The sequence below is a fragment of the Oncorhynchus clarkii genome, chromosome 16 (assembly GCF_045791955.1).
Source record: "Oncorhynchus clarkii lewisi isolate Uvic-CL-2024 chromosome 16, UVic_Ocla_1.0, whole genome shotgun sequence".
Taxonomy (NCBI): Eukaryota; Metazoa; Chordata; class Actinopteri; order Salmoniformes; family Salmonidae; genus Oncorhynchus; species Oncorhynchus clarkii.
Window position 1 is genome coordinate 21,068,528 of NC_092162.1, and position 72,089 is coordinate 21,140,616.

General features: G+C 43.5%; 1 protein-coding gene across 1 annotated transcript; it reads left to right on the forward strand.

The window, feature by feature from the left end:
* Nucleotides 1–27,795: 27,795 nt before the first annotated feature.
* On the forward strand, nt 27,796–30,388 carry LOC139367513 (noggin 2). The gene has a single exon (XM_071105753.1). It carries the CDS (start codon nt 29,092–29,094, stop codon nt 29,725–29,727), a length of 636 nt encoding a protein of 211 aa, XP_070961854.1. The 5' UTR covers nt 27,796–29,091; the 3' UTR covers nt 29,728–30,388.
* Nucleotides 30,389–72,089: the final 41,701 nt, after the last annotated feature.

Sequence of the window (72,089 nt, forward strand, 5' to 3'; positions counted from 1 at the left end):
GAGAGAAAGAAATAGACAGCTGGAGAGAGATGGATAAAGCAAGATTTTTTTTTAAAACAGTAAGAGTGTGTAGTGAGGTTTATAGACGGATGCATGGAGGAAAAGAGAGGGAATGTTACTAGGAGGGGTATGAGGGGTGTATACTCTATGTGAGTACTTTGGGAAAATGAGGAAATTCAGAAAAATAGAACAGGTAGCTGAGAGAGAGAGAGAGAGAGAGAGAGAGAGAGAGAGAGAGAGAGAGAGAGAGAGAGAGAGAGAGGTATTACCAGATAAGACCAAAAGTGAGAGGAGAAGTTGGCGTTAGGAGGACGAGCCAGAGCAGCTGAAAAGGGCTGGTGTGTTGCAGTCAGCAGTGTTGCTGTGTGACTGATTTGGGGGTTTACTGGTGTCCCCTCCCTGCCTATCTCCTTAAGCCCCCCTCCCCCAACCCCCTTTGTTAAGGGGATGATGTCATGGCTTCTGAAAAACATGGGGGTCGAGGACGGGGCCGAGAGGGGATTCCTCTGGTTCCTTTTTAAGTTTAGCAGGGGAGAGTTGTTTCCCTGACCAGTGGAGACAAGCAGAGGGACAGGGGGCTCAGTGCAGGACCCCTACAGGAGCAGTCACATTAGGCCAAGCCATCAAAGCCTGCCGCGCGCCATAGACACTCGCATAAGCGCAGAGACGCACATTCACTCAAACGACAATGTTCAACACCTAACTAAAATAAACTCATTCAGAGATCTAGCGCAAAATAGCATGAGTCACATACAGGTACAGGAAACGCCAACATAAAGTGTTTTAATAGCGTGTTGGGCCACCACGAGCCGCCAGAATAGCTTCAATACACCTTGACATAGATTCTACAAGTGTCGGGAAATCTATTGGAGGGATGCGATACCATTCTTCCATGGAAAATGTCATAGTTTGGTGTTTTGTCGATAGTGGTGGAAAAAACTGTCTCAGGCGCCGCTCCAGAATCTCCCATATGTGTTCAGTTGGGTTGAGCTGGTGACTGAGACGGCCATGGCATATGGTTTACATTGTTTTCATGCTCATGAAACCATTCAGTGACCACTCGTATCCTGTTGATTGGGCAATGTCATCCAATGGAGGCATATCCATGGTAGCCAAAATAATGGCTAAAATAACGGCCTGCCCAGCATTTTTATACATGATCCTAAGCATTACGGGATGTTAATTGCTTAATTAACTCTGGAGCCACGCCTGTGTGGGGAAGCATCTGCTTTCAATATACTTTGTATCCCTCATTTACGCAAGTGTTTCCATTATTTTGGCAGTTACTTGTATATAGACATACACACATTCACTTACTCACTCACGGGAAAAACACACACACACACACACACACACACACACACACACACACACACACACACTTCAATCGTGCCCCCCTGGCCCTTTGATTGTATAAAGCATGTGATCGCTATGACAGATACACAAAATTACCACTCTTACCCTGAGATACACTGTCATTCATACACACACACATACCGGCAGATTCACCCATCCCACCCACCCACCCATTCACTCACACACACACACACACACACACACACACACACACACACTTCAATCGTGCCCCCCTGGCCCTGTTATTGTTTTCAAAATATGATTGCTTTGACGCATAGAGTAATGATCTGAGAGGAGCTGGCGCGAGTGGCAGGCCCCTCTATTGTTCTAAGTCAGTGTGGTGCTGTGTCCATATCTATAGAAAGCAAGCCAGCCTGGGAAGGCATGCTTTCATCTCAGAAATCGGCTCACACTGGGTCACACACACATGCAGAGTCACGGGCACACACACACACAGTCACTCTCTCATTTGAACAGATGAGAGTATGTCTACCTGCACAAACACAGCTTTACACGTACTTATTTGGCCTCATACATTCCATGCAAACATCTTTCAAGATTTGTCTTTTAAAGAGCTCATTTCAATATGACCAATGGCTGCCAATTCTTCAACTGAATGATACTGTCAACCAAAGGGAAACCCACAAGAATTGAGACCTCACAGAAATCTGTGTTAAATCGCTTTGTAATTTAATCTGTAAAATGTTACTTTGCTTGTTTCTTGAAAGACACTTGGCTAAATAGGCTGTAGTCTGTGTGTGTGTGTGTGTGTGTGTGTGTGTGTGTGTGTGTGTGTGTGTGTGTGTGTGTGTGTGTGTGTGTGTGTGTGTGTGTGTGTGTGTGTGTGTGTGTGTGTGTGTGTGTGTGTGTGTGTGTGTGTGCATCTGCAGAAAGAATCACAGACAGTCACAGGAGCAGTATTTTGTCACTCACCCGTCAGCTCAACTGAAAGAATTACCATGTGTGTATGTGTTGAGCAGCCTTCCGAAAGGCTGCCCTTGTTTGGCCACTCAAAATATTTGCCCAGGATTAAGTGGGGGACCTCGCGTCTTGGTCACAGGCAGACTAACTAGAGGCCAAACTGGTCCCAGAGGACAACACAGGATCACAATGTTAAGCGTAAATATTCACAGTGTCTCGAGACATTCCTATCTGGATATCACACACACACACACACACACACACACACACACACACACACACACACACACACACACACACACACACACACACACACACACACACACACACACACACACACACACACCTGGTCCATGTATCAGACCAGACTTTATCTCCCTTTTCAACAGATACTGTAGATCCATCCATGACCCTCAGGATTAGTGTCAGACCCCACTGCTTAGGATGCTGCGTGTGTGTGTGTGCGTGTGCGTGTGTGTGCAGCGTGTGTGTGTGTGTTGCAGGGAGGAGGGTTATAGGGGCCACAGGGGGCTGGCCCCAGCGTGGAGACAGAGTGGATAGCAGAGACAGACAGGCGAGGTAAACAGGCTCTGGAGCCAGGAGAAGATGAGAGGATCATGGATAAATGCACTCCCATCACACACACACACACGCACATACACACACGCACATACACACACACACACACACACACACACACACACACACAGAGAGAGTAACAGTAATGTGACTCAATGACTTACTCCAGTCTCCAGTAAGTGACAGTTTATGCTCACCAGAAGGTATCATCAATGTGTTGAACACAGAGGTCACTATTATTTAAGTCACAAGCAAGTCTCAAGTCACAAGGTCCGAGTCTCAAGTAGAACGGGTCTAGTCTCGAGTCAAATCCAAGTCGTGCATTCTAAGTGCAAATCGAGTTACAAGTTTTTCAAGTTTAGTCTCAAGTTGAGTAAAAAAAAATCGATACTTGTTCAACTACAAATCGAGACCTTGGAACTATAGGCTTCTAGCTGACTTTTGTGTCAAAAATTACTAGATCTTTAGATGGTACTTCATATGTCCGTGAAGTTAGATTTTTGAAAAAGTAAATACGTTTTTTAATTTTTTATATGAAAAACGTACAAAATTCTAATTGCATAAATCCATTTGAACATGGCACTATAAGGTTCTACGTGCTATCCAATCACAAGCCTGAACAAATACAGACGGACCAACTAGGACATGTCTTTGCCATCCCCCTCTAAGTATGGTCTAGGCTAGTCTAGCAAGCAGTAAAGGCACGCAAGCAGAACTGTCACGCCCTGGCCATAGAGAGGCTTTTTATTCTCTATTTTGGTTAGGCCCGGGTGTGACTAGGGTGGGCATTCTATGTTATTTTTTCTATGTTTTTGTATTTCTTTGTTTTTGGCCAGGTATGGTTCTCAATCAGGGACAGCTGTCTGTCATTGTCTCTGATTGAGAACCATATTTAGGTAGCTCTTGCCCACATGGGTTTTGTGGGTAGTTTTCTGTTTCGTATCTGTACCAGACAGAACTGTTTCGGTTATTCTTTTTGTCATTTTCGTATTTAGTGTTCAGTTGCTAATAAATTCATTATGAACATGTACCACGCTGCACCTTGGTCCTCACCTTCTTCTCTTGAATGCCGTGACAAGGACAACAACAGTCAGAAATCTCAAAGTAAACATCACATTGTTGTTCAGTGATGACAGTCATTCGTCTGATGATCGTAATACATTTCTTAATGTATTTGATGGTGTTCGGACTCTATTTTGGGAAAATAGTGATTCTGTCATTTATGTATTCAAATTGCTAGTCTTCTTAAAAACCGAACATGCCTAGTTCAGAAGTTTCAGATAGAAATAGCTGAACCCAGATTGACATCTCAGAGGCTTAAGGTTCTATGTGCTATTGCACCCCCCTAAAAAAACAAATGTACAAATGTCTTAGGATTTTGACACTGTAATTTAGGTACCTTTAAGGTGAGGGCCTTAATGAGTAATGAAAAAATAATTCACTACAAAACAGTTCTGAGACCTGGGAGGTGAAAACTGATGTTCAATATCTCAGAAGTTTGCTTCCTGTGGATATAACCTTATAGTCCCAAAGTCATGAAATCTTTGTCAATATATTGAGGCTACGAGACAGCCCTTTTCATAATTTTGTCTACAACACAAATCATCAATCTGTTTGCTAGCTGTTGTGCACATGCGCACGGGTGATGCATTTTCTAAAACTGCGTTTTACACCTGCGTTTTGAACTGAAAGTCATTCATGTTAGCAGTCGATATCAACTAGTGACATCATGTCACATGTTCACTTCTCTGGAGTCCAGAGCAAGCAGGATCATAAGGCCTGCCTGTATGCAGTGGGGGTTGCCTAGTCGGATAGACAGCATGGTCTGTCTGTAGCCTTTAGGCATGTAGCCAGTACCACTGAGGTATATAATTATAACCCACCCAAACTATAGGCCTATCTGAAATATGAAAATGATCAATGAAATCACTAGGTAGCCTATTGTTCTGGCAAATATGTGTCCGTAGCAAGTTGCTAAGCGGAATTTTATATTGATAACATTAACGTAGGTAGGATACTCTGTTTATGCCAGGCAAAAAAAGGAGAAACTTAAACAAGTGCTTTCTGGGCTGCGTATCAGACTCAAAGTAGACAGCCCTCGGTCCCAAACCCTCAGCCCTTGAATGACGTTTTACATCGCCACATCCAAGTGTACCTTAAATGTCCCTTGCCCAAGTGAGGGAGAGTGACATTCGGAGATGCAACGTCCTTGGTGGAAAACTGGAAGTTGAGCTTAAAAACAACCAACCTAAAGCTATTCATGTACATAGTAAGCTAACGTATCTAGCAAGGCACATTCAGTCAGGTGGCTAGCTATATATTTTTTAGCAAGCTAGCTTCCCACTTTTTTCTGGCGTGCCGAAAATGCAGCCTTGTTGATTATATTTGACACTTCGCGGCCACCAGAGTTTGACATGTGACTACAGTTTGAACTGAATTATGGGTCATATCAACCCCGCAAGTGACCAAAGTTGTTCACTCGCTCCCTCGGACTAAATCGAGGTCCGAGGGGGCAACGTAAGTGAATTGGACCTCCGCTTAAGATGGCAATCAAACTGCATCCGGTTTCGACGGGATTCCCCCGAGGGAAAGTGGCTAGATAAAGGGCTGAGGGGGTAAAAATAACGTGTTTTTGGCAGCAACAGCCTTTGCACGCCAACGTTGATGACTGGTCATTGGTCAATAGTCAAAGATGTTTTGGTTCTGAAGCACAGATTACAAGAATTTGGTGTAATGCCGTAGACCTATGTTAGTGACCAGATCGAATAAGCAAAGGTATAAATATAAAATACAAATGGTAGGCTACTAAAATATTTTTCCCATTCAGTTTCACTCTAGCGACTGCCCTAATGTAGCTCACGGCCTGTACTTGATTGACAGTTTGCTGGTCCAATCAAAGGCCGAGTGTGTGTTACACTAGTTCTTCAGACTTGACAAATCATCAAATTTGTGATTCAAGTCAGACTCGAGACCAGGTCATGTGACTCGAGTCCACACCTCTGGTTTTATACATAGGCTTATAATGGCTATGCAAAGACTTTGACTGAAACATGGATATACTGGCTTGCATATCACTCATTGATGCAGAAACACAGCAAAACATATTTGGTTCTGTTGTTCATTATTGGACACATGCACACAGCGAGAGAGAGAGAAAGAGCAGAGCCAGCTGTCCTGTTAGCACCTGTGTGTGAGCGGGTCGGGCCAGGCATGGTGTCTCGGGGAGAGAGACGGGGAGACAGAGGAGCGAGAGGAGAGGGAAGGTCACCGCATGCCAGAGACAGAGTGACGATACTTAAACTGGGCTCCTCGCCTGTGACCTGGGTGTAATTACAGCACACACACACTGGAACCAGACAGCCTGGGAAAGGGTGTCCAGCTCCTGCTCTCTGTCCCTGTCTCTCTGTCCTCTCTTTTGAAGGGTTCTCTGTTCTCTCTATGTCACTTGTCAAGGTTTGGCACTGTGCACGGCTCCAAGCATTTTGGAATGTATGCGGTGTGGTTGTTTCACTGGTCACTTCTGGTGTTGCTGCGTTACACACACAAACACAGACAGTAAAAGACAGGATATGACAGCAATGTATCTCCCTCTCTCTGATATTCCCACTGTTCTGTCATAAACGAATAAACGCTTACGCTATCGGGACTGACCCACCCCGCAAAAAATAGGTGATTTTTCTTAAAGATATATATTTCTACACTATGAGGTTGAAATAACACTCTGAAATGGTGAAATTATGATAATGCCCTTTTAGTGTAAGAGCTTTATGAAATGCCAAGAATTTCATCCATCACATGTGATGGAGTATTTGGCCCAGAGCATAGTATCACAATCGGATTATTCTGACCCTTTTTTTTTTTTTTGTCTTGGATACAGATTCCAATTTTGACACACTCAAGAATTTACACCAAGCCCGATGCGATATCCCCTCTTTCACGGAAAATGTGCATAACAACAGCAACGCTGCTGCGGTCATTCATATGTTATTCGACAGGACACAGTAGGCTAATAATGAGAAACAAATGGTACACTATGGGAAAAATGATATGCTACTGATAATATTAGGATAGGCTTTTCAAGGGATCGGATGAATCATGAAAGGAGCTTGGCTACTTTCGTTCAGTTGCACTCCCATTTAATAAGAGATGAAAAGCTAAACTGGCACCTGTCGTCATTTCTAACACTTATGCGAACCATCATTCACTGTTGCTGCCTACAGTTTTCTGATTAAAGAGATGAATTAAGTCCGGGCAGGCTAGGCTTATTTTAGGAAGCTTTCTGAATGGACATATAGAATAAGCAAATTCCTACACGTGTAACAAACAGTATTGTTCTCCTTGCGCCCCAACCTGGGCTTGAACCAGGGACCCTCTTCACGTATCGACAGCAGTCACCCTCAGAGCATCGTTACCTATCACTCCACAAAAGCCATGGCCCTTGCACAGCAAGGGAAACAACTACTCCAAGGCCTCAGAGCAAGTAATGTCAGCGATTGAAACACTACTAGAGTGCGCCGCTAACTAGCTAGCCATTTCACACAGGTTACAAATGACTAAAAGGGCTGCCATCTTGCTAGTTCCGGTTTTACTGGGACTACTCCTCCTGTGCACTAGTACTGCAGCAGCCGAGCATGAGCCTTGGAAGCTTTTGGGCATTCTGCCAGTGTCGCAGGGGATAGGGATCTGCATGGCTGTGACAGGGGAAGGGAAATCTGCATTTGCACCACCACCAGTGGGAGAGGGGAAATCTGCAGGCACCACAGTGACCACAACCACTCTAAACATGAAAGGTAATTGTGTGTATGCAGTCGTATGCAAGTAACTCATTGAGGACTAAATCCTACCTACTCTAGCTAGCTGTGCATGTGCACCTCAGGACCTAGCAGTAGTATATTGTCTACAATCACAACAAGACATACCACTTGTTACAAAATGGAAAAGTTCATGAAAAAAGCTTCTGCATACGCTATGCAGTTATGATTTTCCCTGTTAAAAATTCTAACGGTGCCCCAATTAATCAGTACATGAATCAGTAAAGTTGCCTTGTAATTCTCAATGACAGAAAGCATTTGATAAAAGCTTCGTAGTATAATATTCCAACTCCTGGATCCTATAAGACGCTCACAACATTATGTATTTACAGAGCCACTGACATTGTGAGTAATGTCGAACCAATATTAGGAGTGAAATACTGTTTGCTGTGACATTATGGGGTCCACCCTTTCTAACCCCTGCCAATATATCTTTACCTGTCTTATTTCTGTCCTGCTATTTAAAAAAACATTCAACAATTGCTGCATCAGAGCAAGAATGACAAAATAAAGACCCCTTACAGAAGTTGAAGGTTGTGCATCCTGAATAAATTATTATTAAAATATTCTAATATAAGTACACTAATGTAAATAAAGTTAAATAAAGCTTTCTACTTGTACTGGCCGCCTACTTGTTTTCATTCTTGTTCTACACAAATAGCATCAAGACCTCTAGTGGTGTCAGGTAGCATACCGACAGCGGCTGGTCCACTGTCTATCAGTTCACCTCAGCTTGTAAGAGAATGGAGTTTGACTTTTAACATTGGAAGAGGGACTCCACTATACACGCCTGCAGGATATTGATTAGCGATTGGTCGGAGAGTTACAACGCAATCTACCATAACAGAGACAAACATTCCACAGCTAGTCTTTTCATATGTAATAACTGATAACTATATTATGAGCAGATATTAAACAATGAAACTGTTTGAACCTCAGAATATCCCCCCCACTAAACTGCCAGCTGCTAATAAAAACACACAAAATGTTCAAATACAATAGCTAAAGGCTTTGCGCATGAAAACGTTAATCGGTTAAGCTGGGTAGCAAATGGGCCAAATCAAGCACCGATAGAGCAATGTCTGTCGTCCCCTCCAGAGATTGTACAGTTTGACGAGCTGAGCTGGTGATCCCTCTTCTCTGCATCTGGGGGCGTAGTGTCCATCAACAGGGCATGGATATCATCAGCCTGAGGAAGAAGGTGGTGCTCAGAGGGAGAGTTACTGGGTGATGAGGGGTTTCACCAGGCATGCGTGTAAAAAATATATTGGATGGGAATTATAGTGAGCAGACTACGTCATTGTAAGTCAGACACTTAGTTGTTTAAGTCAGACACCTAGATATGCCTTCCATTATGAGCAAAAACAGATGAGAGCTCTCTTGCTTATGTTGAGAATCATCAGAGAATACTGAAGACTTCATTTGAATTTGATCAAGAGGGCCGCAATGTCCACATGCTGTAGGGGAGAGAAGTGACCGAGGAGAGGGCAGGAAAGACAGTGGAGAGGAGTGATTTAACCTCATCATGACTTGCCCAAAGGCTGATGACATCCAAGCTGTTCCATATCTAGGCTTTCCACAAGGTCACTTTCATCACAGTGTGGGTGTTTTGACAGAAACCGGTAGTCCAAATCAGAGTTACATTTGACATTTTAGTCATTTAGCAGACGTTCATATCCAGACCAACTAACAGTTAGTGCATTCATCTTAAGATATCACAGGCATAGAAAGCAAGGAGGATTATTTAAAATGCTGTTTGAAGAGGTAGGGTTTCAGATGTTTTCAGAAGATGGGCAGGGACTCTGCTGTCCTAGCTTCGAGGGGAAGCTGGTTCCACCGTTGGGGTGCCAAGACAGGGAAGGGCTTGGACTGGGCTGAGCAGAAGCCATGAGACCTGAGGTGGCAGAATGGAGTGCTTGGGTTGGGGTGTAGGGTTTGAGCATAGCCTGAAGGTAGGGAGGGACAGTTCCTCTTGCTGTTCCGAGCTTCGATTGTAAGCCAGTGGAGTGTGCGGAGGAACGGGATGACATGAGAGAACTTGGGAAAGTTGAAAACCAGGCGGGCTGCTGCATTCTGCAGGGGTTTGGTGGCACAAGTGGGGAGCCAGCCAACAGTGAGTTGCAGTAGTCCAGACGGGAGAGGACAAGTGCCTGGATTAGGACCTGCACTGCTTCCTATTTGAGGTAGGGTCATACTCTACGGATGTCGTAGAGCATGAACCTGCAGGAGCGGGTCAGTGCTTTGATGTTTGCAGAGAACAACTGTTGTCCAGGGTTGAGCCAAGGTTCTCTATCACGGTTGTCAACCGTGATAGAGAGGTCTTTGAGTGGGCAGGCCTTCCCCGGGAGGAAGAGCAGTTCCGTCTGGTCGAGGTTGAGCTTGAGGTGGTGGGCCGACATCCAAGTTGAGATATCAGCCAGGCATGCAGAGATGTGTGTTGCCACCTGGGTGTCAGAAGGAGAAAAGTAGCAGCAATAATAGGAGAGACCATGTGAGGATGTGACGGAGCCGAGTGACTTGGTGTATAGAGAGAAGAGGAGAGGGCCTAGAATCGAGCCCTGGGGGACACCAGTAGTGAGAGTATGATACCGATCTTCTCCAAATCACCTGGTAGGAGCGGCCTACCAGGTAGGATGAAATCCAAGAGTCTGTATGGCCTGTGACGCCCAGACCTGAGAGGGAGGAGAGGAGGATCTAATGGTTCACATTGTCGAAGGCAGCAGATAGATCTAGGAGGATGAGAACAGAGGAGAGAGAGTCAGCTTTGGCAGAGCGGAGAGCCTCCGTGACACAATGAAGAGCAATGACCCATCTTGAAGCCTGATCAGTTAGGGTCAAGAAGATCATTCTGATAGAGATAACGAGAAAGTTGATCAGAGACCACACGCTCCAGTGTTTTGAAAAGAAAATAAAGAAGTTTTGATTTATAGTTTTTGACGTCAGATGATTCGAATGTTGGTTTCTTGAGGAGGGGAGCAACTCGAGCCATTTTGAAGTCAGAGGGTATGCTGCCAGTGGTCAGGGAGGAGTTGATGAGGGAATTGAAGAATGGGAGAAGGTCTCCAGAGAATAGGCTGAGTGAATGAGTAGCGGATGTCATCAACCTTTTTTTCAAAGTGGTTGACAAAGTCGTCCGTAGAGAGGGAGGAGGGAGGGGGACAAAGTGGTGGATGAAGGAGGGAGGAGAATGTGGAAAATTGTTTCCTAGGATTAGAGGCAGAAGCTTGAAATTTACACTGGTAGAAAGTGGCCTTAGCAGCGGATACAGAGGAGGAGAAGGTAGAGAGGAGGGAGTGAAAGGATGATAGGTCCTCCGGAAGTTTAGTTTTCCTTCATTTTCGCTCAACTGCCCGCAGCCTTGTTCTGTAAGCTCGCAATGAGTCACTGAGCAGGAGGGGAGGTCCAAGCCGGTCGGGAGGAAAAGGGACAGTGCCAGTCATAAGATGTAGAAAGGGAGGAGAGTATGGTCGAAGAGGCGGAATCAGGAGACAGGAGGGAGAAGAATTTAGCAGAAGGGAGAGATGATAGGATAGAAGAGGAGAGAGAGAGTGAAGATTGCGATGGCGCATGACCATCTGGGTAGGGGCTGAGTGGTTATGGTTGGAGGAAAGAGTGACAGAATAGGAAACAAAGTAGTTATCAGAGACCTGGAGGGGGGTTTCAATGAGATTAGTGGGCGGACAGCCTCTAGTAAAGATGAGGTTAAACTTTTTGCTTGCCTTGTGAGTTGGAGGAGATTGGGAAAGGATGAGGTCAAAAGAGACAAGGAGGGGAAAAGAGAGGTGGAAAGAAATTAAGCGAAGGCAGATGTCGGGAGGTTAAAGTCGCCAAGTACGAAGAGTGGTGAGCTATAATCAGGAAATTAGCTTATCAAGGTGTCAATTCTCATTGAGGAACTCTCCAAGGGCACCTGGTGGGCGATAGATGACAACAATGTTAAGCTTGAGTGGACAAGTGACAGTGACAGCATGGAATTCAAATGAGAGGATGGACAGGTGAAAGAGAGGAAAAGGTGAGAAAGGAGAACATCTCCACTCAGGAGAAATGAGTATACCTGTGCAACCACCGCGATGACCAGATGCTCTCGGACTATGAGAGAAAACATAGTCAGATGGAGAAAAAGCAGCTGGAGTAGCAGTGTTCTCTGGGGTGATCCATGTCTCCGTCAGGGCCAAAAAGTCAAGGGACTGAAGGGCAGCAAATGCTGAGATTAAGTCAATGTTCGTGACTGCCAATCGGCTGTTCCAAATGCTACCAGTGACCCAGAATTCCACATGAGATGTGCGCACAGAGTACACTAAATTAGAAGGTTTCAGTCAAGGGGTTGGGGGCATCTGTAAAGCCTACAGGGAGAGGTGCGAACAGGTATAGAAAACACGAACACATAGTTGGCAAAGCTACAAAAGAGCAAAATTAGATAATCTGTAAATAACTAGGTAAGATACTCAAGTGAGAGAGTAGTGTGAAGCCCTCCTCTCTTTACTTCCTCGAATAACTCAGAGGAGCAACTCGGCAGAACCGTCTTTGTTTCGGTGTCGGACTTAGTTTTGCGACAAAACCACCACATGACCGGCGCTTACAACAGCTACAAAAATGTCCATGAATTGTAATCCAGGTAATAATTCACATTTCCTGTTGCTAGCTAGAGCGTGGATTCACGTGGGCTTTATAACGTTAGATAGCTAACTTAGTCCCGCCGAGTCATGCCATCTGCTAGGTTGCCTTACTGACAGTCTTTGAATGTCCATCAATTTACATGCATTATGAAAAAAGAAATAATAATAACTAAATCATAATAACAAAAAAAATCCATCACCAGTTTACGTGTAGAGTTTAGACCGCTTTGCATGTTTGGTGAAGTTGAAAGCGGAACACGGTGGCATCTTCAGGTTCTGGCTGCAACTTTTTCTTCTTGCTTCTGTTATTCTAGTGCAAAGAATTCCCTCGGCTCCTTGACCTACATTACGCACAAGCAGGTCCGGGTCACGCATGTGTGAGTTTTCCCTTCAGAATGTGCATGTGACATACTGTAAGCTCGCTCAAGTCACAGCCTTCATTTAAAGTGTCAATAACTTTGGCTATGAGTGATGGAGAAAAGAAATCGGTCTCTAAGACTACTTGAAAAATGCATTGGATGTTTGGTTTACAAAGTTGATGACTGAAGTGCCTTATTTACATATTTACAAACGTGATTTCTCTGTGGGGTCGTCAATGGGCATTGTCTTTCTAGGCCGTATTTCAGTTCAACTGCAGTACCGAAAATGCCCTCTCAGCACAGTGGAAAGCGTCAATACATATCAGAGTCAATACATGTTGGAGTGTAATGACTCTAACATGTTAGAATCACCTTTGGCAGCGATTACAGCAGTGAATGTTTCTGGGTAAGTCTCTGAGAGCTTTCCACACCTGGATTGTGCAACATTTGCCCGTAGTTCTTTTCCAAATTCTTCAAGCTCTGTCAAATTGGTTGTTGATCATTGCTAGACCTTTTTCAGGTCGTGCCATAGATTTTCAAGCACGTTTTAAGTCAAAACTGTAACTGGGCAACTCCGAAACATTCCCTATCTTCTTGGTAAGGAACTCCAGTGTAGATTTGGCTATGTGTTTTAGGTTATTGTCCTGTTGAAAGGTGAATTCATCTCCCAGTGTCTGGTGGAAAGCAGCCTGAACCATGTTTTCCTCTAGGATTTTGCCTGTGCTTATCTCCATTCCGTTTCTTTTTTATCCTGAAAAACTCCCCAGTCCTTAACGATTACAAGCATACCCATAACATGATGCAGCCACCACTATACTTGAAAATATGGAAAGTGGTACTCAGAAATGTGTTGTATTTGCCCCAAACCTAACACTTTATATTCAGGACAAAAAGTGAATTGCTTTGCCAATTTTTTTGCAATATTACTTTAGTGCCTTGTTGCAAACAGGATACATGTTTTTGAATATTTGTATTCTGTACAGGCTGCCTTCTTTTCCACTCTGTCAATTAGGTTAATATTGTGGAGTAACTACAATGTTGTTGATCCAATTTTCATTTTTTCTTCAATTTTCTCCTATCACAGCCATTAAACTCTGTAACTGTTTTAAAGTCACCATATCTTTGTAGTGACTGGGTGTTTTGATCAGGGATTGGAACCGGTTCAGGGAACAGAACCAAAAGCTGAAAAATAACTACATTTTCCAAGGAACAGAAATGGAACCTGAACAGAACAGTCATTTTAAAAGCGTGGGAAGCGGTCAATAACGTTATTTTACGTTCCAGTCATTTTGTTTGTCCCACAACAAAACTCAACAAAGCAACTATGTAAAGTCCTCATTCTGTCACTTAGAATCTTACTCCAGTGTCAGCCTGCAAGCTGAAAATCTTTACTTGTTTAGGCTACCTGCCCCTCCCCACTCTAAAGTATACTATACTGATGTTACAAGCTTGATTCAGAAGATAGAGAGATTTCTTATTAGCTAGAGAAGAATGGGATGAACTTTTTCAGTGCTAATTAAGGATACTATAGGCCTAGTTGTCACGTTTCACGTTGGATTTATTAACTACAGAAAGGTAAGACTTGTTTTTAAATCTGGAACTGTTTCACGTTGGATTTATTAACTACAAAAAAGGTAATACATGTTCATACATGCCCAGAGAGCTCTCCCTCTCTCTCCCTCTCTCCCTCTCTCTCCCTCTCTGTCTCTCTCATGCTATTTGTTTTCTAATTACACATATACCATTTCCTTCTTCATATTCCGTTGTCTTTTTGCTCTGTACACCTCTCTCTCTTCATTTTCCTTTCTCTCTCCATCACTCTCTCTCATTCCCCAGTCTGACAGAGCGAGGCAGACGCTCGTATTTACTCATGGCTCCAGGGGCTTGTGGCTCTCGATTAGCAAACCAGTGCGAGTCAACAGTTGGTACATCCCCAGGACAAACTATCATACCCCTCACCCCTCTCCGATACATACACACTGCTGCCGGTCTGCCGCCCCCCAGTCCCGTTCTCTACCAGACAGGCAGCCGAGGGTGTGGGGGGTGTGGGGGGGTTGTGTGCACTCACACCCTAGCGATACATTTCCCAAAGCCTTCTCCGGGGGCCGTCACCCTATTACCCTCCAGCGTGTTCTCCAAACATACCAGGGGGCAAAGGGCACGTTGTCTGTTTGACAACATGCACGGCGCGGGCGTGGGGTTGTTCAGGTAGTTTGAATGTTGCCTTTCGGACTCAAAGACACCCCAGTGCACTTCAGCTACACTGACTGTCCATTGAACTCCCCAGTTAAACATGGAAACTCAAAGGGACACGGACGCTACGGGGGAGCGAGAACAGAGGGCACGTCATCCATCAGTGGGTGGTTGTTGGTGAGTGGTTTGGTGGCGGGCTGTGGTTCCATTCCGGTACTGAACTCGAACCACTCTGGGAGATGACATACTGTCCCTTGCCATGGTTTCTTATGACACCTGTAATGTCATGTCTATGACAGCACTATGACAGCCTTGTGAAGGTCTTATGACACCTCAAACACAGAGTAGAGTGAGTGGCAGCAACACTGAGCATGGTTAGATTGTAATGATGTGCGAGCAGGGTTGCAGGTCTCAACACTGCAGGACAGCTTTTTTTCTCTCTTTCCCGGCTGCAGTGCCACCGTGGAGAAAGTAACAGCAACCCTATTGTGAGCAGTGGGAATTGGGCCGGCCCCAAATGACATCACTGCGCCGTAGGGAAGAACAGAGAGAATGTTTTTTCCTGTTGTTTTCCGGAAGGCAGTGATCAATTTAATTCCACCCTCATCACTCCTTCTCTAAGGGGTGAAAAAAAGAGGGGGAGAGAATAGAAAGACGATGGGGCACTTCTCTCGCTCGTTCCCGAAACTGGCCGGGTCACGCACCAAATACAAAATCACTGAAAAGGCAAAGGGAGACTGTTGGGGATTCTTTCTCTTTTATTTAAATTTTCAGAAACATGAATAAGGGTAATTATGCTGGAATGTAATGAGGTCACTCTACCTCCCCAATTAAAAGTTGCCAGGGATGATTACGGAAGAATGGTGCCAATCCCAGCAACCACCCCCCAGTCTGCTGATTCACAGCATAGAGTACAGGGAGTCCTTTGGATCCCCTCCCGTCATTGCTCCGCCTTTCCAAGAACATTGTGTCAGTCAGGGCGAGGACTCAGTGTGCCCACTGGGCGGGCGGGCAGACAGACAGACAGACAGGCAGGCAGGCAGGCAGGCAGACAGACAGACAGACAGACAGACAGACAGACAGACACAGACAGACAGACAGACAGACAGTCCATAGAGAGTATGTAGACCCACCGCTAAGACCTTGCTTTTCCAGGCAGCCTTTGTCTAAGGATGCCCAGAGTCATCTTGACCACAGAGGATGACCTCTCACATCCCTCCCCTTTCTCCATGTGTGTGACTCAGACAATAAGTGCCTAAATATGAGTGTGTATGAATACGATACACAAACACAAGCATGTGGGTGTTAGCAAGGATGTTTCCACTTTCCGTCGCGTTAGTGCAGAGTCCCCAAGAATCCCTAAGAGGCCGAGTTCAAAGTCAAATCCGGCAGTCACATCACAAACGCATCGAGCTGTTCACAATACGATCACAATTAATCATAGCCTGTGACAAAGCACTGCGTTTCTTCGTCCCAAATGGAATGTCATATAGAAGCCGGGAGTTTGTCCGACATTCAGATTGACTTCAGATTGCCTCGAGCAGACCTGCGTTCAAATACTTTGAGCATTTCATCTAGCCTGTCTGCAGTGCATGGTGGGTTGGGTTTGGAGTTTTGGAGCAATTCTATTGATCCATTAAGTCAGGCAGGCTCAATTAAGCAGATCAAGCGTTTTACAATATTTTATTTTTCTTTGACCTGGAATGGGCCTTCTCAATAACGAGGAGGACCAATTTCATAAAGAGCTCGGCAACAATTTATGATTTATTTTTTGTTGTCGTCAGGGGGAAGAAAAGTCACTTTGATGCTGTTTACTGGCTAGTTTTGCACCAAAAAAATCCTGAAGAATAAAAAGAGAAAGCTTCAAAAGTATCCTGTTAACGGGACACAGATTTTTGTCATGCTTCCCGACCCATCTGCTTCAACTTAGAGCTATGAAGCTGGAGGAGTGAGGGGTGGGATGTGAGGGCTGGTGTTGGGGGCTGTAGAGGGATGTAATATTTAGAGAGGACAGTGGAGGAATGTTTTGGAATAAGAAGGAGGATGAGGAGGGGTGTGTGGGGGGGGGGGGGGGGTACTATGTTAGGTGTTGAAGAGTATTTCCAAACAGCAACAGGCAAGCCACATTACTCAATTCTCTGTATAATCTAAAATAGCCCCTCTCTTTATTCCCATGGGGAACCAGAAAAGATTGGGAAGTCTGACATTTTTTGGGGGGTCAACACAGTTACCCCTGGTGATGCTCTTTGTCTTAGTGAAGTATTGATGCCCCCCTTTTCCGTGTCCTTTTCTCTCCTCTTCTTTATTTTCCCCTCTGTCTCCTACCCCCTCTGTCTTCTGCACCATTCTAACAGTCCCCTAAGGACCCTAGGACCCTAGTCAGCCAGTCTGGCTGGGGCTGCCCCTGGTGGTGCCTGTGCTGGTTAAGCTCCCAGTGGGCTTTCCTTGGGAAACAGTCTGTTTGTAAAAAGCGGGGGGCCCTGCGCTCGTAGCCACAGGGAAGGGAGCTCGCTATCTGTGCTCGGGCCGACCCCCTAATGCACCCTTGCCGTGCGCCCTATTGAGGCCTAAGGAAGCGTGAAAAATCGCTTCAAAAACCAAAGTGCTAAGTCTCCTTGTTATACAAGGCCAATTTTCGGCACCGACCCCACCCTTCCAGCCCTCACTCTGTGTGCCCTCCCCTCCACCCCTCTCTCACACACTTCGTCAGGCTCGGCGGACTTCGTTAAAGCGAGCCAGGGCCCTTTATCGCATTATTTAATTGGCCATTCCACAGTAAACTGCTACTGCCATGTCCCCCTGTTGCTCGCTGCCCCCCCCCCCTTCCTCCCTCATCCTGCCTCCCCCCAACTCCACCCCTCCTCCTTTCCCTCTCCCGACTGTCCTCCCCCAGCCCTTCTCTTCCTCCCTCATCCTGCCTCCCCCCAACCCCAACCCTCCTTCTTTCCCTCCCTCCCTCCCTCTCCTGACTGACCCGCCCCATGCATCCACCCCCGCGCCCCCCACCCAGTCCCCTCCAGTCCTCTCTCTAGGTAATTAGCCGGGGGGGGGCTTGGTGCTGGGCTGGGCTGGCCGGCATAAAGGGGATGGGACGATGGGAAGCGGCGTTCGTTGGGCTCCCCTGTCCTCCCCTGTCCTCCCCTGTCCTCCCCTGTCTTGTCCTCCTTCCCCTCTACTCCCCCGGGATCTCCCCTGGACTCCTTGCGGGGCCGCTGCTGGACAATAGCAGCTGTGTAACCCCCCCCAAACTCCGCATTACACTCTTATTAACATAATTGAATGCAGGGGCCCCCAGGGGTGTATCCTCCCTGTTCACCCAGGATTCCGTGGCTTTGCGTGACAGCAACTCCATCATCAAGTTTGCTAACGACACAGCGATCGTAGGCCTGATAACCAGCAAGGGAGGAGGTAAGTGAAATGGCATTGTGGTGCCAGGACAACAACCTCTCTCTCAACGTCAGCAAAACAGACGAGTTGATTGTTGACTTCAGGAAGCAGAGGAGGGAACACGCCCCGATCCACATCAATGGGACTGCAGTAGAGCAAATCAGCAGTTTTACGTTTTTCGGGCTTCCACATCGCCTATGACTTAACATGGACAACAACACCACAACTCATGTCAAGAGGGCACAACAGCTTCTCTACTTCCTAAGGCAGCTGAATAAATTTGGCATGCCACCCAGGTACTACCGCTGCACCATCGAAAGCGTCCTGACCAGTTGCATCACGGCCTGGTATTGGAATTGCTCAGTCCACGACAGCAAGGTCCTCCAGTGAGTGGTGAAGTCGATGGCCCAGTTCATCACTGAGGCTGTGTTCCCACCCGTCCAGGACATCTACTTGAAACGGTGCCTGAGGAAGTCCTGCAGCATCATAAAGGACCCCACACACCCCAGCCACGAGCTGTTCACTCCCTTATTGTTGGGCAGACGGTATAGGTCTGATACCAACAGGCTCAGAGACAGTTTCTATCTGCAAGCCATCAGACTGCTGAACAATTGAACTGGACTGACCACCTGCACTGACTCTCCGCACCGTAGTGTAGGAGAGTTGAAATGATTATTCCATCAAACTTCACATTACTAGAATAGTACACATAGCAGAACACGACATTCAGGTTAAGGGTCAGTGGACCAAGCCCGCAAGCAGAAATATTCCAAGTTCAGACAGAACGGGGAATCAGATGGCTATAAATCGTCAGGAACGTTACTTTTGGTTTGTATTTTCATCTGTACTGCCGAGTACTGCCTGTTGATGTTTCGGAGGCAGCCACAGTAGCTGGACGATATTATCATCTTTGTTTTTTATTTATTTCATTGAATATATTTTACTTCACCTGGGTGATTACGTCGCCTGCTAGCATCCTGGTACTACCAATGATTGCTGATGCTATGTTTTGGCACTCCTCAGAAAAGCAAGGACAAAATTCAATTCATTTAAGTATTTATGTTGTTGTAGTGGGGACAGTAACAGCAGTACTTTCTCCAGAATTACATAATGTAAAATATATATAATATAATGTAAAAGTATGCAATAAGGTGTCTATCATAGAATAAACGTGGCAAAAACAAATGTAGACGTTAGTAAATGCATTTCTAGAGCTTCCAAAATATTTTTTTTACAATTGTGGGGGAGTGCCAAGATGAAGGCGGAGTTGCTTCAAAACAGCGCCCCCTGACAGTCCTTTAGTGTATATATAAATTGTTGGGTACTACCCGTAGCTCCCGTTCTCCTTAGAAAAGTTAAAACTGCTAATGAAATACCATCCACCAAATGGAGAAAGAATTGACATACTGGACCAAATCATAAACTATGAAGAAAAAAGATAACACATGAATAGTTTATTCATGTATTTATTTTATAGACACTTAGGCTACTAATAGTTTTCTCAGGGTGCTATCGAATTCATGAAACATGAAACCATTCAAGCCTACACAGAAATAGCAAATCATAGAAAAACTAACATAGACAACCCGCCCAACTCACGCCCTGACCATACTAAAACAAAGACGTAACATAAGAACTAAGGTCAGAACGTGACAAATAAAGTAAATTAGAAAGCGAGTGGAATGTAAGGTTGGAGGCAATTTAGTTAAACCTGTTAAATAATATAAAAGGTAATACTGAGGCATTGTGACTTGTCCAAAATGGCAAATCTTGCATTGCTGGAGGATCTGTCACAAGCTGCATTACGCAGGGAGCGTGTTTTCAATGAGCGTCCAGATTGTTTTGCTGAGGGCTCCAAAAAGTATGGCTTGTTTTGCTTCCACTTTGGTGATCAAAAGTTATATTTCTGTGTCCAAATATTTTTTCCCTTTGTCTTCTTGGATTTCTCCATGTTGGCACACAGAAATTAGAGACATTTCTTGCAGCTTTAAAGCGAAGGTTTGTGACCATAAATGGTCATTCAGGACAGTTCATTACGCAAATGTGAGTTCACGTGCACTAGCAGTGTTTTATAACATGTCTGATTTATCTAGGGAAAATACTAACAGGTGTGTGTAAATCAAGCATACGAGCAACTGATAAATACCAACTTTCAAAATGTTCTTCATTCGAGTTCATTTTGAAGCTTTTCTACGCAACATTGATAAATGAGGGCCCAGAGCCTTAGATATGCAGTTTTAGAAACTATTCTTCATCCTGTAAGCATTACCTGGCAATGCAGGGATTTTTTTATAGCGCACAGGGCTGCGGGCCAGAAGGTTGTGGGTTTACAGACCACCTTGGGACAAGAGATCTCCTTTACAGTAAAAACATTGCATGAATATATAATCGTGTTTGCATGTCAGAAAACAATTGCCTTTTACAAACATGTCATGCAATTGTATGTAATTTTACATATTAGGATAACATTTTTTAATAACAAACAAATTAACGAAATTACAGGCTAACCCGGAACCCAAACCGGCTGCGCGCATGTGGCATCGTGCACACATTTATTTTGTCCCCCCACACCAAACGCGATCACGATACGCAGGTTAAAATATCAAAACAAACTCTGAACCAATTACATCAATTTGGGGACAGGTCGAAAAACATTAATCATTTATGGCAATGTAGCTAGCTAGCTTGAACTTGCTAACTAATTTGTCCTATTTAGCTAGCTTGCTGTTGCTAGCTAATTTGTACTGAGATATAAACATTGAGTTGTTATTTTACCTGAAATGCACAAGGTCCTCTACTCCGACAATTAATCCACACATAAAATGGTCAACCGAATCGTTTCTAGTCATCTCTCCTCCTTCCAGGCTTTTTCATCTCTTGACTTTATATTGTGATTGGCAACTTTCATAAATCAAATCAAATTTTATTTGTCACATACACATGGTTAGCAGATGTTAATGCGAGTGTAGTGAAATGCTTGCGCTTCTAGTTCCGACAATGCAGTAATAACCAACAAGTAATCTAACCTAACAATTCCAAAACTACTACCTTATACACACAAGTGTAAAGGGATAAAGAATATGTACATAAAGATATATGAATGAGTGATGGTACAGAACGGCATAGGCAAGATGCATTAGATGTTATCGAGTACAGTATATGTACTCATATGAGATGAGTAATGTAGGGTATGTAAACAAAGTTGGCATAGTTTAAAGGGGCTAGTGATACATGTATTACATAAAGATGCAGTAGATGATATAGACTACAGTATATACATATACATATACATATGACATGAGTAATGTAGGGTATGTAAACATTATATTAAGTAGCATTGTTTAAAGTGGCTAGTGATATGTTTTTACATCATTTTTCATCAATCCCATTATTAAAGTGCCTGGAGTTGAGTCAGTGTGTTGACAGCAGCCACTCAATGTTAGTGGTGGCTGTTTAACAGTCTGATGGCCTTGAGATAGAACCTGTGTTTCAGTCTCTCGGTCCCTGCGTTGATGCACCTGTACTGACCTCGCCTTCTGGATGATAGCGGGGTGAACAGGCAGTGGCTCGGGTGGTTGTTGTCCTTGATGATCTTTATGGCCTTCCTGTGACATCGGGTGGTGTAGGTGTCCTGGAGGGCAGGTAGTTAGCCCCCAGTGATGCGTTGTGCAGACCTCACTACCCTCTGGAGAGCCTTACGGTTGTGGGCGGAGCAGTTGCCGTACCAGGCGGTGATACAGCCAGACAGGATACTCTCGATTGTGCATCTGTAGAAGTTTGTGAGTGCTTTTGGTGACAAGCCGAATTTCTTCAGCCTCCTGAGCAGAAGCTCGTTGGCGCGCGCGAGCAGTGTGGGTGCACTGTTTGAATAATATAGATTTCTACATTTATTTTGCAATGCTCGCGCACAACCTGTGTGGTCAGGGTATAAGAATGGACAGAGAGAGATTTAGGCCTATGCGTTCATTTCATCATATTTCCCCAACACCAAATCAATGTGTCTTGTTTGCAATGAAACTGTCCCTGTTTGCAAATAATTAAACCTGAGACATCATTAGGAATCTGAGCATGGTGCTTTCAAAAGTCTACCGACGCAGAACAATGTAAGCTTTGACTTCTGGCTACTTTTCTTCCATGCTTTAACCCAACAAGAGAAACTCACAAGTGTTTCCCTAAAGGCTGTCTGGGTTTAAACGTCTTCTATTGTACAGAAATTGAATAGCTCAATTAATTGATAGTGACAGAATTAGATTACTTCCCAAGCAAAGTACATGTTTTGTCTCCTCGGCTATAGAAGGTTGTAACACAGCCTCTGAATGTCAAAGAAATGAAACAATGAAATCCCCATATGCATCAGTCACGTCGTCGCCGGGTAGTTAACAGCTTGTTTCTAGCATAAAGCATTGCGGACCAATGCTTTGTTATAGATCACTTTATAGAAAATAGATTATTTTCTTCAAAGTCATAAGCTAACAATGAGTAGGCCTGTGCTTTTTAACATTAAGTAGTAGCAAGCTGTCAAAGTTGACATCCGGTCCTCCATCTCATCTTCCCGCTCTCCTTCTCAAACTGAAGAGAACATAGGCTAGAGGCTAGTCCGCACGCAAGATAGTGCTTTTTTTTGGACTAGGCCTAATCAAAAAACATTTTCTGAATAATTCTTTGACACTCCTCTTGAACTGCCACTGTCGGCCTACACCGCACAGCATTGGTTAGGCAGTGCTCTATGCTTCTCATAGCAAGCACTTTGTAACCTGTAGATCATTTGATTGAGACCATGCTAAATGTGACCAGTTTCATGAAATTGGGCGTATGATGCATGTCGCATGTCACTACTTCACAGGAGAGGCATTTCTGCCTTTTTTTGCCCAAATGCCTTCTTGAACATGTGAACTTTCATATACATTAATAACAAACTTGTATGTCATCTGTAATTATGAATACAATTGTTAATTTACAAGCCTAGCTGGTTTAGCCATGGAAAAAGACAGGAACCTTCCCCCTTGCCATGAATGGCTGAAATAATGGATGGGCTGGACATGCCGAGAGGTGAGAGCTGTCTATTACATGAGCTGCTCAGTGTGTGTAGATAATCCTTACAATCGCAGCTTTTTTGAAAGATACAGCCATGGTGAACTGCAAAAGACATACTGCTCTCAACAACATTGCTGCCATGAATTTAGTAAGTGCTATTGACAAAGAATAGTGGGAAAAAGTTGTGATGAACTACTTTCTGGAGGATGATCGTGCCATACTGACGCTCTCTGACTCTGAAAATTGATCATATGATGAAGAAATCCCTGATTTAGGTAAAAACATTTTCATTGAAGCAGACATTATAGTCTTCTGAAGACAGTGATTGGGAAGAAACTGAGATTAACAGTGTTGTTGTCACGGAAGAAATTGACAGAGTTTTGAAATGGAATGAAACGAAATGAAGAGATTAAGACAATTTGGACGTTTGCGGAGGGAGTCGAAAAGAAAACACAGAACACTGGTCATTAAACACCTGTCTCCGGATTACATCTTCAAACTAAGGGCAACCATGGCATCCGTGACAGAGAGGGAGAAAGATCTGATGATTCTTATGGTATTGAACACAGTCAGTGTGAACCGGAGTGACTTGACACAACAGTCTGAGCAAGCTGTACAAACAAAACGCAAACAACAAAGGACTTCTTCCTTAGTGAAAGGGGTTCCAGTCTGCCATGAAGCATTCATCCATGTATACAGGTAAGAGTTTAGCTAGCTGGCTCGCTAGCTACGTGTATGATCTGTGTAGTAATATTATTAATATCTGAGAAAGCCATTTGCTTTGCTAGTTATAGGTTTCTACTAGCTAGCTAACATTGAACCTAGTTGGTTAGCTTTAGCTACCTGCAGATTTATACTAAGTCCCCCCTTATCTCAGCTCGCTGGTCACCATAGCATTACCCACATGTAGCACGCGCCCCAGCAGGTATCTGCTGCCAATGACTGGAACGAACTACAAAAATCTCTGAAACTGGAAACACTTATCTCCCTCACTAGCTTTAAGCACCAGCTGTCAGAGCAGCTCATAGATTACTGCACCTGTACATAGCCCACCTATAATTTAGCCCAAACAACTACCTCTTTCCCTACTGTATTTATTTATTTTATTTATTTATTTATTTAGCTCCTTTGCACCCCATTATTTATATCTCTACTTTGCACATTCTTCCACTGCAAATCTACCATTCCAGTGTTTTACTTGCTATATTGTATTTACTTTGCCACCATGGCCTTTTTTTGCCTTTACCTCCCTTATCTCACCTCATTTGCTCACATCGTATATAGACTTGTTTCTACTGTATTATTGACTGTATGTTTGTTTTACTCCATGTGTAACTCTGTGTCGTTGTATGTGTCGAACTGCTTCGCTTTATCTTGGCCAAGGTCGCAATTGTAAATGAGAACGTGTTCTCAACTTGCCTACCTGGTTAAATAAAGGTGAAATAAATCAAAATAAAAACTACATCATTGCATGCATGGTGGCTAGCTATGACAATCCGTTTGTATTGCTACTGTATGGGTTGGGATTACGGTTAATTGTTGAGCTAGCTAGCTAGCTAGCAACATGTCTAAGGAAAAGACTCCGCTTCGCCAGATGTTTACATGACCCATCAAGTTAGCCAGGTGTGTCTGGAGCAGATTACGGCTATCTATTGTATTTCATGATGTGAACAGGTCTAGACAATACTACTACTTCCATCATTTTAAGATGCTCTGATCAAGGTCAACTGACCGAAATCTCAGCCACAATCACATGGCCTCACATTTGAATCCTTAAAGAGATGTGCTAAGGCTTGAGAGGGTGTGAACGCTGCTGATTGGGTGTGAACAAATAAGGGCACTCATTTTCTATTAAGGTATCTTTACTTTTACTCATGTATGACAGTTAGGTACTTTTTCCACCACTGTGAAAGAGGTGTTCGGTCACAAATAGCCAATAGGCGCACTTGATATTGTGTGCCCAGCAGAGAATTAGAGATCAGGGGTGGCATCCGGCACACATCTATATATAGACTAATAAGAATCTAATTATAAAACACTGAGAAATATTGAAATTGTATAAATTACAAATTACATGGACTAGATGTTAAAAACACCAAACTCTCCCATTGACTGAAATTGAAAAAGCATGACCCTCCCCCATTCTATACATTTAGATCCATCCCATTGTCCGTGAAAACACGGAGCACGGCATGTGTTGAAAATCACTCCTGTGTAGAAGTCCATAGCCTTAATAAATAAAGCATCCCAAGGTTAATGACATAGGCATTGCTATAAGAGATTGTGAGACTATTGAAATATGTAACGTTCAGGGTTTTATCATTGTTATTGATAGAGTTTTACAGAGTACTAAAAAATATTGCTGTTGCTAGCTAGCATGTCTTTCTGTGTTGCCGATGGCTAGCATTATGGGATATTATGGGAGATGTGGTTTAAGTTCTCTAGGGTCTGAATGGGATAAATGTGATTTCACATTGTAGCTTGTTTGAAATAATACAGTGTTTTTGTACATGAGTTGTTGTATTTGAGTACTGTCAACACTGAAAGCACCTAGCAATGTATTTGAGATGTGAGACAGGATATGTTTTACTTTTCTCCATAATCTTCTATAGAACAACTTGTCAGGTGGTGAATTGAAGACTGATGTGTTCCTGTCCTGTCTTTTTAAAATATCATTGCAGGTATAGTGCGGCAGGTAGCCTAGCGGTTAAAAGCGCTGGGCCAGTAACTGAAAGGAAGTTTGTTCGAACCCCTGAGCTGGCAAGGTGGAAAAACCTGCCGTTCTGCCCTCGAGCAAGGCAGTTAAACAACAACTGCTCCCCGGACGACGTCGATTAAGGCAGCCCCCCCCCCCCCCAGGTGTTCCCTTTCCCCTCTATTGTCTTAGGAATGACTATTATACTGTATTTTGTAATTGAAGATGGTTTAATCTTTCATTCTATACATAATGGGTTGTATGAAGAAATGTGATAGTGTCCATGAAAGACTGATGTGCTTTTGTCTTTCCATAATATAATTGGACATATACATAAAAGCACTAAGAGACAGCCGTGGTGTCGCTCTTCATTTCTTGGTGGTTTTGTGGTGCACATGAAGAGTCCTACACCGATTTATCAAACAGACGCTCACTCCCGCACACTCCCACACATCCACATACGCTCACTCCCGCACACTCCCACACTCCCACACACACTCTCTCTCTGTCACACACACAGTATCATTGATAAGATAATTTGGGTTAATTGGCAAAAAAACATGAATCAAAGTCTTTAATCAATTGTCTATAAATGGAGAAGATGATACGGAGACGGTAAGTTAGGAAACAAAGACTTGTTGTCACGTTGTGATGGAGTGAACATGAACGCACTCTCTCCCCATTGATAAGAATGATGAGGCAAACTGTCCTGGGATTCCTGCACGCTGGATCAACGCCCCCTAGTGACCACTATAAGAGCAAGTACCCTATCACAACCACACACATCAGTCCGTCTCTTACACCGTACTGTGTACAGAGCATAGTTACAACAGTCTGATGGAAATTGTAATAGATTCGACAACTAATAAATTGATCAAATAGCCTCAACCAAAAGTATGTATTACGACTATATGCGTCAAAGAGGTCAAGTACTGAACACTACTCCAAAATATGGAACATTTGATTGACCAAGGATAAAATGTGTCTAAAAACTTCTAATTGGCTGGTAATGACAAGAGACTGTGTTGATAGTAAGTTACTGTCAGTTGCATCAGCATTCGTTTATAGAAGCCTGATTATGCATAATTAGGCCTACCCATTAAATAATTTTCTCCATATCAGTTGCATTATTGACAGCTCCAAATATTCAACTGAAAACAACCTTTGGGGCTCAAACATGATCCTCTCATCAGTGCGGTTAGTCAGCATGGGAAAGGTAACGTTTAGTAAGGCTATCCATGACCATTTATAGCTTTAATTGCGCGCTTATTTTGTGACCCCAAAGTTCAAACAGCGAATTCCTGTGTGCGGACAGAGGTCCTCGTGAACAAAGGTGGAATGTGATGCTCGTTTTCCGTTACAACCCCTCGGACACGCTACTAAACGTTTCCCACCATTCTCATGGGAATGTTATAAACTGGGAAACTAGCTACCTCAATTAAATATTGACAGCGTATTGTTACCTCGAGCGCGTTGCAGTAAGATAATAATTGCGCACAAGTTACGAAATATGAGGAGAGACAGGCAGATTGCAATGTAATGAGAGCATTGCTACTGTATCTATAGTGCTATATTGACTATGACTATTTTATTTTGGGGAGAAAGCAAAAGATGTGGCTACATCACAGTTTAGGATATAATGTCTCTGTCAGTGACAAATCGGTTTCTTTAGGACCATGTGGATAGTGTGATTGTGGCCGATATTTTCCACATTCTGTGAGGGGAGGGGGCCGAGGGGTGCTGTCAATCATAGTGAAAGTGGCAGTGGTGGGCAGGACCCGCTGACACTTTGTACCGTCGGAGGGGGATATTTAACTTGGGTTTGAGCACCGCTCGCAACAGACACACTCATACACAGTGTGTCTAAGCAAAGAGACGCTCAGCGCCAAGTCTCAGACCTCCTAAAGTAGGAGCAAAGTAAGTAGGCGCAACTGTAGCAGCTATCAAAGGAGTAAAGATTCTCCCCCAGGAATTACTGCAAACACTGACCGGGCAAAAGACTGCAGAACTTGGGCTGATTCGACCATTGCAAACGCGGTGGGACTCTTTTTGATATCAATAGCGAAATCATCAATGTCATTGAGGTGAAAAGGGAAATCAAACTGAACCGAACTTAAACTGGCATGTTAGCTTTTGCGTTTGATATGCATTTTATTCGTGAAAGTTTATATTAAGTTGTGAAGTTGTTTTCGTTTTAAATTGTTGTGCGCAAAACCACTGTGCGTCCTGGAGGAGTATTTGTAGGGGTAAAGCTACATTTTGGTTTGGATAGACCTTTTCATCAGGACCGGGAAATGGTTCTGCTTGCATAGGTGTGGGAGAGAGACTACAGTGGTGCGTTTTGCCAAAGAGAGGACATCTGACTACACGTGGACAATTTCAGTGAGGTCCCAACAGAACGTTGGAATATCGTACGGGGACTGAATAAAGTCACACGACACCTCTCATCCCATGGATTCTAAACTCGCGTTTGGACTTTCTCAAACCTGAGCGTGCCAGGGCAAGTTGAAAGAAGCCACGTTTATAAAAGTCGTCTGTAAAAATAACATTGACCAAGACAGCCCTATTTGCCGGGCCCATGACATTTAAAACTTGGTGAAGTACTCTTTTGTGCGCCCTTCTCTCTCTGGGCGTTCTGGATCTATTTTGTCTCTGAGGAGAACGCGGATCTTTAGAAACACTTTATTCCACGCAACTCTCGCCTCAGCCACTGTCATCCAGTCTAGACAATTTGTCGTGGCTTTGAGTGTCCCTGGCGTAACCATGACAACAACAAGAACCCCAAAGTGAATTTGAGAAAAAGAGTGAAACGGGAGAGTGGGTGAATAGAGTTTTTCCATTTTGTTTTGTGCCCTTTTGGTTAAGCCTAAACTTTGTTCTTTTTTTCTTCTTTTTTTGTTGTTGAGAAGAGGCACTCCGCGTTCTACAAGATTGCATCAGCAGATTGCTAAGGTTCCCTAAAAAGAAACTCCACTCCATGTCATTCAAACCCGACGTGGTCTATTAAAAAGGATAGTCTTGCTCGTGCCTCTACTTCGACTATTTATGAAGCCCCCGGGCTACTCATTTCAAAGTGCACAGTAGCGGTGAAAATAACTTAATATTTAATACACCCTGGGAGCCATCACGCAAAGTTAAATATGGGCTTCTCACAGACGCTACTCGTTTATGTACTTGTGTCCATTCACCTTGGAGTTTCTCAACATTATCTACGCCTGCGCCCCTCGCCCAGCGAGCACCTTCCGGTGCCAGACCTCAAGGAGGACCCAGACCCGGAATACGACCCCCGGGAACAGGACTTGGCCGAGAGGACTCTGCGGAAAAAGCTCGGCAGCAACTTTGATCCCAATTTCATGTCAATCAGCTCACCCATGCTGGTGAACCTCTCCGTGCAAGAAACCCAGATGAAACTTCAAGGACCCATGCCCAACGAGGTTAAAAAGCTGGATCTCTCAGAGACCCCCTACGGGAAGCGGGTAAAAGTGGGCAAGAAAGCCCGCAGGAAATTTCTGCAGTGGCTGTGGACGTATACGCACTGTCCGGTGGTGTATACCTGGAAAGATTTGGGCTTGAGGTTCTGGCCACGCTACATCAAGGAGGGAAACTGCTTCAATGAGCGCTCTTGTTCCTTCCCGGAGGGGATGTTTTGCAAACCTGTCAAGTCAATCACCAAGACTTTCCTCCGGTGGTATTGTCAAGGGTTTTTAAGACAGAAATATTGTACGTGGATACCGGTGCAATACCCAATAATCTCGGAGTGCAAGTGCTCTTGCTGAGTTTCAATGGAAGTAGTAGGGTCGGGGAAGTGGACTGGAAATATACGGTTTCTATTGCACTGTAAACTCTGGACAGAGGTGGGCACCATAGCGAATCTATTTTTTTATATAGCATTTTAATTGAAATGCCAACATTGTACATATTTAAGAAAAATGCAGCTATTTTTTTTTAATGAACAGGACCATATTTTATTTCATCCCTGAAACGTGTTTTTGGGGGAACACAAGCACTTCAGAAAGAAGAGCTTTTATTTTTATGAAAAATTTAAGATGGAATGCATATACAACTTCTCCAAGAAGTTCACTTTTTTCAACTGGACATTGATGCTGACTGTTAATTCACTGCAATGCTGCCTAGAGTTTTTGTATGATATTAATATCAATAATAATTCAATTGAAAGTTGAGGATAAAGATATATATAAGGCGTGAACTCAGCTGTTGGAATACATAGTATTTTGTAGAAATAAACAAATCTGTATGTTTTATTTATTATTTTAACGATTGTGAGTATAGAACATAAGGAAAGAAAATAGCAGAGTATACCAGAAATTATGGGAGATGTCTACTTGAATATTTCTAAAAAATAAAATAAAAAGTAAACATATCAGTGTAAATGTTATGGTTACACGTTTTAGCAATAAAGTCTATCTCTTCAACATGTATTAGTGTCAAGCAAGTTGCTTATAAAGTGTGCGCCTGTCCAAGGGGGGCGTGTATGGTCGTGGAGTGGAATGGAGTTGCTAAATGCACAGTAAGTCCGAGCTGAAATGAATCGGGATGTGGGGGACGTTACTGACGCTCCACGCTGTCACTGTGATTTTAGAAACGGGTGATTTACTATGTTGTGTAATGCGCAACACATACTTAAAACTTCTCGACAGAATTGGCATTCATTGTTTGAGCCAGCGGAGAGGAGAGGCCATGCGTATCCATCCTATCTCTTACGCAAACGCTCATTTCTCGCATCCAAGGTCTTAACACAACAGTAACATATGATTAAGACATTTGAAACAGTGTCCGATGATGACATGGCGGGTTACACGCAAGCCAGTGTCGTCTGGGTCTGTGCTATTCATTCACTGGAAGCACTGCTGCACAAATACCTACTGAGGTAGAGCAGTCAGGCGCCTTTTCAAGCCCTATGACAGCATACGAAAAAAAACAAAGACCATAAAACAATGGTCAACTGTTTTTGACGTTACCAGACTATTAATTAGAGAATGTCTGAACTGCCTGCAAATTAAAGAGATATGGTCAATTACTCCATGAAATCAAAGCAACGACTCATTTAGCCTACTCCAAGTAGGGGTTTTATGGTGTTTATATTATTCTTTAAATACAATCAACAACTTAAACAGTCGCCATTAACCAATGTTTGGAACATTATAAAATGTTCTTAAACTGGAGCTCTATTATTTCCCCCAACACACCATCTTGTGCGCGTTAAAGTGATTTGTGTCTGCGGGCTGAGTTGGATTTGACACTTGCCGCACGGTTATTGTGACAGATATACTGAAGGGATTTTGTAAGGAGAGGAGAGCGGCAACATGCCAGCGGAGGAGGGGGGCTGCTTTCCTTACTGTCAGCTTCTTTCTTGATGTCTCAGGGTTTTAGAAACTGCGTCTCTGACTCGGCGGCGCCACTCAGCCGCCCCCTCTCGACTGCGCAGAATGAAGCACTTTGGGAAACAGTAACCCTTTCAGGCTCTGCCCAGAGTGTATTTTAGAAGCGTGTGAAAGGCTATATGCCGCCATGGCTCCCACGAGCTAGGTGCACACCTTTTAGAACAGCCCTGTCAGGCAATCTGGCGTTGTTCGTTTGGATTTTTCTGTGCCATATAGTTTCCTTGCTATTTCATATCATTGATCTCTAGAATGTATATTCCTCCACGATTGTAAGGTGTGAATCTTATAGAAAAGTAAGCCACCGAAGACAAATTATATACAACAAAAACTTGGAGATGATATGAAAAACACAAATTACGCACGTATGTTATAGTTCATTTTAAAAACACATATTACGCACGGATTTTGTGTTAACCATTTGATGTCTGAAATCTTGCTATTCAGTCATTATAATTCCAACAGGCATAAACAGTTGGATCTGAGTGTCATATTAAAGCTTTAACCAAGGGATACAGCACATTGTCTCTCCCTGTTTCCCTATGAAGTTGTGGCAATGGAACGCATTGCAACAACAGAAGGCACGATTCGTGTTTGTGGACGAACAACAAAGGGGTTCTATATGAGCACCTTACATTGGGCCTAACCTAAACTACATCACCAAAACAGGTAATGCACTTAGCATATGAGTTCACAATGCATCTTGCTGTATATAGAGCGGTTCTGTCGGCTTAGTCTAGGTTCAACAACCACATACAGTATCTAAATGAACTATAAAGGCTACCCATGAAGTATGTTATTGAACATAACACTCTATAAATAGACCTAAACATCTTAGCTAAAGTTCAGTTGAAATCCTAATGGCTGACGGGAGGAACCAGACGTCCAAGACGTGATTGACACATTAGAGTGATGATGCATGAAAGTGAAAGGGGTCCCGAACAACATTGCAAGTATGCCTTATCATGTGCACTGTGACATGTCAATGGAGTAGGGCAGTAGCCTATTGATGGGCTGAAGGGGTCGTTCGAGTCATTCACTATTTTTGCATCAGCAAACTGATTATTAATTAACATGTTACACCTGTCTTAGGAGCATTATGTAGCTAGGCCAGTGTTTTGATACCATTTAGGCATACAGTGGCTTCAGAAAGTATTCACACCCCTTTACTTTTCCCACATTGTTGTCTTACAACCCGAATTCAAAATGGATTACATTTTCGATGTGTTTGGCCTACACACAATACCCCTTAATGTCAAACTGGAATTATGTTTTTCGAAATTGATAGACATTAATAAAAAATAAAGACTTGAAATACCTTGAGTCAAGAAGTATTCAACCACTTTGATATAACCAGCCCAAATAAGTTCAGGAGTAAAAATGTGCTTAACAAGTCACATAATAAGTTAAATAATAGTGTTTAATGTGATTTTTGAATGACTACCTCATGTGAATTTCAAACACAGATTCAACCACAAAGACCAGGGAGGTTTTCCAATGCCTTGCAGAGAGTGGTGAACTTATTAATTACACTTTGGATGGTGTATCAATACACCCAGTCACTACAAAGATGCAAGCGTCCTTCCTAACTTAGTTGCTGGAGAGGAAGGAAACTGCTCAAAGATTTCACCATGATGCCATTGGTGAATATAAAACAGTTATGGAGTTTAATGGCTGTAATGGGAGAAAACTGAGGTTGGATCAACAACATTGTAATTACTCCACAGTATTAACCTAATTGACAGAATGAAAAGAAGAAAGCCTGTACAGAATAACAATATTCCAAAACCTGCATCTTGTTTACAACAAGGCACTAAAGTAATACTGCAAAAAAAATGGTCCTAAATACAAAGTGTTATGTTTGGGGCAAATCCAATACAACACATTACAGACTACCACTTTTCATATTTTCAAGCATAGTGGAGGCTGCATCATGTTATGGGTATGCTTGTAATCGTTAAGGACTGGGGAGTTTTCAGGATAAAAATAAATGTAATAGAGTTAAGCACAGGCAAAATCCTAGAGGAAAACCTGGTTCAGTCTGCTTTCCACTAAACACTGGGATATTAATTCACCTTTCAGCAGGACAATATCCTAAAACACAAGGCCAAATCTACACTGGAGTTGCCTACCAAGAAGACAGTTAATGAGTGGCCGAGTTGCAGTTTTGACTTAAATCTCCTTGAAAATCTATGTCTAGCAATGATCAACAATCAAATTGACAGAGCTTGAAGAATTTTGAAATAAATGATGGGCAACTGTTGCACAATCCATGTGTGGAAAGCTCTTAGACTTACCCAGAAAGATTCACCACTGTGATCGCTGCCAAAGGTGATTCTAACATTGTATTGAGGGGGTTTGAATACTTTTCTAATCAAGATCAACTGAGTGTACAAAACATTAAGAACAAATTCCTAACATTGATTTCCCCCATGTTGACTCCAATGCTTTCCACAGTTGTGTCAAGTTGGCTGGATGTCTTTTGGGTAGTGGGCCATTTTTGATTCACACAGGAAACTGTTGAGCGTGAAAAACACAGCAGCATTGCCGTTATTGACACAAATCGGTGTACCTGGCACCTACTACCATACCATGTTCAAAGGCACAAATCTTTTGTCTTGCCCATTCACCGTCTGAATGGCATACATGCACAATCCATGTCTCAATTGTCCCAAGGCTTAAAAATCACTCTTTAACATGTCTCCTCCCCTTCATCTACACTAATTGAAGTGGATTTAACAAGTGACATCAATTATGGATCATAGCCTTCACCTGGATTCACCTGGTCAGTCTATGTCATGGAAAGAGCAGGTGTTTAAAATGTTATGCACGCTCTGTGTTTAATTTTTCACTTTTTTTCTCAAAATGTTAGAATTTTTCTTCCATTTTGACATTAGAGTATTTCATCTAAATCGTTGACAAAACATTACAATAAAATACATCTTAATCCCACTTTTTATCACAAATGTGGAATACGTCAAAGGGTGTGATTACACTGTAGGTAGTTAGAGGTTAGCTATAGTGCTCGTCTGGCTGATTGAGTCACCACGGAAGTTCATGAATGAAACACGTTCCTTGCTAAGTATTAATCTTTTACCACTATTGATCAGTAGGGGCAATGGTACAGTCGTCATTATATTGGATTCTGCCTGAGATGTTGGTGTCTATTTCCCATGGACTATAAAACACTATCAATGAAGTATCACTATTGAGCATGCTTTTTAGTCCAACAGTAGGAAACCGTTTTTTAGTCCAGGAAACATTCAGTGCCCGTATTCATAAAGCGTCTCAGAGTAAGAGTGCCGATCTTGGATCAGGTCACTCCTATCCATACAACTATATTCATTATGATCGAAATGGCAAAACTGATCGTGCATCAGCGCTACTCTGAGACATTTTGTGAAACGGGCCCAGAATCTTATGACTGAAAATAATGTGACTGTAAAATATTTCCCAGTCTCTCACTCTCTCTTAGAATTCATATACAGGCAATTTAATCATTTTGGTTCAGGGATCGTTAAGTGGACAACTATGATAACGATAAGAACAGCTAAATGATGAGGCTCATCATCGGATGAGCTCAATTAACATGATGAGTTATAGCTGCAGTCCACAGTGATGGGGACACACACTCTCCCTGGTCTCTAGTGTGGCTGTGGCTGGAGACAGGGAGCGAGACAGAGACAGGGTCTGTAACCCCCAAACCCATGGGTGTAGATGCTTGTGAGTCAGCAGTCCTGAGGTTGTTGATTATGACAGGGTATTAGATGGAGAGAAGAGGGAAGGAAATATGGAGTGGAAATAATTGGAAGGGGGGAGGAGAGGCTGTCACAAGAGCTGATACCAAGCACACCGCCGCCGCCGTCCGCGGGTTCGAGTGGAATTCCTCCCTGACTGCGACTCACAGGCTGTGGTGTCTTGTCTGGCAGGGGTATGTGTGTAATATGTGTGTTTTAGTTAGTGTAATGTATGTGTGTGTTTAAGTTTACGATGTGTGCGTGTGGAATGTATGTGTCATTGGGGTGTGATCCGGCTATAGGTACAGTGTATGTGTGTGCTTTAATTTTGCATGTTAGGAATTGTGTGTGGTATCACAGTGTGTGTGGGTGTGTGTGTGTGTGTGTGTCTGTGTCTGTGTTTGTGTGTATTCCTGGTTGTACGGGTTTTACAGATATTTTACTGACTTCCGGGTGGTCTATGGATGATTCTCAAAATGGGGTCACTAACCATGTTTCCATCCACATTTAAAGTCATACCATATAAAAAAAATCATAACAGCTGTGATGTCAACAAGAGGTTTTGGTATAATTTTATAAATGCAGACAGATAATTTGGTCATTCGTTCATGGTGGGATCTTTTTGTGTTGGTAAAATGTATTATGCGAGAAATGGTGGTGGAAACAACTTTATGCGCAAATATTGATATAATAACCATCATATCGAAGGAAACTTAGAGTCATGCGAAGATATGGTGTGTGGTCCTCCCACTATGACTCTGGAAACCATGCAGTTTATTAGGCTTCAGATTAAATAACTTATGATGAACTTCACAGGGTGGTGAAAGTAAATACCAATAAATATCGAGGGTCTGATTTTGGTGACATGGTGATCGATGCTTGACTTCCGTTTGATAAATAAAAATATTCTTGGTTTCATAATCTCGTCATGTAGACTAGCCTACATACGACCTGGTTTGCAAACTACCTCTCTGATAGCCTGGTTTGCTAACTACCTCTCTCAAAGAGTGCCGTGTATAAAGTCAGAAAATCTGCTGTCTCAGCCACTGCCTGTCACCAAGGGAGTACCCCAAGGCTTGATCCTAGGCACCCCACTCTTCTCAATTTATATCAACAACATAGCTCAGTCAGTAGGACGCTCTTTCATCTATTTATATGGAGATGATACAAATCAAATTTGATATGCTTGGGGGTAGAAGCTGTTAAGGAGCCTTTTAGATCTAAACAATCCGGTACCGCTTGCCGTGTAGTAGCATGAGAGAGCAGTATATGACTTAGGTGACTGGAGTCTGTTACAATTTTTGGGGTCTTTCTCTGACACCGCCTAGTATATAGGTCCTGGATGGCAGGAAGCTTGACCCTAGTGTTGTACTGGGCCGTACGCACAACCCTCTATAGCGCCTTATAGTCTGATGCCGAGCAGTTGCCATACCAGGTGATGATGCAACCTGTCAGGATGCAGCTGTATAACTTTTTGAGGATCTGGGGACCCATGCCAAATCTTTTCAATCTCCTGATGGGGAAAAGGTGTTGTCGTGCTCTCTTCACAACTGTCTTGGTGTGTTTATACCATGATAGTTTGTTTGTGATGTGGACACCAAGGAACTTGAAACCATCGACCTCCACTACAGCCCCGTCGATGTCAAGGGGGGTGTGTTCGGCCCTCCTTTTTCTGTAGTCCATGATCTGCTCATTTGTCTTGCTCACTTTGAGGGAGAGGTTGTTGTCCTGGCACCACACTCCCAGGCCTCTGACCTCCTCCCTATAAGCTGTCTCAATGTTGTTGGTGATCAGACCTACCACTGTTGTGTCGTCAGAAAACGTAATGATGGTGTAGGAGTCGTGCTTGGCCACACAGTTGTGGGTGAACAGGGAGTACAGGAGGGGACTAACCAAGCAACCCTGCGGGGCCCCAGTGTTGAGGATCAGCGTGGCAGATGTGTTGTTGCCTAACCTTACCACCTGGGGGCGGCCCGTCAGAAAGTCCAGGATCCAGTTGCAGAGGGAGGTGTTTAGTCCCAGGGTCCTTAGCTTAGTGATGTGCTTTGAAGGCACTATGGTGTTGAATGCTGAGCTGTAGTCAATGAACAGCATTCTCACATAGGTGTTCCTGTTGTCCAGGTGGGAAAGGGCAGTGTGTAGTGCGATTGAGATTTCGTCATCTGTGGATCTGTTGGGCCGGTATGCGAATTGGAGTGGGTCTAGGTTTTCTGGGATGATGGTGTTGATGTGAGCTATGACCAGCCTTTCAAAGCACTTCATGGCTACTGACGTGAGTGCTACGGGCGGTAGTCATTTAGGCAGATTACCTTCGCTTTCTTGGGCACAGGGAATATGATGGTCTGCTTGAAACATGTAGGTATCACAGACTCAGTCAGTGAGTGGTTGAATATGTCAGACGAAGACACTTGGCCTTATGAATGTTATCTTCCTCACATCGGCTACGGAGAGCGTGATCACACAGTCGTCCAGAACAGCTGGTGCTCTCATGCGTGCTTCAGTGTTGATGGCCTCGAAACGAGCATAAAAGGCATTTAGCTCATCTGGTAGGCTCGCGTCACTGGGCAGCCCCTGGCTGGGCTTTCCTTTGTAGTCTGTAATAGTTTGTATGCCCTGCCACATCCGACGAGCATCAGAGCCGCTGTAGTAGGATTCAATCTTAGTCCTGTATTGACGCTTTGTCTGAGGGCATAGCGGGATTCCTTATAAGTGCTTGGATTAGTGTCCTACTCCTTGAAAGCAGTAGCTCCGAGTGTTTGGACAACACAGTCTTATACTCAGCTGGCCCCTCTGAGATTTTGTGTTAAACGTTCTACAACAAAGCTTCCTTAATGTCCAACAAGCTTTCTCTGCCCTTAACCTTGATCTGATCACCTCCAAAACAAAAGGTAATGTGGTTTGGTAAGAATAATGTGCCTCCCACCCCCACCAGTGTGATTACTACCTCCAGGTTTTAGAGCTTGAGGTAGTCACCTCATACAAGTACTTGGGAGTATGGCTAGACAATGCACTGTCTTTCTCTCAGCACATATCCAAGCTGCAAGCTAAGGCTAAATCTAGACTTGGTTTCCTCTATCGTAATCGCTCCTCTTTCACCCCCGCTGCCAAACTAACCCTAATTCCGATGACCATTTTACCCATGCTAGGTTACGAAGAAGTAATTTATAGATTGGCAGGTAAGGGCACTCTCGAGCGGCTAGATGTTCTTTACCATTTGGTCATCAGATTTGCCACCAATTCTTGTTATAGGACACATCACTGCTCTCGATATTCTCCTCTGTAAACTGTCCATTTCTGTATACCCGGCGCAAGACCCACTGGTTGATGCTTAATTATAAAACCCGCTTAGGCCTCAGTTCCCCCTATCTGATATACATTCTGAAACCCTCATCCTCCCCATACAACACCCATTCTGCCAGTCACATTCTGTTAAAGGTCCTCAAAGTACACACATCACTGGGTTGCTCCTCTTTTCAGTTTGCGGCAGCTAGCGGCTGGAAGGAGCTGCAAAAAAATCACAAATCTCTACATTCCAAAATTCAATCATAGAAACTCTTACTGACACTACTTTGGGTGATGTATTGTGGTCTCTACCTCTCTTTATGTAGTGTTGTAATGTGGTGTCTCTCCTATGGTGATGTGTTTTGTCCTACATTTTATTTTTAATCCCAGCCCTCGTCCCCGCAGGGGGCCTTTGCATCTTGGTAGGCCGTCATTGTAAATAATCATTTGTTTTTAGTTAAGTTAAATAGTACATTTTTTAGCCTAGTTAAATGTTTAGCCTAGTTAAATAAAGGTTTAATATCTGCGAACTGTATCTGTGAGCTGTTGGCTACAGCGCAATTGCCATTACCGTAGTAGACACATTTGCTATTTAACGCAACAGTTTTTGTGACAATACTATCGGTAGAGTTGAAAATGTGATGGAAACACATTGAACTTTAGATTTTTCATTCGGGACATATACACTTAAGCAAAAAAGTTGATTTTGTGTGCACTACGTCATCACGCACTCATTTTTATCTGCAACAAGTTTCTTTGGTCTGCAGTTCCTTTGAGACCCCACCCATCAAATGATGGTATTCACATACAGGGTTAAAATGTGTTGTCATATAATTTGTGTGTGTGTGTGTGTGTGCGCACACATTCTTGTATTGTCTATGCTGTTTATCTAGCAAGTTGCCCTCTCTTCACTTTCACATTGTCACTGTATACCTCCAATTGGCATTCGGTTATCACGGCTCAGGCTAAGACCCAGATGCAGACACAGGAGGCGGATTGTATAAGTCTCCGAGTTTATTACAGAACAAAGGGCAAGCAAAAAGGCAAGTCAAGGCAGACAATGAGTTGTAATCCAAATCAGAGTCAGGCAGGTACGGTACAGGACGCAGGCAATCGGTAGGTCAAGGCAGGCAAAGGGTCGTAAATCCAAAATCAGAGTCATGCAGGTACAGCACGGCAGGCAGGATCAGGGTCAGGACAGACAGAAAGGTTAGAGCTGGGAGAGCACAGGAAACACGGTAACACGCTGGTAGGACTTTACGGGACAAGATTAACTGGCAACAGACAAACAGAAAACACAGGTATAAATACAAAATAGGCAATGGGGACAAATGGGAGACACCTGGTTGGGGTGGATCCAAGCACAAGACAGGTGAAACAGATCAGGATGCGACACTGTCACGGTTGTCGTAGGAATGGGACCAAGGTGCAGCGGAGGTTGAGCTCCACATATTTATTTCAAAAGTGAAACTTAAAGCAAAAACAAAGAATCAATAAACGAACAACGAAACGTTGGACCGTCTCAGGAGGTTCCAGACTGTGGACCGTCGCAGGAGGTTCCGGACTGTGGACCGTCGCAGGAGGTTCCAGACTGTGGACCGTCGCAGGAGATTCCGGACTGTGGACCGTCGCAGGAGGTTCCAGACTGTGGACCGTCGCAGGAGGTTCCGGACTGTGGACCGTCACCAGAAGCTCTGGACTGGGGACCGTCGCCGGACGCTCTGGACTGTGAACCGTCGCCAGAAGCTCTGGACTGGGGACCGTCGCCGGACGCTCTGGACTGTGAACCGTCGCCGGAAGCTCTGTACTGGGGACCGTCGCCGGAAGCTCTGGACTGTGAACCATCGCCGGAAGCTCTGGACTGTGAATGTGCACTGGAGGCCTAGTGCGTTGAGCCGGCACAGGTGGTACCGGACTGGTGACACACGCTTCAGGGCAAGTGCGAGGAGGAGGCACAGGACGTACCGGACTGAGGAGGCGCACTGGAGACCTGATGTGTGGAGCCGGCACAGGTGGCACCGGAGTGGGGAGACGCACTGGAGGCCTAGTGCGTGGAGCCGGCACAGGTGGTACCGGACTGGTGACAAACACTTCAGGTTGAGTGCGGGGAGCAGGCACAGAACGCACCGGGCTGGGGACACGCACTTCAGGGAGAGTGCGAGAAGGAGACACAGGATGTACTGGACAGGGGAGGCGCACTGGAGGCCAGATGCGTGGAGCCGGCCCAGGTTTCACCGGACTGATGACATGCTCCTCCAAACGCCTGCGTTGCCGTATACTCTTCGCCAACTCCATTCTCCGAAATCCCGCGTCACACTGTTCCATCGACTCCCAGGCGGGCTCCGGTAGTCTCCTTGGGTCGACCAACCACCTCTCTATCTCCTCCCAGATGTTCTCTGGCTCTTCCCTCTGCTCAGCCGCCAGCTCCATGTGCCCCCGCCCCCAAACAATTATTGGGGTTTCTGTGGCCACGGTCCTCTGCGACTCCTGCCAACGAACGGTCTCCTGTTCTTCCATGATTTCTTCTTTGCACGCTGCTCGTTCCTTGGTTGGTGGGATATTCTGTCACGGTTGTCGTAAGAACGGGACCAAGGCGCAGAGGAGGTTGAGTTCCACATATTTATTTCAAAAGTGAAACTTAAAGCAAAAACAATGAATCAATACACGAACAACGAAACGTGGTGCACAGGCACAAATTAGTGCCCAACTTCGACAACAGCCAATGAAATTGCAGGGCGCCAAATTCAAAACAACAGAAATCCCATAATTAAAATTCCTCAAACATACAAGTATAATCCACCATTTTAAAGATAAAATTCTTGTATATCCAACCACAGTGTCCGATTTCAAAAAGGCTTTACTGCGAAAGCACACCATGCGATTATGTTAGGTCAACACCTAGTCACAGAAAACCATACAGCCATTTTTCCAGACAGAGAGAGGAGTCACAAAAAGCAGAAATGGAGATAAAATTAATCACTAACCTTTGATGATCATCATCAGATGGCACTCATAGAACTTATTGTTACACAATACAAGTATGTTTTGTTCGATAAAGTTCATATTTATATCCAAAAATCTGTTTACATTGGCGCGTTATGGTTAGAAATGCATTGTCTGAAACAAACATCCGGTGAAAGTGCAGAGAGCCACATCAAATTACAGAAATACTCATCATATATATTGATAAACGATACAAGTGTTAAACATACGAATAAAGATAAACTTCTCCTTAATGCAACCGCCGTGTTAGATTTTTAAAAAAAGGCTTTACGGAGAAAGCACACTTTGCGATTATGTTAGGTCTGCACCTAGCCACAGAAACACATACAGCCATTTTCCAGCCAAGGAGAGTGTCACAAAAGACAGAAATAGCGTTAAAATGAATCACTTACCTTTGATGATCTTCATCTGGTGGCACCCCCAGGTCTCCATGTTAGACAATAAATGTTTGTTTTGTTCGATAATGTCCCTTTTTATGACCAGATACCTCCTTTTTGTTTGCGCGTTTTGTCCAGTAATCCGAATGCTTAAGGCGTGTGCACTAAGTCCAGACGAAAAGTTTTTTAAAAAGTATAATAAAAGTTAATAGAAACATGCCAAATGATGTTTAAAATCAAACCTCCGGTTGTTTTTGTCATAAATAATCAATAATATTTCAACTGGACAAAAGCTTTGTCAATAGGAAAGGAGAAACAAGAAAGGCGCGTTCCCGATCAGGTGCATGGCTGATGAATGGAAATTTTCACTGGCCACTGATTGAAAGTGCTGTATCTCCCTCATTTTTCAGAGTAAAAGCCTGAAACAATGCCTAAAGACTGACCAGATGTAGAGGAAGCCATAGAGACCGTGAACTGGGTCCTAAGTCTTTGTAAGATGGATAGACTTTCAATGGAAAAGCAGCCTTTCAAAATAATAGTACTTCCTGGTTGGATTTTCCTCTGGTTTTCGCCTGCCATAACAGTTCTGTTATACTCACAGACATTATTTTAACAGTTTTCGAAAACTTTAGAGTGTTTTCTATCCAGATCTACTAATTATATGCATATCCTGTCTTCTGGGCCTGAGTAGCAGGCAGTTTAATTTGGACAAGCTTTTCATCCAAAATTCCGAATGCTGCCCCCAACCATAGTGAAGTTAAATATGATCCCCAAACGATTACCAGCTGTCTCTAATTGGGAATCATACAAAACACCAACATAGAAAAATAAACTACAACACAACATAGAAATATTAAACTAGAATACCCCCTAGTCACGCCCTGACCTATTACACCATAGAGAAACAAGAAACAAGGGCTCTCTATGGTCAGGGCATGACAGTCTAGGAAATGTTTGTTCCCTGGGACAGTCAGCGTTCAGAAGTGAAAACTCCTTTGAATCTGCTGGGGACTCACATGCTATTAAGTGTATAATCTGTGACATGCTCGTAGTTGTCATGGGGAAATGGAAATGTGAAAAATTTATTGAAATTTATTGAACTTGATGTAGCTAAAGAAAGGATTATTATCCTCCATGACGAAAGAAAACTGAATAAGGATCCCATGAGACCTTTATTTTTTTATTTTTTTTAAAATTTTACCCCTTTTTCTCCCCAATTTCGTAGTATCCAATTGTTGTAGTAGCTACTATCTTGTCTCATCGCTACAAACCAAGCCGCTGCTTCTTTAACACAGCGCACATCCAACCCGGAAGCCAGCCGCACCAATGCGCCGGAGGAAACACCGTGCACCTGGCCACCTTGGCTAGCGTACACTGCGCCCAGCCCGCCACAGGAGTCGCTGGTGCGCGATGAGACAAGGACACCCCTACCGACCAAGCCCTCCCTAACCCGGGCGACGCTAGGCCAATTGTGCGTCGCCCCACAGACCTCCCGGTCGCGGCCGGTTACGACAGAGCCTGGGCGCGAACCCAGGACTCTGATGGCACAGCTGGCGCTGCAGTACAGCGCCCTTAACCACTGCGCCATCCGGGAGGCCGACTATTGACACCTTTAAATGCTTCCTATCAAAACATCCAAGACGATCATAATGGGACCTTCCTGGAATATGATCAATTTCCACCACTGCACCCCTCTACTAGCTTCAACCAGAAAATGGCTGCTCATTGTTCAACTCCAGATGAGCGTAAATCGATGCGCGTCGGCACCATAAAAAAGGATAAGAATCGTTCTCAGTGCGCCTGCCTTCTTCTCCCGCGTCCGGACTTAAGACTTTCAAATAGCTTTGAGCCCCTGTACCATCTGTCCTCTGCTGGGGACTTGGGTGTTCCCTCCATGGCTGTGGATGTCCCTCCAGCTACCTCTCCCTGTCCTATTCAATCAACTGCCTGGGCACAGCCAGGACCACCGCGGCTCCCCTCCACTGGGCCCTGCTCTCTGGATCAGAGCTCTGTCCCTTTGGCTGTTGTGGCCTGCACGCATCTGACGTCTTAGCAGCCCTCTTCTCAGGTGAGTTCTGTGGCTCTGGACTCACAATCAGCTTCGAGACACGGCAGAGGCCGGATCATTCCGACTATTGTGATAGGGAGTTCGATGGTGAGGCATATATCTGTACCTGGGGCAAAGACTTTGTGTCTTCCTGAGGCAAAAGTTCAGGATATCACCAGGTTGCTTCCCGAGGCTGTGTGTCAGTCACTGGGGGCTGATACTGTCAAGGTTCATGTGGGGTTGAATGACATTATGAAGGGCAGCTCAGAACAGCTGAAGGCGGATTTTAAAGAACTGATTTGGTCACTACTTGACACCAGCAAACGCCCCATAATATCTGCCCCTCCCTAAATCGTGGCATTGAACGGTTCAGCAGACTTTTATCCCTCCATAACTGGCTACGAGACTATTGCAGCTCTGTGGGTGTAACATTTATTGACAATTTCGATACCTTCTGGATACAAAGCTTGTATTATAAGGAGGATGGGATTGATCCAAATCATTTGAGTTCCTTTTATAGCATTATAAGGCTGCGTTGAGAAAACAACTTATCAATGACCCAAGATCAGCTCATTTAATCCCTACCATTGTTTTGCTGAGTTGTCATAATGCTTCAGAAAATGTACATTATCCCAGGGGAGTTGGATGACACAATGTAAGTAACCTAATGTATGTCCCTCTTACTGCCCTGAATGCCTCTGCTGACCCTACAGCTATTGTATGCAGTAATCATATGCCTTTGAACCAGAGTTATACTGTTAGCACTGAGGTGGTGTGGAAGTCCACTAGCAGGAAGTCCACTGTGTGCAGCTCACCCCGCACTAACATAAATAACCTGAGCATGTCTACCTCTGCTAAGCTTCCCAGTAAAGCAAGAAAACAATTAAGCTTCCCAGAAAAGTGTTAAAAATAGCCCACGTTAACACATGTACAGTGCCTTGCGAAAGTATTCGGCCCCCTTGAACTTTGCGACCTTTTGCCACATTTCAGGCTTCAAACATAAAGATATAAAACTGTATTTTTTTGTGAAGAATCAACAACAAGTGGGACACAATCATGAAGTGGAAAGACATTTATTGGATATTTCAAACTTTTTTAACAAATCAAAAACTGAAAAATTGGGCGTGCAAAATTATTCAGCCCCTTTACTTTCAGTGCAGCAAACTCTCTCCAGAAGTTCAGTGAGGATCTCTGAATGATCCAATGTTGACCTAAATGACTAATGATGATAAATACAATCCACCTGTGTGTAATCAAGTCTCCGTATAAATGCACCTGCACTGTGATAGTCTCAGAGGTCCGTTAAAAGCGCAGAGAGCATCATGAAGAACAAGGAACACACCAGGCAGGTCCGAGATACTGTTGTGAAGAAGTTTAATGCTGGATTTGGATACAAAAAGATTTCCCAAGCTTTAAACATCCCAAGGAGCACTGTGCAAGCGATAATATTGAAATGGAAGGTGTATCAGACCACTGCAAATCTACCAAGACCTGGCCGTCCCTCTAAACTTTCAGCTCATACAAGGAGAAGACGGATCAGAGATGCAGCCAAGAGTCCCATGATCACTCTGGATGAACTGCAGAGATCTACAGCTGAGGTGGGAGACTCTGTCCATAGGACAACAATCAGTCGTATATTGCACAAATCTGGCCTTTATGGAAGAGTGGCAAGAAGAAAGCCATTTCTTAAAGATATCCATAAAAAGTGTTGTTTAAAGTTTGCCACAAGCCACCTGGGAGACACACCAAACATGTGGAAGAAGGTGCTCTGGTCAGATGAAACCAAAATTGAACTTTTTGGCAACAATGCAAAACGTTATGTTTGGCGTAAAAGCAACACAGCTGAACACACCATCCCCACTGTCAAACATGGTGGTGGCAGCATCATGGTTTGGGCCTGCTTTTCTTCAGCAGGGACAGGGAAGATGGTTCAAATTGATGGGAAGATGGATGGAGCCAAATACAGGACCATTCTGGAAGAAAACCTGATGGAGTCTGCAAAAGACCTGAGACTGGGATGGAGATTTGTCTTCCAACAAGACAATGATCCAAAACATAAAGCAAAATCTACAATGGAATGGTTCAAAAATAAACATATCCAGGTGTTAGAATGGCCAAGTCAAAGTCCAGACCTGAATCCAATCGAGAATCTGTGGAAAGAACTGAAAACTGCTGTTCACAAATGCTCTCCATCCAACCTCACTGAGCTCGAGCTGATTTGCAAGTAGGAATGGGAAAAAATGTCAGTCTCTCAATGTGCAAAACTGATAGAGACATACCCCAAGCGACTTACAGCTGTAATCGCAGCAAAAGGTGGCGCTACAAAGTATTAACTTAAGGGGGCTGAATAATTTTGCACGCCCAATTTTTCAGTTTTTGATTTGTTAAAAAAGTTTGAAATATCCAATAAATGTTGTTCCACTTCATGATTGTGTCCCACTTGTTGTTGATTCTTCACAAAAAAATACATTTTTATATCTTTATGTTTGAAGCCTGAAATGTGGCAAAAGGTCGCAAAGTTCAAGGGGGCCGAATACTTTCGCAAGGCACTGTAGCTTAAGAAACAAGATTCATGAAATAAATGATTTGCTGGTAACAGATGACATTCATATTCTGACAATCTCTGAAACTCACTTAGATGATACCTTTGATGATACAGTGGTAGCAATACATAAGATCTACAGAAAATACAGAAATGCCAAAGGTGGAGGTATGGCTGTTTATAGTCAGAACCACATTCCTGTAAAGCTTAGAGAGGATCTCATGTTAAATATTGTTGAAGTAATATGGCTACAGGTTCATCTGCCTCACCTAAAGCCCATTCTGGTGGGAAGCTGCTATAGCAACCATGTGCTAACAGTCAGTATCTGGATAACATGTGTGAAATGCTTGATAATGTATGTGATAATGTATGTGATATCAATAGAGAGGTATATTTTCTGGGTGATTTAAATATTGACTGGCTTTCATCAGACTGCCCACTCAAGAGAAAGCTTCAAACTGTAACTAGTGCCTGCAACCTGGTTCAAATCAAATCAAAGTTTTTTGTCACGTGCGCCGAATACAACAGGTGAAATGTGAAATGCTTACTTACAGGCTCTAACCAATAGTGCAAAAAAGGTGTTAGGTGAACAATAGGTAAGTAAAGAAATAAAAAGTAAAAAGACAGGCTATATACAGTAACGAGGCAATAAAAGTAGGGTTGATTGAGGTAGTATGTACATGTCATGTAGATATGTAGATACTCCGGTACCGCTTTCCATGTGGTAGTAGAGACAAGAGTCTATGACTGGGGCTGCTGAGGTCTTTGACAATTTTTAGGGCCTTCCTCCGACACTGGCTGGTGTAGAGGTCCTGGATGGCAGGCAGCTTAGCCCCAGTGATGTACTGGGCCTTACACACTATCCTCTGCAGTGCCTTGCGGTCAGAGGCCGAGCAGTTGCCGTACCAGGCAGTGATGCAACCAGTCAGGGTGCTCTCGATGTTGCAGCTGTATAACCTTTTGAGGATCTCAGGACCCATGCCAAATCTTTTTAGTTTCCTGAGGGGGAATAGGCTTTGTCGTGCCCTCTTCACAACTGTCTTGGTGTGTTTGGACCATTCCAGTTTGTTGTTGATGTGGACACTGAGGAACTTGAAGCTCTCAACCTGCTCCACTACAGTCCCGTCGATCAGAACGGGGCGTGCTCGGTCCGCCTTTTCATGTAGTCCACAATCATCTCCTTAGTCTTGGTTACGTTGAGGGATAGGTTGTTATTCTGGCACCACATGGCCAGGTCTCTGACCTCCTCCTTATAGGCTGTCTCGTTGTTGTCGGTGATCAGGCCTACCACTGTTGTGTCGTCTGCAAACTTAATGATGGTGTTGGTGTCGTGTCTGGCCATGCAGTCATGGGTGAACAGGAAGTACAGGAGGGGACTGAGCACGCACCCCTGGGGAGTTCCAGTGTTGAGGATCAACGTGGCAGATGTGTTGCTACCTACCCTCACCACCTGGGGGCGGCCCGTCAGGAAGTCCAGGATCCAGTTGCAGAGGGAGGTGTTTAGTCCCAGGGCCCTTAGCTTAGTGATGAGCTTTGAGGGTACTATGGTGTTGAACGCTGAGCTGTAGTCAATGAATAGCATTCTCACATAAGTGTTCCTTTTGTCCAGGTGGGAAAGGGCAGTTTGGAGTGCAACAGAGATTGCATCATCTGTGGATCTGTTTGGGCGGTATGCAAATTGGAGTGGGTCTAGGGTTTCTGGGACGATGTTGTTGATGTTAGCCATTACCAACCTTTCAAAGCACTTCATGGCTACGGACATGAGTGCTACGGGTCTGTAGTCATTTAGGCAGGTTGCCTTTGTGTTTTTGGGCACAGGGACTATGGTGGTCTGCTTGAAACATGTTGGTATTACAGACTCAATCAGGGACATGTTGAAAATGTCAGTGAAGTTTATCAATCAACCTACCAGGGTAGTTACAAACAGCACAGGAATCAAATCATCAACATGTATTGATCACATCTTTACTATTCCTGCAGAATTTTGTTTGAAAGCAGTATCCAGATCCATTGGATGTAGTGATCACAACATAGTAGCCATATCTAGGAAAAACAAAGTTTCAAAGGCGAACAATAAGATAGTGTATAAGAGGTCATACAATAAGTTTTGTAGCGATTCCTATGTTGTTGATGTAAATAATATTTGTTGCACTTGACACATTTATGAAATTGCTTATCAAATAAAATTGTATTTGTTACATGCGCCGAATACAACAGGTACAACCGAATACAACCTTACCGTGAAATGCTTACTTACAAGCCCTTAACCAACATTGCAGTTCAAGAAATAGAGTTAAGAAAATATTTAAAAACAAAGGGGGGAGTTCAATGTAAATAGTCCGGATGGCCATTTCATTAGTTTAGTTGTTCAGCTTGGGGGTAGAAGCTGTTAAGGAGCCTTTTGGTCCTAGACTTGGCGCTCCGGTACCGCTTGTCGTGCGGTAGCAGAGAGAACAGTCTATGACTTGGGTGACTGGAGTCTTTGACAATTTTTAGGCCCTTCTGACACCGCCTAGTATATAGGTTCTGGATGTCTGGAAACTTGGCCCCAGTGATGTACTGGGCCCTACGCACTACCCTCTGTAGTGCCTTATGGTCAGATGCCAAGCAGTTGCCATACCAGGCGGTAATGCAATCAGTCAGGATGCTCTCGATCATGGAGCTGTAGAACTTTTTGGGATCTGGGGACCCATGCCAAATCTTTTCAGTCTTCTGCGGGGGAAAATGTGTTGTCATGCCCTCTTCACAACTGTCTTGGTGTATTTGGACCATGAGTTTGTTGGTGATGTGGACACCAAAGAACTTGAAACTCTCGACCCGCTCCACTTCAGTCCCGTCAATGTTAATGGGGGCCTGTACGGCCCTCCTTTTCCTATAGTCCACAATCAGCTCATTTGCCTTTCTCACATTGAGGGAAAGGTTGATGTCCTTTAGATCCAGTTGCAGAGGGAGGTGTGTAGTCCCAGGGTCCATAGCTTAGTGATGAGTTTTGTGGGCACTATGGTGTTGAATGCTGAGCTGTAGTCAATGTGTTCCTTTTGTCCAGGTGGGAAAGGGCAGTGTGGAGTGAGTTTGAGATTGAGTCATCTGTGGATCTGTTGGGGTGGTATGCGAATTGGAGTGAGTCTAGGGTTTCTGGCATGGTGGTGTTGATGTGAGCCATGATCAGCCTTTCGAAGCACTTCATGGCTACCGACGTGAGTGCTACGGGGCTGTAATCCTTTAGGCAGGTTACCTTCGCTATCTTGGGCACAGGGACTATGGTGGTCTGTTTGAAACATGACTCGGCCAGGGAAAGTTTGAACATGTCAGTGAAGACACTTGCCAATTGGTCAGCACATGCTTTGAGTACACGTCCTGGTAATCCATCTGGCCACGCGGCTTTGTGAATGTTGACCTGTTTAAAGGTCTTCCTCACATTGGCTATGGAGAGCGGGCTCACATAGTCATCCAGGAACAGCTGGTGCTCACATTCATGCTTCAGTGTTGCTTGCCTCAAAGCGAGCATAAAAGGCATTTAGCTCGTCTGGTAGGCTCACGTCACTGGGCAGCTCGCGGCTGGGTTTCCCTTTGTAGTCCGTAATAGTTTTCAAGCATTGGCACATCCGACGAGCGTCAGAGCCGGTATAGTAGGATTCAGTCTTAGTCCTGTATTAATGCTTTGCCTGTTTTATTGTTTATCTGAGGGCATAGAGGGATTTCTTATAAGCGTTCAGATTAGTGTCCCGCTCCTTGAAAGCGGACGCTCTAGCCTTTAGCTTGGTGCGGTTGTTGCCTGTGATCCATGGCTTCTGGTTGGGAAATGTACGTACGGTCACTGCGGGGACGACGTAGTTGATGCACTTATTGATGAAGCTGGTGACTGTGGTGATATACTCCTCAATGCCATTGGATGAATCCCGGAACATATTCCAGTCTGTGCTAGCAAAACAGTCCTGTAGCGTAGCATCCACGTCATGTAACCACTTCTGTATTGAGTGAGTCACTGGTACTCCCTGCTTTAGTTTTTGCTTGTAAGCAGGAATCAGGAGGATAGAATTATGGTCAGATGTGCCAAATGGAGGATGAGGGAGAACTTTGTACGTGTCTCTGTGTGTCGAGTAAAGGTGGTCCTGAGTTTATTTTCCTCTGGGTACACATGTGACATGCTGGTAGAAGTTAGGTCAAATTGATTTAAGTTTGCCTGTATTAAAGTCTTTGGCCACTAGGATGTGCAATGTCTAATATTAAAGCAGTCTCGAGATATTGCTCGCCTGAGGTAGAATACCTCATGATAAGCTGGAGGGAAGCAAAAGTTATTCCCCTACCTAAGGATAGTAAAGCTCCCTTTACTGGCTCAAATAGCTGACTAATCAGCCTGTTACCAACCCTTCGTAAACTTTTGGAAAGAATTGTGTTTAACCAGATACAATGCTATTTTACAGTAAACAAATTGACAGAAATGACTGATGATTGGCTGAGAGTAATTGATGATAAAAAAGATTGTGGGGGCTGTTTTGTTAGACGTCAGTGCGGCTTTTGACATTATTGATCATTGTGTGTTGCTGGAAAAATGTGTGTTATGGCTTTACACCCCCTGCTATATTGTGGATAAAGAGTTCTGTCTAACAGAACACAGAGGGTGTTCTTCAATAGATTCCTCTCCAACAAAATCCAGGTAGAATCAGGAATTCCCCAGGGCAACTGACCTGGCCCCTTACTTTTTTCAATCTTTACTAATGGCATGCCACTGGCTTTGAGTAAAGCCAGTGCGTCTATGTATGCGGATGACTCAACACTATACACATCACCTGCCACAGCAACATAAATGACTGCAACACTTAACAAAGAGCTGAAGTTAGTTTCAGAATTTCAAAAACATCAAAGCATTGTATTCGGGACAAATCATTCACTAAACTCAAAATCTCAAAAAATTAAATTTTTGTAATGAATAATGTGGTAATTGAGCAAGTTGATAAGACTAAACTGCTTGGAATAACCCTGGATTGTAAACTGTCATGGTCAAACATATTGATACAACAGTAGCTAGGATGGGGGGAAGTCTGTCCATAATAAAGCACTGGTCTGCATTATTAACAGTACTATAAACAAGGCAGGTCCTACAGGCCCTAGTTTTGTCGAACCTGTTCAAAACCTGTTCAGTCGTGTGGTCAGGTGCCACAAAAAGGGACTTTGCAATTGGCTCAGAACAGGGCAGCACGCCTGGCCCTTGGATGTACACAGAGAGCTAACATTAATAATATTCATGTCAATCTCTCCTGGCTCAAAGTGGAGGAGAGATTGACTTCATCACTACTTGTATTTGTGAGAGGTAATGACATGTTGAATGCACCGAGCGGTCTGTTTGACTACTGGCACACAGCTGTGCCATCCATGCATACACCACAAGACATGCCACCAGAGGTTTCTTCACAGTCCCCAAATCCAGAACAGACTATGGGAGGCGCACAACACTATATAGAGCCATGATTACATGAAACTCTATTCCACATCAAGTAACTCCTGCAAGCAGTACAATTTGATTTAAATAACAGATAAAAATACACCTTATGGAACAGTGGAGACTGTGAAGCAACACAGACATAGGCACAGTCACATGCATACAAACACACGATTACATACACACTAAACACACACGTACACATGGATTTTGTGTTGTAGATATGTGGTAGTAGAGTAGGGGCCTGAGGGCACATGCTTAATATGTTTTTAGATTTGTTGTGAATGTAATGTAATGCTTTAAAAAATGTGAGAACTGCTTTAATGTTGCCTTGGCAGCAGCTAATGGGGATCCATAATAAATACAAAAACAAATACAAACCATTTGCAAATTGCCATCTCTTGATTAAGACTATGTTGTTTCCATCTACAATATGTCCCAAATGGCACACAATTCCCTATATAGTGCACTACTTTTGAACAGAGTTGTATGGGTCCTGGTTGAAAGTTGTAGACTATAAAGGGAAGAGGGTGTCATTTGGGGCAGATCCTGTACTCATGTCCTCAAACGTCAAACTGCAACCGTCCCTTACATTACCAAGCCATTGAGGCCTAGCAGAGGAAGTCCCATAAAAATAAAAATAAATCACACGTGAGCTGCTTTTTACGTTGTGATCTTATATACATTTTAATCAGATACTTAGAACCAGAGTCAGATTTCCCCAGTCACGCTCTGTGACTTCTCTATTTAAACTCTTGTTAGATGTAGGCTAACAGATAGTGTAAGCCAAAAGGAAAGGGCTAAAAATAGTGGTCGAGTCTGGAGCCGTGCGAAACGATGTTTCAGCCTGGGAATAGGGCATACACCGGCGCTCTGTTACCATGGTTACTCCTTTCTTTTCCATATCCAGGATTGGCTTCAATTACTGTTCTTTTTGCGTTCTATGCCACAACAAAATGTCAAAATGTAGCCTTCATTGTGGTTTTGTCCAATAATGGCTTAAAATTTGTATAAAAGTTCATGGCGCATTGAGTGTCTAGTGAATCCAGTGGCTGGCTGGTATCTTAGTGGTATTTGTGTCAGTGTTATAGGCCTAACATACACACACCCAAAAATAGTAATTTGGTTCCCCATCAAATCATAAACAAATTGACACTGTCTAAAAATGGGGTCTCACGTTTTTGAACTGTGAAGCAACAGACGATGCAGGACCTATCAAACAGGCAAGCACGCAGTCACACACATGCACACACACACACAATGTCTGATGTTAGATAACCTCATCATCTCAACACCAACACTAACCACCAGCACACAAACACACAAAGTGTTTTTCTGTTTATCTCAGGATTCGATTTAATCACAACAAACTTAATTCTAACAACAAACATACTTCAAAGTATTTACACCACATGACTTTCTCCATGTTTTGTTGTGTTACAAGGTGGGATTAAAATGGATTGAATTGACATTGTCTGTAATTTCAAAGTGTAAGAAAAATTCTAACATTTACACAAACAAAAACAAACAAACAATAATATATGTATTATGTGACTTCTTAAGCAAATTTTTACTCCTGAATTTAAAGGGGTTGAATACTTATTGACTCAAGACATTTCAGATTTTCATTTTTAATTCATTTGTCAACATTTCTAAAAACATAATTCCACTTTGACATTATGGGGTATTGTGCATAGGCCAGTGACACAACATGTAAATGTAAACCATTTTAAAAGCAGGCTGTAACACAACAACATTTGGAAAAAGTAATGGGGTGTAAATACTTTCTGAAGGCACTGTAGGTGGGTTGTTCCACGAAAAAAGCGCCTTTTGCGTCCCTTTGATATTTTAAGTAGAAATTGTGCACCAATATTGAATTTTAGAAGCCTATTTTATTAAATTAAGTGTCATTCAATATAGACCACGTGGAGAATTAAATAAATCTGCTAAACTGCCGAAATTCAGCATTTTGACATGTCCGTCCGTCATCCCTGTGTCACTTCTAGGAAGATTTCAACCCACTTAAACCCCAAAGAATGTAGACCGTTTACTCTACCGACTATTTTGTGAGAAGACCAATTTTCGGGACGCCTCAACGCCTGACAAACACAGCTCTAGCTCGGTCACATTTCACCGTAGATGCAGAAGTGCGACATCTGCCGATGCTGTGGATTGAGACACATCCAATGCAAAAACATATCTGTAGCTTAAATTGACAGATTATTTGGGGGATTTTTTTTTCTGATGCTAATTCGATTCCCACGCGGGCGCGGACATCGGCCGTACGGGGTTAATATAACAGGCGTTTAAAATTCAGTGTTGGTGCACAATTTCAACTTAATTATATCAAAAGGGCACACTTGTCGTGGAACAACCCACGTACAGTGCACAACTTCAGAAAGTATTCATTTGGTTGCTTTGACAAAGTCACTTCTGAAGATTATCATTTATTTCATGTGATTAGTGATTCATTTTCATCTGTCCCCCATTTTAAGGTCAACCCTGTTACGTGAACTGAACTCTCGATTTTAATATGGTGAAACTATTCCTAGTTAATATATATATATATATATACATAGAAACATTATATATAAACATACATAAACACATATTGATACACTGAACATCTAATAGTCAAATCATAGTGTAAAAGCAGGTTCTACTCTTTTTGACAATTGTTTGGTGTTTTGTGGTGGAAAACTGAGTGTGCCCGGGCCGAGTTTAACACGTCAACCCTTTAACCCATAGATAGACGGATCCACTCATGTAGAAAATCCATCTTTCACAAGCCCCATGATATGGACTAGGCACAAGCTTCATATTGGTAGAAAGAGGGGATTGAGCTGCAACCACTGAAACTGTAAATACCTAGTTTAAACACACGGGGGATCTATTGAATAGTCAAAATGAGGTCACCTATGATGCGCAGGCGTGTCAGTTGACTAAGGGGCTAGAAATGTTTTAGCAATAAAACATGTTTTGTGAAGCTTGCATTCAATTGCACACAACACACTAACATTCACCCCTGTAATGAGGGGATTAATGGCAGATTTAAGATGAAAAGGTCAACCCTGTTACTTTATTTGGCACTTAATATGCACTTACTATAGTATTGTTTTTATTTAACCTCTTGAGATGTTGAAACATGTTTTTTATTAAGTTGAACATGTGCTCTTTATGACAGAATGTTAAAATGAGATGAAATCCATAGTTTTACTTCTTAAAAGACACCGAATTGGTGGAATGACCCATGTACTTTGGTATGCACGTCAAAGTTGTTCCCCAGACTACTCACGTCCATCATGATTGCGCCAGCCCCGGGGGCAGCTAGATATACACACTTCAGTCTTCCCCCATTAGATTCTATATTTTCCATATCCATCTCTCGGCTCCCGATTGCAGGGAAGTGAAGACGTCCCGTCCTCCCCTCCATACACCCCTCCCTACTCCACCCTCCATCCCACGGCCGTCTCCCAGTGCCCCTATGTGAGCATTGTTGGCGTGCCGAGAACGTTTAACTTCGCCATAGTGTGTATTTACAGAACCTAATAGTGTTGGAGGCCACGATGGCGCCTCGCTCTGAAACATGTGTACACCCCTCGAACAACAAATCAAACCTCTCGATGGTGGAGTTTTGCAATCACACGTGTGTGCACGCTACAGCAAAGAGCACATATTTCACGATAGGATGAATCATGACTCAATTATGATTGTATGAAATCGTAAATAACATTCTAGAAGAAGGCATGTGTGTAAGAATGGGTACATGCCTATGTAAGCATGCTGGGTCTGTACATAGATGGATGTGTTTATTGCAATATGTGCAAGTGTATGAGGCAGTGTGTGTGTTTATTCCAGTGTGTGTGTGTGTGTGTGTGTGTGTGTGTGTGTGTGTGTGTGTGTGTGCGCGCATGTGTGTATACCCACTTATATGTCTCTATAGAACCATCCTCATCCCCCCTCGTTCTCCTCCTCTCTGAAAAGCTCTGAAAGCGAACGAGTGTGACGGGGGAGAAACACTCAGTCCATTGTTTTATTTTCTTCCTTGGACAAAAAGAGAGGGGGGACCAAACAGGTGAAAATAACTAGCTCTATTATGCCCAGGCATGACTTGGGCCACTGAACCTGACGTTCTGACGCCTGCCTGTCTGTCGTATTCAACAGAGGTGGTCTATTCAGAGCATGGGGACGCGGGGACACACTGCAGGGGGTGTGTGTGTGTGAGTGTGTGTGTGTAAGGGAGGAGAAGGAGGGGGGGGGGGGCACTGAGCTGAACACAGGGCCTAGGGGCTGGAGAATGCCTGGTGACGGGTCACCAAAAACAGAGCGGGACGGCACACAATAGGGCCAGGACATTCCTGACATAACCCCGGCACACCGGAGAGGAAGTGGCAGGGATTTATTGGTGTCAACGGCCCCGCTGAGAAAGGGCCCCCGCGCCCCCTTTTGTCCCCCCTTACCCCACCTGACAGAGCTGAATCGAGACGTCCACACACACACACACACACACACACACACACACACACACACACACACACACACACACACACGTCCCTCTCTCCCTGGGAAGAAAGCACCAATTAGGAGATAGGCATATAGGGCCACAGGGGTTTGGAGTGGAAGGAAGGGGGAGGACGTGTGTGTGTGTGTTTGTGTGAATAGAATGAATGTGTCAAGGGAGACCCGAAGGGGAGGCTTTTCAATTCAATGTGCACAAGTTTGACCCCATGGGAACATTGCTATGAACCTGTGTGTCTGTGAGCATTACAACTCATCGGCTGCATTTACACAGGCAGCACAATTCTGATATTTTTTCCACTAATTGGTCTTTTGACCAATCACATCAGATCTTTTCACATCAGTTCCTTTTCAGCAGACCAGTTAACTAGACCTAGGACACCTAGACTTAGCGAGCACATCAATTTAGCAAGCTAGTTAATCAGTTTCGAAACACTGTGCTACAGATGCATCTTGTTAATTGTCGTCCAATTAATCTGGTATTTACAGTGCTCTCAGAAAAAGGATTCACACCCCTTGACTTTTATGGCCCAACATTTTGTGTCACTGGCCTACTACACACAATACCCCATAATGTCAAAGTGGAATCATGTTTCTATACATTTTTACAAATTAATAAAAAATGAAAAGCTGAAATGTATTGAGTCAATAAGTATTCACCTCCTTTGTTATGGCAAGCCTAAATAAGTTCAGAAATGAATTGTGCGTAACAAGTCACATAATAAGTTGCATGGACTCACTCTGTGTGCAATAATAGTGTTTAACATGATTTTGAAATGACTACCTCATCTCTGTACCCCACACACACAAGTAGTGTCGTGACGTTGTTTTAGTTAATGTGACGACTGTTGCTCATTGAATGATTAAAGGTTTCTAGTTGCGTGATTAACTGAATCAAGCAATTATTAACTCATTAACTTGGGGCACCATGGGAAATTTGTTTTATTGAGTTTCTATTTCCCAAATTCACTCAAAGAATATCAGAATATCGATTTTACAACAGCCGCTAATTAATCAGTTACCTCTACCGCCTCGTTCTGAACGTCGCATAATCCGGGAATCTGCACAAACCCGGGTCTCACCAATGAGTTCGTACCACACCAATCTTAGTTGAGTATTTATTTACTAGAAAGCTAAAATGCTGATAAAATATATACATACACAAAAACACATTCTAGGCTATTGATTAGAATTTGAAACGGGCCAACACACTATGGCGCGTTACCCAAAATGGGGATTTAAAAGAGAGAGAAAAAGAGAAAGTACACGAGAGAAATATACATTTGGGTGAATTTGTCAGCTATGCTTATTCTAACCCTAGCCTTTCCCCAAACTGCCGCTCTTATGGGTCAGAATATAATGATGTAATTACGTGGGGAAGGTCTCTGTGGATTCTCCGCGTGGACCGTTCAGGCTGCTCAATGACGCACTTCTCCGGCGCAACTCTCTGGTCGTCCTCCCGATGTCAGGGTCCTTTTGGATTAGGAGTCTGTTCACTCACCCTTGTTCTGGAAGGGCTCTTCTGAGGACAGACAGCTCTGTAGCTCAGAGCTCACAGCGTAGGAATGAAACAGTGTAAATACCACGATTCGATGGGGAGTGGAGGCTAGGTGGTTCGACTTGAATTCACCCGCTTAGACACAGCTACTCATCCATAGCTTGGGTAGAAAAAGATTTCTTTGTCTTCAAACTTGTGTTGCCTTTTGGGTTCGTTGACTTTTTTTGTGTGAATTTTACCCCTTTTTCTCCCCAATTTCGTGGTATCCAAATGTTTAGTAGCTACTATCTTGTCTCATCGCTACAACTCCCGTACGGGCTCGGGAGAGACGAAGGTTGAAAGTCATGCTTCCTCCGATACACCACCCAACCAAGCCGCACTGCTTCTTAACACAGCGCCATCCAACCCGGAAGCCAGCTGCACCAATGTGTCGGAGGAAACACTGTGCACCTGGAAACCTTGGTTAGCGCGCACTGCGCCCGGCCCGCCACAGGAGTCACTGGTGCGCGATGAGACAAGGATTTCCCTACCGGCCAAACCCCCCCTAACCCGGACGACGCTAGGCCAATTGTGCGTCGCCCCGCGGTCGCGGCCGGTTACGTCAGAGCCTGGGCACGGACCGGGTTCGTTGACTTTTTAGACCTCGGCTGCAGCTCGGGTCACTTAGTCTGATATGTTAATTCTTCACTCACATGTTTTATACCCTCGGGTCATAAGTGGGTGTAACCGCCTTTAGGGCAATTCTCTGGGTGTACCAAGTTATGGGCAAGGTCTAGATTTGACTCAAATCCAATTTTAGACAACTAACTTTACATTTCATCTCTACCAAAACATTCTCTTTGATTTGGACATTTTCCATACAACGTACAATGTATAAACATCAAACATATACTAGGTAAACTGTTGATGTTACAATGTTTTCATAATAACATAATCTATTAACCTTTAATAACAAAACTAAAATTACATACATTTCATATTCCATCTATCGTCATGACCACCATTGTGGCTGACGGGAAACCATTGTTCCAAAGTCCCTTTATTTCATGTTTATTGTTCTGAGGGTGGTTCTCCATATTGAGGGGACACAGGAATGTTGTGTGGCCTAAGATTTACCAGGGGCGTGAGGGGTCATAAAAACCCCACATCTTCAGATGTTGGGGTTGAGAGATAATCTGTAGGGTTATGGTCTCCTGTAACCTGACCTGATCAGGACAGTCATAACAGTAGCCACCCTTTGCCTTGATGACAGCTTTGCACACTCATTTGTTGGTGACACTGTCTGTGATTTATTTAGAATTCAAGGAACACTAAACCAGCATGGTTACCACAGCATTCGGCAGTGATACACCATCCCATCTGGTTTGCGCTTAGTGGGAATATCATTTATTTTTCAACAGGACAATGACACAACACACCTCCAGGGTGTGTAAGGGCTATTTGAACAAGAAGGAGGGGATGGTGTGCTGCATCAGATGACCTGGCCTCCACAATCACCTGACCTCAACCCAATTGAGATGGTTTGGGATGAGTTGGACCGCAGAGTGAAGGAAAAGCAGCCAACAAGTGCTCAGCATATGTGGAAACTCCTTCAAGATGGTTGGAAATGCATTCCAGGTGAAGCTGGTTGAGAGAATGTCAAGAGTGTGCAAAGCTGTCATCAAGGCAAAGGGTGGCTACTTTGAAGAATCTAAAATATAAAATATACACTTTTTTTGGTTACTACAGGATTCCATATGTGTTATTTCATAGTTTTGATGTCTTCACTATTATTTTACAATGTAGAAAATAGTAAAAATAAAGAAAACCCCTTGAATGAGTAGGTGTGTACAAACTTTTGACTAGTACTGTATATACATTTTTTTAATGATTTGATGAAAAATGTTATTTGGCCTTACTGCTATTAGCCCATACAAACACATTGAATAACAGATTCATTACATGGAACAACGGATAGTCCCCCCCAAAAAACAAAAGGAAGTTTGTTCTGAAGTGTCTGTCCTATATCTGAGAGATGTAAGAAAGATCAGGAAATATATACATTTTTAAAAAACATGTATTTAACCCCTTATTTTTGGCACAAAATGGTCTCCATATATACAGTAACTCCATTTTCCAACTGATATCGGGGGGCCTTCAGACGAGTCTTGTGAGGCCTGTGGGAACAAAACAACCGACATGTACGTGTTCTCAGGTTTCCACAGAGGGGTCATATTAATCTTTGGACCAAACTGTTCAGACTGAAGTTGGCGGTTCGGCTGTTGAGACTTCAGACGAGTGGGGGTCATAGAGCAAAATGGAGAACATCACGTTCGTGAGAGTCTCATCTTTCCATTGTTTCCATACTGTGTCCAGTGCAGAACCAATGCGTGTTAGCAGATAACCATAGACTTCCAGTCATTGCGCTTACACAAGTTACCATTGGCTTTCAAAACTACCTCTAACTTCCTTCATACTGGACTCAGAGACAAACAAATGGTATCCAGGAGTTCATCTGACTCTGGGGAAGTAGATAAAGTAAGTCAAGTATCCCTTTAATGGCTGTGATAGGAGACAACTGAGGATGGATCAAAAACATTCTAGTTGCTCCACAATACTGTTGAAGTCGGAGGTTTACATACACCTTAGCCAAATACATTTAAACTCAGTTTTTCACAATTCCTGACATTTAATCAGAGTAAAAAGGCCCTGTCTTAGGTCAGTTAGGATCACCACTTTATTTTAAGAATGTGAAATGTCAGAATAATAGTAGAGATAATTATTTATTTCAGCTTTTATTTCTTTCATCACATTCCCAGTGGGTCAGGAGTTTACATACACTCAATTAGTATTTGGTTGCATTGCCTTTAAATTGTTTAACTTGGGTCAAACGTTTTGGGTAGCCTTCCACAAGCTTCCCACAATAAGTTGGGTGAATTTTGGCACATTCCTCCTGACAGAGCTGATGTAACTGAGTCAGGTTTGTAGGCCTCCTTGCTCGCACGCACTTTTTCAGTTCTGTTCACACATTTTCTATTGGATCGAGGTCAGGGCTTTGTGATGGCCACTCCAATACCTTGACTTTGTTGTCCTTAAGCCATTTTGCCACAACTTTGGAAATATGCTTGGGGTCATTGTCAATTTGGAAGACCCATTTGCGACCAAGCTTTAACTTCCTGACTGATGTCTTGAGATGTTGCTTGAATATATCCACATAATTTTCCTCCCTCATGATGCCATCTATTTTGTGAAGTGCACCAGTCCCTCCTGCAGCAAAGCACCCCCACAACATGATGCTGTCACCCCCGTGCTTCACGGTTGGGATGGTGCTCTTCGGCTTGCAAGCCTCTCCCTTTTTCCTCCAAACATAACGATGGTCATTATGGCCAAACAGTTCTATTTTTGTTTCATCAGACCAGAGGACATTTCTAAAAAAATTATGATCTTTGTCCCCATGTGCAGTTGCAGACCGTAGTCTGGCTTTTTTAATGACGGTTTTAGAGCAGTGGCTTCTTTCTTGCTGAGCTGCTTTTCAAGTTATGTCAATATAGGTCTTGTTTTACTGTGGATATAGATACTTTTGTACCTGTTTCCTTCAGCATCTTCACAAAGTCCTTTGCTGTTGTTCTCGGATTGATTTGTACTTTTGGCCCCAAAGTAGGTTAATCTCTAGGAGACAGAACGCGTCTCCTTCCTGAGCGGCATGACGGCTGCGTGGTCCCATGGTGTTTATACTTGCGTACTATTGTTTGTACAGATGAACCTTCAGGCATTTGGAAATTGCTCCCAATGATGAACCAGACTTGTGGAGGTCTACAATTATTTTGGGCAGATTTCTTTTGATTTTCCCATGATGTCAAGCAAAGAGGCACTGAGTTTGAAGGTAGGCCTTGAAATACAATACATCCACAGGTAAACCTCCAATTGACTCAAATTATGTAATTTAGCCTATCAGAAGCTTCTAAAGCCATGATATAATTTTCTGGAATTTTTCAAGCTGTTTAAAGGCACAGTCAACTTAGTGTATGTAAACTTCTGACCCACTGGAATTGTGATACAGTGATCCACATTATAAGTGAAATAACCTGTCTGTAAACAATTTTTGGAAAAATTACTTGTGTCATTCACAAAGTAGATGCCCTAACCGACTTTCCAAAACTATAGTTTGTTAACAAGAAATTAGTTGAAAAACGAGTTTTAATGACTCTAACCTAAGTGTATGTAAACTTCCGATATCAACTGTATTTACCTCAATGACAGAGAAAGAAGTTTGTACAGAATGAAATATTCCAGAACATGCATCCTGTTTGCAATAAGGCACTAAAGTAAAAGTGCAAAAAATGTGGCAAAGAAATTCACTTTAAGTCCTGAATACAATGTTTGGAGCAAATCCAACACATCACAGATTACCACTCTTCATATTTTGAAGCATGGTGGTGGCTGCATCATGTTATGTGTATGCTTGTCATTGGCAAGGACTAGGGAGTTGTTTGTTAAAATTAAAATAAATGGCATAGAGCTAAGCACAGGCAAATTCCTAGAGGAAAACCTGTCTCAATCTGCTTTTCAACAGACACTGGGAGACAAATTCACCTTTCAGCAGGACAATAACCTAAAACACAAGGCCAAAATACACTGGAGTTGCTTACCAAGACGATGTTGGATGTTCCTGAGTAGATTGTTGACAAAAAAATGAAAAATAAATCAATTGTAATCCCACCTTCTGACACAACAAAATGTGGAAAAAGTCAAGGGGTGTGAATACTTTCTGAAGGCACTGTAAGTCCTTAAATGTAGGCAAGCAAAAGAGGCGATATAAGTGACCATACTCTTTCACAGAGTTCAACACATAAGGTCAGTGTTTGTGTGATTGGAAGGGTAAGCCAGATAAACTATAAAAAGCATTGGTGTTATTAGCCTTAGCCTATTTAGCTCGATCGAACCAGCTCATCTGCCACTGCCACGATGGATATCAGAAATTGGCTTTGCCAAAGTACCCGAACAAAGCCAAAAAGGAGAGCGATGAGCAGCAGCATCAAACCACAGGGGCCGCCGTCAAACCGGGCAGCGATGATGCTGCCAAGTTCCAGCTAGCTCCACGTGCAGAGCCTACCCACCCTTCCACATGCACCGCCAGGATAATGGATACACAGCCCCCTCCACCTCTGACTGTTCCTGATGATCTTGGAACAGAGGGGCCAGCACAGGTTAGCCTAGAATCCTACCTTAGCCTTGGGATTTCTGTCCAGAAACGTTCATTTAATAGCAACTTGTTCTTTACATTAGCTACATGTCAGTTATATGTAGCTAATTCTTTACATTAGCTACATATCATCATAAAAATCAATACATTTTATTTTTCTTGGTAGCCAATTGGTTTTCGTGGTTATAAAATGGAACTGTACGTATTGTAAACGTGTTTATGGCAGGCAGGCATTGCTTAGTTGATTACGTAGGTTGAATTTGATCCCCAGAAGTGTATCGCAACTGTTGCTGTACTCTTGAGAGGCAGGGTTTTCCATGTTTGAAGCAGGCCTATGGGCCTATTTGTTTGTCAAGACAACCGTGCATGGCTACATCTCACTGTAGTAGGCTATGTTTTGGTTATTTGGATCTTCATTTGCCTTTAGTTTACTGTGTTTGTTTACTGTTAATTTATTCGGCCTAATATAGATTGCGTATAGATGCCTTTATTTATCTGACATTTCGTTTACTAAGCCTACTAACTTGATATCGCTGTTTTATTCTGTTCACATGCACTCGCAATTATGCCGGTATTCTAAGCCAAACTGATATTCAGTATTTTTTGTTGCATGCATGAATAACTAGGATACTACTTTCAGCATTTAGTTTGCATTATTTTGGTAAAACAGCTGTGTGTACCACTGCATTCACGTAGGTGAATAACCCTATCTATCTTGTAGCCTATATTCATTACCAAAACGGCCTTGCTTTAGTGTGTAGGTTGCTGTCCATTGTGCTGATACAGCGCAGCGGAGATTTCGCGCCAACCTGTCACTTCAAAAGCACAATCAATGGCCTTGGAGTCTCTGCATTTGAACTTGATGTTTATTGTGGTATACCGTGATATAAGCAGAATTCAATGTAATTCCAATGCAAGAACCCCCCCAAAATGCTTCCCCCTCAACGATTTCAACTGCCCCCCCCCTTAGTTACTTTATCCTGGCGCCGGGTCTAACCCACCACCCATTGTATAGCAAGGTTGAACTCCCCTTCTGTCAATAGAAAGCAATAGTAGTTACTAGGAAACACCCATAGGGGTCAAAATACACAGGCTTACAACTGGTTCAGTGATGTGTTCAAGACTTTCATTATGACCACTTTTGGTTGTAGACTCCAAATTCCCACCAAGTAAAGGAAACTGAACATTTTACTAAAACAGGATAAGTAATAATGTCTATTTCATGTATTTTTAGGTTATTCTTATTGAGATAACAAGTATTTTACAAGAGATACTGTATGTTTTTATTGACAGTAGATGTTGTAGCAACAGAATGAGCAATGCTACAGGTGACAGAGATAGAAAATATACCATAAGCACAGACATAGGTACAGTGCTTCAATCTTTCAACCCCATAACCTTGGTTAGAATTTGGAGAGGCAACTGATCTTAGACCAGTGCTTTGAGACTCATTTTCCCACCAAGTCAGTTTGTTGTTGTACAGAAAGACCAGTGAGGGGCTGAATTGCCTGGAGCAACAGTGCCCCCTGGCGTAAACGTCGACACACTACCCCTTCCATCGTTCCCTGTGCGCCGGGTAGAAGTTTTCTGCAAGTGCAAATCCAGGATCAGTTTACCCTCCCCATATTCTAACCTTCACCAATAGGGAGGATATTGCAAAACTAACCTTAGATCAGTATCTAGATTTAGGTTTGTCCTGCTCCGTATACATGAAAGGTGAATGTTCCCCTTTGATCATTCAAACAGACAGCTCAACATCCCTAAAATATCTACTGGCATTATGCATCTATGTCCAGAAATGGTTGAACTCCACTTCACTCTACTTTGAATTGACACCCATTGCAACATTAGCATAAATCTAGGGGCTTGTTCAGTAAGGTGCCATGTATTGTACCCCCTCAATTCACTACAGTTTAGAGATGACATAATATCTTATTCTATAGGATGTGGAATCATATATGTTCTATACAGATTATCCAAACATTCTGTAACGTTGGCCCATCCTCAACAAACTCCTGGTAATACAGTATGCATTTCAGGTGACAATGTGCATGGTATTTTCAGTCATGATGATTGCTGTGGTAGCAGCATTACAAAGGACCACTCATCATCCACTTCAAACCAGATCTTGTTCATAGTATATACACTGCCACAGACCGATTACATCCAACCGAAGCAGACACAAACATACAAGGCATTCCAACATCAGTGAGCAGCATTTCTAACTCACGGTATTCCAAAGGAATCTGTTCCGATTGTAAGCCTTGGGTGGCATTTTTCTTGCCATACATCAGCCAACTAACCACATGATTGTGCCAAATTCTGAGCCAATGAATATCAAAGTGGAATTAACAGAACGTGATCATTCGTTTTTCTAGCACTCTCTCAGTGCCTTCAGAACACACATTGAGTTCAAATGGGAACTCCCAAGCACTTCCAGATGGAAACACTTTGGGATAATGATGCTGGATTCCACACAAATGAAGGGGCTAAATACCACCAGAGTGGTACCTGAGTGAGCTTGCAGGCTGCTCCCTCCACTGTGTGTGCCACACACACACACACACACACAAAACCCAGTAACATTGCTGTTATTGGCACCTACTATCATACTCTGTTCAAAGGCACTTAAATATGTCGTCTTGCCCATTCACCCTCAATGGCACACATACACGATCCCATGTCTCAATTGTCTCAAGGCTTCAAAATCCATCTTTGACCTGTTTCCTCCCCTTTACACACATACACACACACAGCTAAATATTGGTCTGTGAGCTTCTGAAAAAGGCACTAGTTTTGGCCTCACTGTAGCCTCCCCTACAAGCCCATTAGCTTTAGCTTTAGCCTTGCAAATAGACACCGATCCAATCTTTTTACAGTGCATCCTCTCTTCTCTACTTTCTTAGTAATCACTAATATTCCCAGGCTTGATGGGTGACGGCAACAGGGTGAAAGCCTTGCCCTCGCCGACGAGACAATTATATTTTAGATCAGTGGTCTCCAGAAAGAAAGAAAGAAAGAAAGAACGAAAGAAAGAAAGAAAGAAAGAAAGAATTAAAGAAGACTCCTCTCTGTAAATGGCCCTCGTGGCTTAACCTCTAACCTGCAAGAGCCCTTAGCTTTAGTCTTAACCTCCCTTTGGTCTACACCAGCACTAGCCACTGGGCACAGATTCAACGTCTACCCCATGTTGGTTCAACATCATTTCCTTGAAATGACGTGGAAACGACGTTGATTCAACCAGTATGTGCCCAGTGGGTAGCAGGTAGCCTGACTCTAAACCTCTCTCTTCTCTCACTCTCACTCACGCTTGTGAAGGCATCCGGATGAACAGTTCCACCTGAGTGTCTGGAAACATCACTAGAGAGACAATGACACATGTAAGAGCATGCTTGATAGAGAATTATTGTGGCACTGATTGTGTGGAAAACACAATCAGTGCCACAATCCCTATCTCTTTCAACGGTGGCTAAAAGACACTTGTGTCATCACTAAGGTGCATGTTAAAGTGGTGTAGGTTGTGTATGCGTGCGTGGGTGTACGTGCACCTTATCACCATTATCGTGATTCATAGCTTTCCTGCTCTTAACACGTCAGCAAGCCTTTGAACTGGCCCTCTTTTGCCCGTGAGTGAGTGAGTGTGTGTGAGAGGATGTATACAAAAATGCCAGTGTGATGCCTTGACGTAAAATGAGTCAACGCTGAGAAAGTAAACAGGGCCGGCTCCCAGAGAGGCTCGGATATAAACAGTAGGTGTGTTGAGAAGAGAGTTTATTTTATAATGGATCTCTATCCTGTTTGAAGTGCCTTTATTTGCACAATATTGGTTGATCTTTATTGCAAACATCCCCCAATTACCACCGTGTTGGAATTTATTATATATCTTTGCTTTATAAAAGGCAGACTCAGCAAAATGACGTTGTAACAAGCAGCACCGCAGATATTGAGATGAACAAGACGCAAGACTTCGCTCTCTCACAGTATCTGCCCATGTGCACTGGTTCGCTTCACACTTACAGCATGGTACAGTAGCCACAGGACTAAAACTGGGGAGAAGTTGAGCCTCACACTTTAACAGCCTATCTGTACATTATGCCCTGAATCTATCCTACCATGCCCAGCAATCTGCTCCTTTTATTCTCTGTCCCCAACGCACTAGTTGACCAGTTTGATAGCCTTTAGCCGTACCCTCATCCTACTCCTCCTCTGTTTCTCGGGTGATGTGGAGGTTAACCCAGGCCCTGCGTGTCCTCCTGTCTCCTGTTATAGACCCCCCTCAGCTCCCAGCTGTGCCCTAGACACCATATGTGAATTGATTGCCCCCCATCTATCTTCAGAGTTCGTTCTGTTAGGTGACCTAAACTGGGATATGCTTAACAGCACGGCAGTCCTACAATCTAAGCTAGATGCCCTCAATCTCATACAACTTATCAAGGAACCCACCAGGTACAACCATAAATCCGTAAACATGGGCACCCTCATAGATATTATCCTTACCATCTTGCCCTCCAAATACACCTCTGCTGTTTTCAATCAGCATCTCAGCGATCACTGCCTCATTGCCTGTATCCGCTATGGGTCCGCGGTCAAACGACCACCCCTCATCACTGTCAAACGCTCCCTAAAACACTTCTGCGAACAGGCCTTTCTAATCGACCTGGCCCAGGTATCCTGGAAGAATATTGACCCCATCCCCAGTAGAGGATGCCTGGTTGTTCTTAAAAAGTGCTTTCCTCACCATTTGAATAAGCATGCCCCTTTCAAAAAATGTAGCCCTTGGTTCACTCCAGACCTGACTGCCTTCGACCAGCACAAAAACATCCTGTGGTGGACTGCACTAGCATCGAATAGTCCCTGCGATATGCAACTTTTCAGGGAAGTCAGGAACCAATACACGCAGTCAGGATAGCAAAGGCTAGCTTTTTCAAGCAGAAATTTGCATCCTGTAGCTCTAACTCCAAAACGTTCTGGGACACTGTAAAGTCCATGGAGAACAAGAGCACCTCTTCCCAGCTGCCCACTGCACTGAGGCTAGGAAACACTGTCACCACCGATAAATCCACAGCATTTCTCTACAGCTGCTCATGCTTTCCTCCTGGCTACCCCAACCCCGGCCAACAGCTCCACACCCCCCGCAGCTACTTGCCCAAATCTCCCCAGCTTCTCCTTCACCAAAATCCAGATAGCAGATGTTCTGAAAGAGCTGCAAAACCTGGACCCGTACAAATCAGCTAGGCTAAACAATCTGGACCCTCTCTTTCTAAAATGATCCGCCGCCATTGTTGCAACACCTATTACCAGTCTGTTCAACCTCTCTTTCGTATCGTCCGAGATCCCTTAAGATTGGAAAGCTGCCGCGGTCATCCCTCTCTTCAAAGGGGGTGACACTCTAGACCCAAACTGTTACAGACCTATATCCATCCTGCCCTGCCTTTCTAAAGTATTCAAAAGCCAAGTTAATAAACAGATCACTAACCATTTCAAATTCCACCGTACCTTCTCTGCAACCTGGCTTCCGAGCCGGTCACGGGTGCACCTCAGCCACGTTCAAGGTACTAAACTATATCATAACCGCCATCAATAAAAGACAGTACTGTGCAGCCGTCTTCATCGACCTGGCCAAGGCTTTCGACTCGGTCAATCACTGTATTCTTATCGGCAGACTCAACAGCCTTGGTTTCTCAAATGACTGCCTTGCCTGGTTCACCAACTACTTCTCAGATAGAGTTCAGTGTGTTTAAAATCGGAAGACCTGTTGTCCGGACCTCTGGCCTTCTCTATGGGGGTACCACAGGGTTCAATTCTCGGGCCGACTCTTTTCTCTGTATATATCAATGATGTCGCTCTTTCTGATCCACCTCTAGACAGATGACACCATTCTGTATACATCTGGCCCTTCTTTGGACACTGTGTTAACAAATCTCCAAATGAGCTTCAATGCCATAAAACACTCCTTCCGTGGCCTCCAACTGCTCTTAAACGCTAGTAAAACTAAATGCATGCTTTTCAACCGATTGCTGCCCACACCCGCCCACCCGAATAGCATTACAACTCTGGACGGTTTTGACTTATGTGAATATGTGAACAACTACAAATACCTAGGTGTCTGGCTAGACTGTAAACTCCCCTTCCAGACTCATATTAAACATCTCCAATCCAAAATTAAATCTAGAATCGGCTTCCTATTTCGCAACAAAGCCTCCTTCACTCACGCCACCAAACATACCCTCGTAAAACTGACTATCCTACCGATATTCGACATTGGCGATGTCATTTACAAAATAGCCTCCAACACTCTACTCAGCAAACTGGATGCAGTCTATCACAGTGCCATCCATTTTGTCACCAAAGCCCCATATACCACCCACCACTGCAACCTGTATGCTTTCGTTGGCTGGCCCTTGCTACATATTCGTCGCCAGACCCACTGGCTCCAGGTCATCTATAAGTCTTTGCTAGGTGAAGCTCCGCCTTATCTCAGCTTACTGGTCACGATAACAACACTCACCCGTAGCACGCGCTCCAGCAGGTATATCTCACTGGTCATCCCCAAAGCCAACACCTGCTTTGGCAGCCTTTCCTTTGAGTTCTCTGCTGCCAATGACTGGAACGAATTGCAAAAATCGCTGAAGTTGGAGACTTATATCTCCCTCACTAACTTTAAGTATCAGCTATCAAATCAAATCAAATCAAATTTTATTTGTCACATACACATGGTTAGCAGATGTTAATGCGAGTGTAGCGAAATGCTTGTACTGATGGTGAGTTGACGCTGATCTTATATTCAGTAGTTCTTCTCGACTGTATGTAATGAAACCTAAGATGACCTGGGGTACTAATGTAAGAAATAACACGTAAAAAAACAAAAAACTGCATAGTTTCCTAGGAACGCGAAGCGAGGCGGCCATCTCTGTCGGCGCCGGAAACTTCCTATCCTATTCCTAGCTATCTGAGCAGCTAAACGATCGCTGCAGCTGTACATAGCCCATCTGTAAATAGCCCACCCAATCTACCTACCTCATCCCCATATTGCTTTTATTGACTTTTCTGCTCTTTTGCACACTAGTATTTCTACTTGCACATCATCATCTGCACATCTATCACTCCAGCGTTAATTTTCTAAAATTGTAATTACTTCGCTACTATGGCCTATTTATTGCCTTACCTCCTCACGCCATTTGCACACACTGTATGTAGACTTATTTTTTTATTTTTTATTGTGTTATTGACTGTACATTTGTTTATTCCATGTGTAACTCTGTGTTGTTGTTTGTGTCACACTGCTTTGCTTTATCTTGGCCAGGTCGCAGTTGTAAATGAGAACTTGTTCTCAACTGGCCTACCTGGATAAATAAAGGTGAAATATATATATTTTTTAAATCTTAGTTGTTGTGTAAATTAACCTACTATGTAGTTTACTTTATGCAGCTACATCATACCACTGAGTCTACCTTTAATTTCACCCTCCTTTCTCCATAGAATGCATATGTGGAGAGCATATGGAAATTGCATGCTTAGCCTAAACCCATAAGCTTACAATCAAGACTGCATAACTTTTAACATTTGAAATGAAATAGCACTAGTCCAGAAATATTCGCATGGCTTTGTGAATCCTAACCAGTTACTGGTGTCACTGTTTTTTATTAAGGGGACGAAGTAGGCCTACTTGCAAAGGGCCAGCTGGCATGACTTGAGCTTGTTACAATCTTATGATCCACAGGGAGCAAAGAGGAGTAAGTAAGTGTAGGTAGGTTGACGGTATTGAAATGCAATTAACTTCACCCCCTGCTGTTCATACACACCCAGTGAGTAATGGGGACTCACCAAGGTTACTCACCCAGCTACCCAATTCATATGCAGTTCTCTCTGCTACCGCACGGCAAGTGGTACTGATGCACCATGTCTGCAACCAACAGGACCATGAACAGCTTCTACCTCCAAGCCATAAGACTGTTATATATACACTCTTAACAAAAATATACCTGATGCGGAGGTCCTCGGCTGGCGTGGTTACACGTGGTCTGCGGTTGTGAAGCCGGTTGGACATACTGCCAAATGACATTGGAGGCAGCTTATGGTAGAGAAATGAACATTCAATTCTCTGGCAACAGCTCTGGTGGACATTACTGCAGTCAGCATGCCAATTGCACACTCCCTCAAAACTTGAGACATATGTGGCATTGTGTTGTGTGACAAAACAGCATATTTTAAAGTGGCCTTTTACTGTCCCCAGCACAAGGTGCCCCTGTGTAATAATCATGCTGTTAAAATCAGCTTCTTGATATGCCACACCCGTCAGGTGGATGGGACCAACACTTTACATGTTGCGTTTATATTTTTGTTCAGTGTAGTTACCTGATATCTGAGTTACAGTGACTAACAAAATAAATGGAGGCCCCCCACGAGGTCAGGGCCACCGGGCAAGGGCGGTATTCAGCCCTGATTACTACAAGTTTAGGCTAGACTAATTTACCAATCTAGCGGGTTGGGAATTGTCTGAGCTGATAAACTCCAGATCTGATGATGCTCTGGCACTTTGGGCCAAACAAACATGAGCAACACAATTAAAGTGGGATCACTCTCTGGGGCTGACTCTTCCTGCACAGGGCTGATGGATGACATTTCTAATGCTGCATAATGATTTCCAGAGGATAGTTCCTTTAGACATGGATTAGTCTCTTAGTCACACAGATTATTCACACTACACTAGGAAACATAATCCCGTAATTTTGCACTTTAAAATATCCTTGATTTTCCCCTTAATGGTTGCATTTTAGAATTAAGGGAAATTAAGGTGGAATGTGCATGCTTTAAGCTGTTTTTAAGGGGTAAAACCCTTAATACCATTTCAGTACCCCTGAATTTGTGCCTTAACTTGTCCTTAATTGATCAAATGTTCGAAACCAGGTTTTTTAAACCATCACACCTTAAAACACCCCTTAAACAGGGTTTACAGGGTATTTAAGGGTTGAAATGCCACTGAAACCATAGGTATTGCCACTGAAATGCCACTGAAACCATAGGTATTAATTGTATGTTTTTCTCCTTAGACTCTGTAAACCCTGATTAAGTGCTGTTGTACAGGGTTTTCAGGGGTTTTACCCCTTACAAAT

Bases quoted from the DNA above. Each gene is read 5' to 3' on its own strand.
- LOC139367513 (XM_071105753.1), top strand. From the start codon at position 29,092: ATGGGCTTCTCACAGACGCTACTCGTTTATGTACTTGTGTCCATTCAC.